The sequence below is a fragment of the Cornus florida genome, unplaced genomic scaffold (genome assembly GCF_030987335.1).
Source record: "Cornus florida cultivar Cherokee Brave unplaced genomic scaffold, ASM3098733v1 CherokeeBrave_3.0.0_Hap2_Chr01, whole genome shotgun sequence".
Lineage (NCBI taxonomy): Eukaryota > Viridiplantae > Streptophyta > Magnoliopsida > Cornales > Cornaceae > Cornus > Cornus florida.
In genome coordinates this window covers 110,109,535-110,175,290 of record NW_026775571.1, presented here as the reverse complement: position 1 = coordinate 110,175,290, position 65,756 = coordinate 110,109,535, and the positions used below count along the sequence as shown (strand labels likewise).

Sequence of the window (65,756 nt, the reverse complement as noted above, 5' to 3'; positions counted from 1 at the left end):
TATTAGTTAAGGATTTTTATTTTTATTTTATTTTAAGGTTTTATACACTATTTTAAAAGTAAACAAGGTTTCATGATTTTAAGCATATAATTTAGTAAAGTAAAGTAATTTACATTAGGGTTGGGACATGGTAGCGATGAATCAAAATTTACTTTACTACTTCAGTCCTTTGTAGGCTGGTATGACGGAAAGACACAGAGACAGAGTTGGAGAGAGAAAATGGCTAATCGGAGGAGTTTTGGCGATCGGATGATGTATTGCCACCGTTCGATGCTAAAATCATGGTGCAATTCTTCCACGCCGGGCAGCTTTCATAATTCCAGTAGTCAAGCCGGTGGCGGTGGTGGTGGTGGTGGTTTGCTCCTTGGAGGCGGCGGTGGATGCTTCGAAAAAGCTTCGCCCTTTTCGCCGATCCGACATTATTCTTCTTCTTCTCCTCATTCTCCACCTGTAAGTCCTCCATCGCCATTACTCATGGTACCTCCCGGTGCTACTTTTGTCGATGACAGCATAGAAACAAAGTGGTACAACCACCACCATCCAACAACAGGGCGGCGTCCAACAACAAGAACAATGAGGACTATTTTCATTTCCTCAGTCTTTCGAAACAGAATAAAATTAGGGTTCGGAAGAATCTCAGTATACCATGGCAGAGGGACCTCCTTACCCCTGACGGCGCACGATGTGTGAGCTCTTCTCATGGATGGCTGGCCTTTAACCACCCTCACAATTGCCACCCTTATCTCTACAACCACTTAATAGACTCCCCTCATTTCCCCTACATCCCCCTTCCTTCCATCGATACCCTACCCTCCGTCCGCGCCGTTCGCCTCTTCAAATCCGACCACCGCTCCCCTTCCCCTTCCATCATCACACGCTTCCTACTCTTAAACAAGACTCTCCTCAGCGTCGATGGGGACGAATCCGTCATATCAGAGCACAACGTTTCCCCTGAACAAGCCTGCCATTTTTACCTACACAGGCTTGCTATGTCATCTGCCCCATCGTTCCCCTCTTCTTCATCAAAACCGAATCTTGACGACCAGGATTGCACTATAATGGCTATACACGGCGGATTTTATGATATTGCCTTCTGCAAACCCGGGAACGATAGGTGGACCGTCTTGGATGGTTCGCGCCCACCTTATTCTGACATTGTGTATTTCAGCAAGGATCAGCGATTTTATGCCATCAATTCGGATTGTAGCATGGAAGCTTGGGACCTCAGGGATCCTTCTTGTCCCAAAATTCAAGTGTTTGATGGTGCTTCCTTGCGGCCTGGGAAGCTTGGGCACGAACTTCGGTTATCTTATAATTGTGTTGAGCGTAATTATTTAGTTGAATCCTCTGGGGATCTTTTGCTGCTTTCTAGGTTTGTAGCTTTAAGTGTTGCTGAAAGTGGCATTGATCATCCTGAGAGTTTTAAAGAGAGATTTTATAGTTATCTCCGGACGGAGGCCATAGAAAGGAATTATTACATTCGTGATAATGATGCTTATTGGACTCTGGGATTTGATGTTCGTAACTTAGATTACTATCACGGTAAGTGGGAACCTGTGGAATGTTTAGGTGACCGGGCACTGTTTGTGGGTTCTAATCATTCTTTTTCTCTTTCAACTCGCGATTATCCGGAACTGATTGGAAATTCCATCTACTTCTCAGATGATAACTTCGAGGAATTTAACAACGTATATCATGGCCATGATAATGGCATCTTTTGCTTAGGAGATAACGACCTAAAGCGTTTTTATCCGGTCAGGTTGAAGATCATTGACCCACATCCAGTTTGGGTTGCCCCCAACACAATGTAGTTCTACATAGTCTCCTTTTGCCTTACTAATTAGGTTTCCATTTCCTCCTCCACGATCTAGGTTAGTTGGTTGATTCTTTTTCACTATGGTTGGTAGGAAAAGGTTGTGATGGTTTATGACATTTTATTATTATATATGAAATTGCACTGATTTATTATTTACTAGTGTTTTTGGTTATAATTCTCATTGGTTAATTTTATTATTTGGGTGTATTGATGATGAAACTTGATAAGCTCCTATATAAGCTTACTTGTTTCATTTAATCTGAATTACTTCAATGTGAGTGTGTGTGTGTATATATATATATATATATATATGTGGATTTCAAGTTTTTATTTGTTTGTTTGTTATTGTTAGTATCATTCTGTTGATGAAATATAACCAAGATATATCTTTTTGATCATGTTGAGGAGATTGTTATTTTTTTTTGGCCTCTTTGAAGGCTTGAGGCTTTTTGTGGCTTTTTTTTCTTGTTTCCATGAGATTCGCCTCCCTTTTGAGTGCTTTTTATAAAATTCTTAGTTATCAAAAAAAAAAAAAAAAAAAAAAAAATGTATGCATAATTTTGGATGTAGAGAGTTCTAAGATGGACAATTTTAATGGAAACAATGCGGAGGAGTAGTTTCGTAGTTTTCCTTTGTAGAATTAGCCAAAGGAAAAAAACCTCAAAAACAGTCCGGATGCAGTTGATAGATCCTTTGTGCTCCCTAATATTACACAAGTTAAATATGCCTTTTGTTCAATTGAGGTATGGTATCGTGATTGCACCGAAGTATTTGTTCTAGTCAAATGCTGTAACATGGACAATGCTGAGTGTCACGACTGCCCAAGAACATTCACGATTGTGCTTAGCATAACTTTTATAACAATATGCTAGTTTTTGTCCGTTTGTAATCACACAAAAAATTCAAACACTCACTCAGTTTTTAGGAGAATTTAGACTCAATTTATTATTTTGAAAGATGAAAGATGAGCAAGTTTTGTTCAATTTTTTCATACTATTAAGTAGCAAAATGTGTGGCATGGCTTTAATTTGGAGGAGATATATTTATAGATGATTTTCAAATATATATAAGCATAGACATGATTCCCATATACAAACAGACACAATTTGAACTCAAATGAAGAGAAAGGAAGGAAAGGGAATAGATAAGGTTCACAGTGCACAGTGGGGTAGGACATTGGAGCGAATGACAGAGATGGGATGACTTAAATACTCTCCACTAGGAAGACCTTTCGAACGGTTTTTCAAGTCAATTGACTAGAGGGGGAGCTATCCCTTCAAACCATAGGTCGAATGTTTGAAGGGGAAAGATCCCAATCTAGAGTTATGCGCCAAGAGGAGGGACAGTCCTTCAATTTGCACATCGAAGGAAAGCTTTCGAGGTCACCATGGTGGAGACGGGTTGCACAGATTTTACTATGCAATATAGAATTCAAAATGAATAAATATTATTGCTTCCTGTTTGGGCAACATAACTAGAATATACAAAATAAAATAAAATAAAATAAAACCAGATCCTCACAACCCATCACCACTCACTTGTTTTTTGAGTGCCAATTCACATCCCAATGTGGATTCTTCATTTGCCCTGCAAACTGAGGTTTCTAAACTTATGGAGTTCCCATCCTTGGAAGGAAAAAAACATCACCATTGCAGCCATTTCTTGGCCGGACATTATTTCGACTTTCAGCGTCCAGTGGTCCTCTCCATCACCACTGAATCTTTTTTGGAAGCTTTGCCTCGCAGCTCTCGTGTATCACATTTGGAAGGAGAGAGATGCTCGCATCTTTCGGGGTGCAAAGTTATCCCAAAATTCAATTCAATCCAGGGTTTCAACAGCATTACCTCGATCTTGATATTGGAGATTTTTAAAAATTCCATCGCTGCTCATCAAATCCTTAAGGACTGGGACCTTCCGCCCTCTTGTTGTCGTCCTCCGCTGAACTGAAATCGCCAAGCCTTTGGGCTTCGACTCCTTTACAGCTTGGTCACCGGATTTGCACCATTCCACCATTAACGGCCATGCAACCGTCATTGTTGGTTTGTTAGTTTCATTTTGGGCCCTAGGCCGCTAAAATGCTGTCTTTCTTGCTTGGGCCTCTAGGCTCTTGTTCCCCATCTAGTATGGGTCTGTTTGGACCAAAGGCCTCCTCTGTACAGTTTTTTAATTAATATACTAGCTTCATCTTTCTCGGAAAAAAAAAAAAAAAAAAAAAAAAAAACTTATCTTCATGCGCGTATCGCCTACGGATGGAAAGGAATTTAAGTAAAATCGATGTTCTTTCTTGTATTTGATTTTTTTTTTTTTGGAACAAGTGGCTCTCTGATTCTGATAGGCATAATGGCCATGCATTTGGCCGATGGTGACAGGAGACGGTCTCTCGTGGGCCCAAGGAACAATACGATGGTTTTATTTTTCACTAATTTGAGGAACTGCTCTGATATCAAGTACGTGTGCCCTATAAGAAATGGTTGTGAAAATTCAATTCAAGATAATAATTTAGAAGGGGTGAATGGGGTGGTTTGCTCATGTTCACCCAAAATAAAATTGAATTAAACACATAAAATAAGTAAATAAAGTAAAGTCCACACAAAACAATCAAGGTGATTTCTTGTGAAAAATAAAAAAATCTCTTACTTGCAAAAATAATGTTATTTATTTATGTGTATATTCATAAAATAAAGAAGTTATTAGGTCAAAAAGATTTGAGGACATACGCTACAAGTGGTCAAAAAGGAAGTTGAGAATTACTAATTTTTTTTCTGATTTTTCAGTCATTTATAGTTTACCCATTTACACTTATTGGTATTGATTGATTATTGATTAAATTTATTGTTTTTTGCATTGTTTTACGTGTTAATGAGTTATTGATCTTTAACACTTCTATATTGCAGTAGAGAAACTCAGTATTTTAAAATAGTTGAAGACATCTAGTAATTACTTATTACAAGAGGTATTTGTCTCATGCAAAAAAAATTAACATAAACTATAAAAAAAAATAATTTATATATATAAAAAAAAATCACAAGCTTTTAGGTGAAGAATAATATGGTAAATTCACCATAAATGTTTACCAGGGTGTGTGGGTAATTTACCCATAAATTAGGGTTGAGAGGTGGGAGTGATGAATCAATTTTACTTCTTTTTATTTTTCGAGAATCAATTTTACGGAGTACTTCATTACTCCAGAGAGAAATGGCTAATTGGAGGAGTTTTGGCGATCGGATGTTAAAAACATTTTTCAATCCGGCGAGCCTTCACAACTCCAGTAGCCGGCGTCGTGGTGGTGGTGGTGGTTGTTTGCTCCTTGGAGGCATAAAAAAAGCCTTTTCACGGATCACCGGTTGCTCTTCTTGTTCTTCTCCACCTCCTCCACCACCCCCCGCAAGTCATCGATCACCATCTTCATCACCATTGCTCATGGTACCTCCCGGTGTTGCTTTTGTCGATCACAAAAATACAGGAAAGCACGACGACAGTAGCAGCAGCAGCAATGAGGACTATTTTCATTTCTTCAGCGTTTCGGAGCAGAGTCAAATTAGGGTTCCGAAGAATCTTACTATACCATGGCAGAGGGACCTCCTAACCCCTGACGCCGCACGATGTGTGGGCTCTTCTCATGGCGGCTGGCTAGCCTTTGCACACCCTCGCAATTCCTACCCTTATCTCTACAACCCTTTGATAGACTCCCCTCATTTCCCCTACATTCCCCTCCCTTCCATCGAAACCCTACCCCACGTCCGCGGCGTTCGCCTCCTCAAGTCCGATCACCTCTCCCCTTCCCCTTCTCTCATCACCCGCTTCCAAATGTTATACGATTCATCAGAGATCTACCTTTCCTCTCGAAAAGTCTGCCTTAATTACATGCACAGGCTTGCTATGTCATCAGCCCCATCGTTCCCCTGTTATTCTTTTTCGTCATCAAAATCAAAACCAAAACTTGACGAGGACTGCACTATAATGGCCCTCCATGGCATGGGACTTAATGATATTGCCTTCTGCAAACCCGGGGACGATAGGTGGACCGTCTTGGACGGTTCGCTCCCATATTATTGTGACATCATGTATTTCAGCAAAGATCAGCGGTTTTATGCCTTGAAACCAGATGATGATAGCATTGAAGCTTGGGATCTCAGAGATCCTTCTTGTCCCAAAAATCAAGTGTTTGATAGTCCTTCCATTTGTCCTGGAAAGCTTGAGGACAAACTTCAGGAATCTTATCATTTTATTCAGAATAATTATTTAGTTGAATCCTCGGGGGATCTTTTGCTGCTTTACAGGTTCATAGCTAACATCATCACTAATAGTGATGATCTTTCTGAGGAACAACTGAATAGAATGGATGAGGCTTATTGGACATTGGGATTTGAGGTTCGCAAGTTCGATTTTGATCACAATAAGTGGGAACTTGTGGAATGCTTAGGTGACCGGGCACTGTTTGTGGGTTCTAATCAATCTTTCTCTCTCTCAACTTGCGATCATCCGGAATTGATGGAGAATTCCATCTACTTCACAGATGATAACTTTGACCAATTTAACGACAAATATGGTTACCATGATAATGGTGTCTTTTGCTTAGGAGAGAACAACATAAAACCTTATTATCCAAGCAGTGTGAAGATGATTGATCCACATCCAATTTGGGTTGCCCCCTTCACAATGTAGTTCTACACAAACAGCTATTTATCTCCTTTTGGCTTACACAAGGTAGGTAAGTTACATAGTTGATTCATTTTTATTAAATTATAGTAAGGTTGTGATGTTTATGATAGTTGATTACCATGATAATGGTGTCTTTTGCCTAGGAGAGAACAACATAAAACCTTATTATCCAAGCAGTGTGAAGATGATTGATCCACATCCAATTTGGGTTGCCCCCTTCACAATGTAGTTCTACACAAACAGCTATTTATCTCCTTTTGGCTTACACAAGGTAGGTAAGTTACATAGTTGATTCCTTTTTATTAAATTATAGTAAGGTTGTGATGTTTATGATAGTTGATTACTGGTCACTGTTTGATAACTTTATTCAAATCCCTAATTTCTAAATTTTAATTATTTGTTTGCATAGTTTGATGACTTTTGGAAGTGGACAGTATTTTTTCTTTTCTTTTTTCCTATGATGGACATTACCAATCAGTGTAAGGAGTAGTTTCTTAATTTTCATCCGTAGAACTAGCCACAAGATTAACATCTTTTAACCAGTCTTTTGTTTGATCCTTTTGATGGGTATATGTTAAATATTGTGAACTAGTTCTTTAAAGGTTCTGGTCTTCTAGAACATCATGCTTCCTAACATTACACAAAATTAATTTCGCTTTTTGTTCAATTCCATTTTGCTCTAGTCCAATACTGCAACGAGATATTATGTATTTTTTGAATGAACTGATCGGCCCAAGTCACTTGCAGAAGCCACAATAACTGACGCATTGGTTGTCATAACAGTGTTTGAAAAAGCTAATTTTTGTTTTTTGTATGATTATTTATCATAGAAATTTGAACACTAGGTATATTTTGGGAAATTTGGACTCTCAAAATTTTTACTTTAAAGATGAGTTAATTTAAAAATAAATTCGAAGGGTTAGCTCAAATGGGTAAGTGTAACGGGTGGGCGCTTGTCCATTTACCCAAAAGCTCGAACTGTTAGGTAAGGCTGCATACCCACCCATTTATACCCAATCTCTTTCCCATCCGATTCCGATGTGGGACAAAATGACCTTTGTTACATTCTCCCCCACCCAAACTCGAAACGCCGTCGTTGCGGTTGGGCCACCCTGCCTACCCGGGTGGACTCACCCGGACGCCTTCCCGGCCGGACGCTTGGCGTGGCACCGGATCAAGGACTGGGTTTGGCTCTGATACCAACTGTAATGGGTGGGCGCTTGCCCATTTACCCAAAAGCTCGAACTGTTAGGTAAGGCTGCATACCCACCCATTTATACCCAATCTCTTTCCCATCCGATTCCGATGTGGGACAAATGACCCTTGTTACAGTAAGTCATTTGTCCTTGGTGCTTCAGGAAGCATTAAGCTTGAGGTTTAACTTCTCTTAAGTGCATGGATGGATTTGGTGAATAATTAGGAAAAAAAAATACTAAATTTTTATTATATAAGGTAAAGAACCAACAAAAAAAAAAGAAAAAAAAAAAACAAGAAGGCACAAAAAAACATATAGAACTATGGAACTACAAAAAAATAGAATTAACCCATGAACTATGCCTGCTTGGCTGCAATTAAATCACTACCAATTAAATCACTCTGGTCACCACCATAATAATGTTATGAGACACTGTGTATGCCATTTTTTTTCTTTCTAAATGACCATTTAACCCTTATAATACAAAAATACCAAATTATCCTTTTATTACGTTAAACCCACATGCCCTATTTATATTCCCCAGAATCCATTTCTCTTACCCAAATTATATACTACTGTTCATATTCTTCATGTGTCTGATAAAAAATACACATGATTTCCATATACACACACAATAAGAGGGTGGGTTTCATCTGTTGGCGATATGTTGATATGATGCCATTTTGACTTTCACTCATTATTGACAAAATTTTAAATCAAATGGGGTGAAGTGTGCAAAGCAGAGTACTGTAGGAGAAAGTTTGGGAGAGTTCTAACCTGCCGAGGGGAGTGGGGGAAGGGGAGAGAAATATAGGTATTATTGTTATAGGAGAACTTTCATCATTATTGTTGTCGTCATCATTATCCTCTTCTCTTAATTTTAATTCCATATAAATAAGTCGGTCACATAAAAATTATTTTTCTAATATTTTTTTATTGCATGCCATTTTTCTTGTCTAACTTTCTAAAATTATTTTTAACAATCTCAACCATGGTAGCTTAGGGAAAACTTTATGTCTCCATAATTTTAGAGAGAAGCCATCCAAATGGAATTATTAAAAACTTGCAGTAAATCCATCACCCCGATAACATAAATAGATAATGACTCAAACAAGAATAGAAGATCTCTGGTGTAATTAAGTGGAGGAGATGAAAAAGAGAAATTATAAATAAAGAAAATACATCTTGATATCAGTCTTTTGTTTGGTCCTTTTGATGGGTATGTTAAACATTGTGAACTAGATTCTTTTTTAAAGGTTCTGGTGTTCAAGACAAGGGCGAATTCAGGAATTGTTAATAGGATGGGTTAATATTTCTTTGGGTGAATTAAAACTAGTAATAATTTTTCTTTTTTCTGGGCTGGGCTATAATTGCCTATAATAAATTTTTTTTTGGTAGGTTCAATCTCACTTCCCCTTGCCTCTAGAACATCGTGCTTCCTAACATTACACAAAGTTAATATGACTTTTTGTTCAATTCCATTTTGCTCTAGTCGACTATTGCAACAAGATAATATGTATTTTTTTGATGACCCGCAGGGTGTGTGTGATCGTCCCAAGTCACTTGCAGAAGCCACAATATTTGAGCATTGGTTATCATAACGCTTTTGAAAAAATTATGACTTGTTTGGTTTGTGACTCTGAAAACAGTTCTCAAAAACTTAGAGAACAAAAAATTATTTTCAGATAATTATAAAAAAGAGTTATTTGAAAACATGCATTTTTATAACTGAGTTTTCAGAAAATAGTTTTCAAAATACTGAACCAAACAGAATTTTTGTACAATTTTCTATTTTTAATTCTTGAAAACAGAAAACTTTTTTAGAGTTACAAACCAAACAACTCCCTAATTTTTGTTTATTTGTTTGATTATTTATTATAGAAATTTGAACACGCGATTTATTTTGGGGAAATTTGGACTCTCAGGATTTTACTTTAAAAGATGAGTTAGCTTTATTTGTTTTTCGAACTACTTGAGTAGCAAATGTTATTTAAAAATAAACTTAAGGTATTGACTCAAATGGGTAAGTTATTTGTCCTTGGTGCATCAGAAAGTATCAAGTCAAAGGTTTAACTCTTCTTTAGTGCATGGTTGAGTTTTGTGAGTATCAACTAGAAAAAAAAATATTACTTAAAAATATAGTTGAATGTTATATATCTAGGTACATAATATGTATATATGATTTTCAAATATATAAGCATACACATGATTTCCATGTACACACAATTTGAGGGTGGGTTTCATTTGTTGGAGATATGTTAATTTGATGTCATTCATTTGTTGGAGATATGTTAATATGATGTCATTTTTATATTATGACCTTCACTAATTATTGATAAAATTATAAACAAATGGGGTGAAGTGTGCAAAGTAGAGTAGTGTAGAAGCAAGTTTGGGAGAGTTCTAATCCGACAGAGCAGGCGAAGGGGAGAGAAGTATAGATATGGTTGTCGTGGGGAGAACTTTCATCATCACCGTTGTCATCGTCATCCTCTTTTTTTAATTTTAATCACACAAGAAGATGTCCGGCTGTCACATAAAAATCCTCTCTTTAATTTTTTCTACATGTCATTTTTCTTGTTTAACTTTTAAAATTATTATTAAGAATCTCGACCATGTTAGTCTTAGGAAAAACTCTCTCCCCACAATTTTAGAAAGAAACCATCCAAATGGAATTATTAAACTTGCCCCAATAAAATAAGGGTTAAGTGTAACTATCGATATAGTGTAAAAAAGTTCTTTAGTATCGACACGCCCCTACCCGCTTGGATAAAGGGAGCTAGAGCTAGCTCAGAGCTCCATAATTTCTTATCAAATTCTTACTTTTTTGTTAGATCTTGGGCAAAACAGGAATTTGTATGCCTAAAGAAAATGTTTGTGATATAAAACCTCCCTATACTATTAATTTGAGAAAAATATCCCTTTGTTTGCATAAAAGACATTAATACTCAATAAAATAAAATAATATTTAAAAATTCAGGCAATGTAAAATTACTATTTTAGACAATTTCCAAACTCACCCGCAACTTCTCACAGACGCAATTATCTTTTTGCCACTGACTGGTCTGACCTTGCGCCGTCCTTCACCGTCGCCAACAGCCACCAGCCTTCTGTATATACCATCATTAATGGCGTCCCGAGCACGCTGTTCTTCACCGTCACCAACAGCCACCAAACGAGAATCGGATCTTACCAAACGAGAATCAGACTTCTTCGACCGCGGTGGTGTGGAAACTCAAACTCGTCGCCCTCCACCTTTTCATCTCCGGCCTGAACAGTACTTCAATCTCTTCGTCTCCGACGGAACCACCGATCTCATCCTCAACCGTCCAAAGCATCTAGATCTGACGACGCACCAACGCGCTTCACGCGCCATTGTGCGTAGATCTAATGCTCGACCCATTCTGCACGATTCAGAGCAGTGCCGGAGGGACTGTTGGGTTCAAACCCATAAAACAAAATTAACGTCGACGTCCTCTCCTCCACTTCACCGACGTCGATTACACTAGCGATACACGCCCAGAGAACTGATTCGGCATCGGTGAGGTCCTTAACACCGGACTCGTCCTTGTCACCGGACATCTCTCACATAATCTTCTCCAGTCGTTTCTCTTCCTCAGGAAAGCGAAGGGAGAGATGAGATGGTTGCACGAGAATGGCTTCAAACCCAGTTTCACTCTCTCTCCTTTTTTTTTTTTTGTTTTGTTTTTGGATAAATAGAAATGCAACGGTTAAAAGACTTTGCAAGAGCCGTAGAGTCACACCAAATCGAATTGCAGCCATTGATGCAATAGTAATTTTTCTGTGGAGTCCATCGTTGGTTTGGTGATGAAGAATGGGTATTGATTTTGGAGGCACGAAATGGAGATGAAGAGAGGGAAAGAGAGAGAGGTGGGTTTGATGATGAGAGTGAACATCCAGATTAAAACAGAAGAGGAGTAGCTTGAAGTTTTTTTTATTGTATTGGGTGTGGGGGTGGTGGCGGCGGCTTTGGGTGTGGGGCCTGTGGTGGTGGTTTTTTAGTTCGGCAAATATGGTGGTGGAGCCACGACCACCAATTGTGGTAGTGATGTGGCTACCGGAGCAAATTAGGATTTTAAAATTTATTTTATGCCAATTTTGAACAAAAAGTGGTCAAAGGATTTATTTTTATTTATTTATTTATTTTTTTTAAAAATTTTATGGAATGAAATATACATTTTTTAAAAGAAAAAACTATTTGTACACAAAACTTATATTACACGGTTTTTTTTTTTACCCTTGACCCATAAAATAAATAGATAATGTCTCAAACAAGATCTCCAGTGTAATTAATTGGAGAAGATGAAAAAGTGAAAATAAAAATAATGCAATTGAGAGAAACTTTGTTGGATTAGGGGTCACTGGTCGAAGTTAATTCCTATTCGTTTAACATTTTTAGCATTTTTTTTGTTGCATAAATTTATTTATTTATTATTATAACAGTATTACCATAATAATTTTGGGAAAGGTGTCTTGCGCTTGCTTTTGCTACCAATGAGAATCCCCTTCAACTCTTCAAGGCCTTAGTCACTATCCAAAATCACACCTTGTAATTGATTGATGACACTAATGCCAGTATGAAGAAGTCTTTCTCCACCTTATTGACCCTTTACCCAAATTTTTATTAAAACTTTGAATTATTTATTCATATTGTCAAGAGAATAAAGTTGGGAACGGATGCAAATAAAAATAATTGATGCTTAGTAGCGACTTGAAAAGTGAAAAGTATTAGTCAAAATTGAGTACTATAATTATGGTATGAAAATCCCATGAAAAAAAGTAGTAGAATTTATCACTAATGTTGTGCGGATAGCCTAAAAGTGTTGTGAGAAGCGAGTTATTTTAAGACTAAACTTTTTTCAAAATTAAGTTAGGCTCAAACAAGCAACTCCAGTTGATATATTTTTATATGAAACAATTTACTATAAATAACCCCTAAGATGAGAATCTTCTTTTGTGACTCACAATTATAAATGTGAACAATTTTGATGTGATAGGGCCATACAGGGAATCTATATATATAAAAAATTGAAAGCTCATTGAAGGGCAAGTTGAAAAAGATAAAAAAAGAAGAAGGTTATGCTGGTTTATTTATTTACTTTTGCGCCAACAAACCAATCAAACTCTCCCTACCCGTAACTCGTATCACAAGTTCTAATCTTCACCCCAATAAAGACGGAATAGACAAGGAAAATGTCCATCACAAAATACAACTCTTTCTTAGATAATTATCACCAAATAAATTTGTGATCTTATTCATTTTTGGATGGTTTTGTTAACGTATTCACTGTGATATGAGGAGTATTTACGATTTAGGGTTTGGAATAAGCAGTGCCGAATAATTTAACCCGCGTAGGAGAAGAGATAGAAATGGCTAATTGGAGGAGTTTTGGCGATCGGATGCTGCATTGCCGCCTGTCTATTCTAAAAGCATGGTGCAATTGCTCCAATCCGGCCAGATTTCACCACTCCACATGTGGTGGTGGAGGTTTGCTCTCTCCCGTCCGATCGTTGGACTATTTTCTTCGTCGATCAGTTGGAGTCTCGAAAAAAGGTGCGAACTTTTCGTCGATTCAATGTTATTCTTCTTCTGCTGAAGCACCAGCAGCAGATGTAGTAGTAGTTGATGAAGAGGATTCACTAGGAGGACCTCTCCCTCTTCAATCAGCACCGTTCCTGATGCTCCCTGCTGGATCTATGTTGGTTGCTGGAAGCGACGGCGAAAGTTTTAAGCTTGTGGCGAAGAAGGACAACGACGCCGACGCCGACTGCTACCATTTCTTTAGTGTTAGAGAGAAGAAAGTGATGAAGATGAGAATGAATGTTATGCTTCCATGGCAAAGGGAATTACTTCCCCCAAACGAAGCCATCTGCTTCGGTTCGTCTCTTGGCTGGCTCGCCTTTATCCACCCTCGCAATTGCTCTCTCTACCTTTTCAACCCTTTCATCCACTCTTATCTCCCTTACCTCCCCCTCCCTCCCATTCAAACCCTACCTTGTATCATCTCCAGCGTTCGCTACAATTCCAATATTCACACCTCATCTTCTTCTTCACCACCCATTGTCACTGAGTTCAGCATTTGGGATCAATTCTCGCCCATATCATCCCAACGCTTAAGTCAGAAGTCTTTCTTTAAGAAGATTGCGTTGTCCTCAACCCCGTCCTCGTTCCCTTCCAATCATCATCATCACAAAAACATCAATAATAATGAAATGAAAAAGTGTTCTTCTGACTCTACTGTGATGGTCATCCAAGGCTACGAGAACTATAAACTCGCATTCTGCAGAATTGGGGGCACCGCATGGACTGTGTTAGATGGTGCGGGGGTATCATACTTTGATGTCATCTATTTCAGCAAGGACCAAAAATTTTATGCCTTGTCCACCTCTTATAAACTTATAGAAGCTTGGGATCTCCGCGATGCTGCCTCTCCAAAGAATAATACCATCATTTCTCGTGTGCCTCCTTTGGTACACCCCACAATGGACCAACACCAACACCGGCTCAGACATCTTTGCCAACTAGATCATTATCTAGTGGAGTCTTCCGGGGAGTTGTTGATGGTTGTTAGGTACTATTCTTACCATTTTAAGGATAATGGCAAGCAGGACTATTCCACTCCCAGGAAGACCATTCTGTTTGATGTGTATAAGCTGGACTTTGTTAACAAGGAGTGGCTACTCTTGCCAAGCTTAGGCGACAGGGCATTGTTTATTGGTATTAATGAGTCTCTCTCTGTCTCTGCCCCTGATTTCCCCGGGTTGGAGAAGAATTGTATTTACTTCACTAGTCCCTATTCCGAAAACTTGAAACATTCTCATGATTTGGGTGTCTTCAACTTGGAAGATAACAGTATAACTCCAATTTATCGTTACGACTTGAAGATTCAACTGCCTTCTACCTGGATCATCCCACCTCAGCATTGAATGAAGCAATCCCTCGTTTTGGTTATGCTAGCAAATATATGCTAAGGTAGTCTGTTTTATTTATTTTTGTGTTTTTATTTTTAATACTTAGATTGTATATCTTGTTTTGTTTATCTATCTTTTCCGTTATAGCCATACAAAATTGTTTCTTTATAATGCAGTAATTACATTCTTTTCTTTTAAGTATACCAAGTTCCTTGTATATACCACTGCTTGGTGCAATGATTAAAAAATTTAGAGGGGGAGAAGAGAGAAGTTTGGCACAGATTTGAAAATTAACACCACCACATTATAAAGAATTAAAATAATTTACATCAATATCAAACGATAAATCTGTATGCATACCCTTGCAGCTAGTAAACTCCACATAGACATGATTCAGTAATGTTTTATTCCTATTTGTTGCTTGAGAATCCCATTGTATAATCACCTCACACATGATTTATTTTGTAGAATGTTGGTTTGATAAACTAGTCCAATGGCGTGAGCCAACATATATGTTTATTCTTTTTAATATATAGATATATGTATGCAATAGTGCTTTATTTTTTATTTTATTTATTTATTTATTTTTCTCTAATTCTTGACATCATAATTCATTATCTTCAATTTTAATTTTTCAGCATAGTTCATTTTTGCCATTGCTGACCTCTGTTTCTAGATTGTTATCCCATTGTTATATACTAATTGCTCATTGCATCCTATATATAATCTTATATTAGTTCTTTCGTGTCTCGTATGAGCCAATCGATGACTGAAGGTGATTAACTCGTAATTGGAGCACCTAAGTAAGAAAAAACATTTCTTGACAGCAGAATAGATTCAGAAATTTGTTTATGCATCGGTTATGAGTTATGACATATGTAGAACCATGTCAAATGCACTATTGTTTTGTATGTGTCAATTTACATTTAGCTAAGAAAGCTCCAAAAAGTAAAACTTCCTGATAGTGTGTTGAAGGTATTTGCTTAAATCTCAATTGGAAAATGCAACAAATTCAATCCTTTCAAGTATTTTATGTTGGTTTTAACTTGTTACTCAGTTGTTTTGCTGTATTAAATATGCAATTTTTAGTTACACCAGGGTTCTCCATACCTTTGAACATTGATTTGTGGTATTATCTTTGATATTCAGGCATCGATTTGGTATTGAATTCGGCCTTGATGGGATCGAAATGAAAATGCTTCTGCTCATTTTATGGTTGCGTGACAACTACATAAACTCATTATTTTGGATTCACGTTGTGATGTATGGTCATTCGCATGTTGATGTGTGTTATTCTATTTAGGAGATCTGGTGCATTTTTTCTAGAATTCTGGTGGTGTTCTGGTTTCCTTGTAGTTAATATACTAGCCTTGTTCAGTTGAAAAGAGGGTACAAATAGTCACACATTACATGATTCTTTGACTTTTCTGCGCCACTTGTTCTTGTGGTTGTTAATGAAAGTACCCACTTTACCATAAAACCCAACAAATTTATTGATTCCAAAGTGGTTGGGTCCATGAGGCTTTGACCAGGAAATGTAATGTTTACCGACGCATATTAATACAATTATTTGAAAACATAATTAAATTTTTATAAAATTAAATTAGGCAGAGTTTTTTTTTTTTTTTTTCAAATTATTTTTTGAATACAGAAAAATATTTCAAAGTTACAAATTAAGATTTTGGACCTATGAGACGCACAATGTTGATACCCACTTTAAATTAGTGAAGGATTTAACTGTAAACCAACATCTAAGTTGAATATATAATTATAGATCAGTTTTTTCTATTATTAATATTATTTTTTTTAGGACTACTCTTTTCTCAAGTTTGATACCTCATGATTCATCTCTATTATATATATATATATAGAGAGAGAGAGAGAATTGAAGCAGGGTGCCTCTTCGTTCGCATTTCTTTTCATGTAAAACTTTTATTTGTTAAATCATATAGTAGTTGAAAACTTCAGTTGAAATGGAGAGATGAACTCATCAATTGGGTGGGGAGCTTCATCGCAAAGGAAAAGACACAGAATTTTTTTAAATTTGTTAGGAGTTTGGTTAGTGTGAAAGAGAAAATTTTTAAGAAGTAAATTTCTCGTAACTGTTTAATTTTTCTCAAAATGTTTCTCGCAAAAAATACGGGTGGTGCCTTTATATCTTAATTTCCTATTATTCCCGTGCCACTTTCTCCACAAACTTCATTAATATGTCAGTTCCCTTCTATTATAAATTGCTTATATAATAATGTAATACTATTTTAATTATATATAGTTTTATATGTGCATACAAAATTAAAATTTTATTTTATTTTTTTCTTTGTATAATTAATAATGAGGGTAAAGTGCATAAAACCCCCCTTGAACTTTCTTCTCTTTCTCAAAAAAACCTCATTGAACTAGTATTTGGACAATTAACCCCCTAAACTATTTCAATTTTTGCAAAATACACACTCCGTCGAACTTTCCGTTGATTCAGCACAGAGATTTCACCTCTGCAGGTCACGTGACTAACTCAATTTTTTTTAAAGACACTATTACCCTTATAACCCATATTTACTGGGTTAACTCGTTTTAAATCCCAATCCATGTTCCCACCTTCCTTTGTCAAACAATTCAAACCCTAATAAATTTCTCTTACACTTCTGTCTCTCTCTCTTATATCTATGTGTATGTATATGAGCTAGAGATAACCATATATATACAAATAACCCTAATAAATTTCTCTCACTTCTGCCTTTCTCTCCCTTGGAAGTTGAAGATCCATGTCAATTGAAATTAGAACACAACAAAAACAATACTGGTCCCATAGAAAGATATATGTTATATATATATATATATATATATATATATATATATATATATGTATGTATATGAGCTAGAGATAACCATATATATACACAGAGCACTACAGATGGAAATCCATAGTGAATAAACTCAAATTTTGTTCACTCTTAATTCTCAACCATTCTCTCTCGTTCGATCCACATTTAGTTAGATTAATTCTTTAACTCACTATTTCTACGGTTTAAATTGGAAAAACCCAATTCAGATTCTGTATTGTAGAGAGAAAAAAAGCCTATGGTTCATCCCCGCATTCTTTTGTGGACTTGAAGATGATGATTGATAACTATATTTAATGTGATGAAACTGTTGCCTATCTTTTAGTGTTGTTTTGCTGACTAATTCAAGAAAGGAAGGAAGAAAGTGAACAGAGCTTCAATGGAGGAAAAAAATATAAAGTGTATATGTTGAGCTAAAAAAGTTATTTCTCTCTCTACAATACAGAATCAGAGAGAGTTTTTCTGGAACCCAATCAAAGAACTCCGGATGGAACGTGACCGGAAAGGGTCTGGCAAGCCATGGAATAAGAATCCAACATTCAGCTACAAAAGCAGCAAAGATATTGAGATCCAGGAGCTCGACGATGATGAGAATGAAGAAAAATGAGATAGAGACCCATAACCCAACTTTCTGTATATTACTAATTACTCATTCACTCTATTATATCAATCAAACCCATCACCATCCACGACTCTTTGACACCATTTTCTTTTTTAAGTTTGCTATTTTTGTCCCTCCCTATCCATCCAAACCCAATAGATAAATTGTTGGAGAACTCTTGCAGTAAATCATGTGCAAATGAAGGGATTGTATGGCGCTAGAAATCAATATAACCAAACAATTGTGATAAGGTTGAAGATGTCAAGATGAAATTAACCGTGGAGTTTGGAATTAAGAATGAAGATGATTTCAAGGGCCGACTTTGGATAAACAACGATGAAGCGCAAGTTAGCAAGGAATGACTCAGTCTATATATATATACATACATATATAATTCTGTGAGAGTTTCATGCATATAACATAACTAAAGGGAAGGATTTTTGCCGTGAGAAATAGATATAACAAGCAGTATAGTATATGAACTTACGATGTGATGTCTCTTTTTAATTGGTCAATAAGATTGCCTTGTCACGTCAGCATGTTAAGTTGTAAAATGAAAGAACAGCTGCCCTTCACCTTCCGTTAACAATTTTGACGGATTGTCCTAGAATGCAACAATTCTATAGTTTAGGGGATTATTTTTAGTTTAGGGGGTTTTATTACAATTGGGTCATAGTTAATTTAGTGGGGTTTAATGTAATGATTTAGAGTGATATATATATATATATATAAGAGCAGAGTGTTAGGTGAATAATTAGGATTAGTGCCTCTACACATATAACTTACAATTTAATTCGTACATGTACTTTTTTATATATAGACTTCTCTTGACTTTAGGACTCTAGGTAATTAGATGTAACAAACTAATTTAATTTCAATTCTACATATATTAGATGTATCAGTCTAATTTAGTTGAAGCATATTGTATTTAGTTTAGACTCAACTTCTTTCATTTTTTTTTTTTTTCTTCTTCTTATTTATGACTAAATATATATATATTAACTTCAATTTTTTTCTTAAATATTGTTCGGAACAAATTTTTTTATTAATTAAACTTGTACCTATAATCACATATATAAAATTATTAAATATCAGTTTCATTGTTTCATTTTGAACTTAAAATTTTAATTTTGTTCATAATTCAAAAGATAGAGTAATGTCTCAAAAGAGTATAAAGTAATCTTATAATTAAAAAAGTAGTTTTGGTAAATGCAATCACTTTATTTTTATTTTCATACTCTCCAAACTCACAAAATAATATTTTATTGAAAAAAATTTACTAACCAAATGTATGATGAAAATTCCGTCTACGAACCTAAATAAATTTGTGATCTTTTTCATTTTTGGATATATCCCTTATATTTTGGTTTTGTTAACGTATATTTGTTACTATTAATAGTCAATAGTTTCCAAAGATGTTCCCCTGGACTAACCACTGCCAAATGCCAACCTGTTCCAGTGCATATTTCACCCTCTCAATATATACAACATATACCTACATACAAAATATATATATATATATATATATATATATATATATATATATATATATAAATGTATTATATGTTACATCATTCTCTTGTGTACTTAACTATGCATGCATGGACCTCGACGACTTGAGGTGAGCACGTGTGGACGGGCCGTTCAATGTAAGAAACAATATTAATTGTAGTGTTTGATGGTGCAGTGTTAAGTCGACAAATCAAAAACAAAACAGAACGGAAAAAACAATTAATAAGTAAATAAATGGAGCAATATACAAGAAGAGAATAAAATTACTTTGGTTTCTCGTACTTGATATATTTATATATATATATAATTATTATTTTGCTTTAAAATGATAAATTTTACAAGTATAAAAAAATGCCTCTAGCTACATTTTTGGTGTAGACTTGAAATACAACAAAATAAAGTTTTGCACGTACATAGTCAAGTATGAGACAAACGTGAATAGAGAGACAGAGGAGTTGTTCATCGATGTTTTCCATAGAATAAGCATAAATGATTCGGAGTTCGAACTAAGATCCAACAAGCATTTTATACCGGAAATGAAAATAATAATCTAGTAAAAAGATACTAATTGTGCTCTTTAGAAGCTTGAATTTATCTCAGGCTGCTGGTAAGTATAGACAGGAGGGAAAGACGTATGTGGTGCAAGATGCAGACGTTATATTTTTCAAGTTCAATGTTTCTGGGGGCGGGAAGAAGTGAGCCATTCCCATTATAAGTTTTAAGGTGAATTTCTTGATGGGGAGATTCTAAGAAGTTCATTATAACGTTTTGTTATTTTTTTTGTGGGAAGATCTGTATCTTGTTTTTCTGTTGTATAAAGTTTAGTTAAGTTGATTAGTTTTGATGAGTCTTAACTATATTAAATGTCAATGGAGAACAACTGCAAACCAATTGATTTATGACTCTTATCATTTTCCTAGAATGATCACAAAGTTATGCTGGTATTTTACCATTTGAAAATGGAACTTATACTTGCTGGACAAACTTATACTTGATGGTGTTTTCATCTTCCCTGGAAACAAAAGATTGGTTTTCTTACTCACGAGAGAGAAACAAGTATGACATCATGATGTCACTGCTCACTAGCCCTAGTCTTTTTGCAGTTGATGGTCTAATGGATACTGCAACTTGTATTTTGTAGCTTGGAATCTTTTTTAAATTTGCTACATCTGCCTCAACATGTTCTAATTTGCTACTATAGCTCAATTTCCTGTATATCAGGATTGTTGTATTTTGATTGATTGTGTGATGAAAGGACGATAAACAAAAAGGAAAATTTAGTACAATTGTTGAACTAAACTTCCTTCAGTTCTAAATGTAAGGCACCAATTTGGTGCTCTCAAACATAACATATACGATCTCAGAATCCCAAGTATTATGTAATCTCTCTCGTCGCAATCTCTATCCTATTGTCAAACCAGCTTTTCTTCTTTCTTTTCTCCATTATCCTCATTGATTCCGATCACCATCTCAATTCAAGCATTATCTTGCCTAGCAGCTCATGCATAATGTGTGGTATTTACAGTTCACTGACACACTTGTTGCTTACCTATATATATATATATATATATATATATATATATATATATATATTTATATTGGAAATTTACACGAATCATCACATAGAGAGAGTTCTTGAAATTTAATAGACTTGTTATTTTATTTATTTATTATTTATTTTTTGGTGGGAAATTTACTTTTGTTTTTTGGAAGTTAAAATTTACACTCTTGTACATGGAGAGTTTTGAGGTTTTGAATTATCGCCTGTTTTGAGAGGCTTCATTGTTTCTTTGATCAACAACTTTTGCGTGAAATTAGAATTTTGGCGTGAAATTAGAATTTTGGAATTGGTGGCCGGAACTCTTTTCATCTCTCTACACAATATACGCTTATTGTGTTGTGCACTCACTGTATTGACCATGGAAAGAGACGATTAGAGGAGATAATGTATGAATGTGACTTTGGTGAACGTGATTAATTGAAGAACATGAACTTCACCGACGAAGAACTAAGAGTTCGTCTCTTTCATTATGTTGTGATGCAGGATCGTAACATTCCATTATGTTGTGGGGTTTCTTTTGTTCTGCGTGTTGCCCTTTTGGGTGGTATTTTGCCTTTGGGCTTGCTGGGTTATGGCCCTTCTTTTGTATTAGTTTCTGGTTTTCTTTTAATAAACTTTAACTTACCCCAAAAAAAAAAAAAATAAAAAAAAAAAAATATTGCAGCCGTTTTTTTTTTTTTAACCTTCATGCTTTTACAGGAGGTCTAGAGAAAGTTGCAAATCATAATCCCCTTATGAGCGCAACATGAATGAGAAAATGAGAGTAACTAACCATATACAAGCTGGCGAATATGTTTGTGTATCAACAATATGATATTACAAAACAGTCAAAGTTAGAGCAAAATCATTTCCGATTTTATTCGAAAATCATGCGATATTATAAAATAAGTATTTTATGATTTTATTCAGAAAATTTAGAATCGAAACCCGAAGATGATTTTCACATAGATATAAACATAACTTCTATTTATTCATTTCATATTTTCTATAAGCAATCACAATTTGAAGGTTGTCGCAATTGTGATTATTATTCATCAACATCTAATCGATTAACAACAAAACATTTAGAATGAAAAAATTGTATATATACTTGAAGAAGAGAAAGAGAGGGTGTACAAGAAAGTACGAGTGCCCGAAAAGGAGTTTGAGCGCGTGTATTATCCTTATTTGTAGGAAGTGGCTTGTGATGAAAGGCTATGATATGCACAAATGTTTAAATTATTTTAGAATTGGGTTCTAAAATGGTTAAACAAATATATATATAATGCTAGAGTAATTTAGAGAGCAGTATGCAACCTAAAAATATTCTGGAGAATGTTACTCCAGTCTATATATAAACTAAATTCTAAAAAATTAAATTTCCTAACCTAATAAAATTTGAAAATAGCAATATATGTGAGGATAGCCATTCGCACAAAAAATCATTGAAAATCCAAAAACAAATTTTGACCAAGTTTTTCCATGGTTTGGGTGTGTGCCATAGCGGATATTTTTCTTCTTGACTCCATTAGGGTAATTGGCAGCTACTAATGTGTTTGGATGGAGACAAGACGTGGGAATAAAAAATATTCAAAATCCATCCTTTTCTTTTTCTTAAATTAAAAAGGAAAATAATTATTACTCAATTCACTTTCTCTTAACAGATGATCGAAGAAAAACTTTCTGAAACTTAATGCACTTCTTCTTTTTCTTGTTTTCCACCATGCACTCTCTTTTCATGAATAAATAAATAAATTAGAGGAAGTTGTTGTTTCCTCCATAATATACTTAGAGATAACAATGTGTTGTAGTTGTACACTGTATGGACCACTTAAACCATAGCTCCTCATCTTCCAATTGATGATCCTCAGCATAGATATGCATTGGTTCACACTTCCACCACTAACTCTACAGTTATTCCCTCACCCACTTCACCTCCTATTTTATACAATTAGATATATGAGTATATATATACACCCCCATTACACACCATGGTAACACGTAAGACTAGTCAAAGGGCAAATGTGGGTTCGCTCCAAGCTGGGCTGATCCTGTCCGCCCAGACTTCATGAGTTGTAAAATCTGACTACTCCCCCCAAAAATCTTTCCTAGATTTAACAAATCATTTCACGTCCACTATGAAATTCCCTTCTTTGGCGGGTAAAGCTCATTTACCGGCAAAAACTTGCAAAAACCACATTAGTTCCCGCTTTTTCTCTCTGTTATTTGCAGACTCTGCTTAAAATAATCATGAAGAACCCTCAAAAGAATGGACAAAAATTAGGGTTTCTTTAGGTGTTCATCGAAACAAACAAAAAGAACAAGTTAGGGTTTGTTGGGTCTCATGTCTTCTATCACCAGAGAGAGAACGAGGACGAGTTAAGAGAAGAGAGTAATTTCCTTTTTGGGTTTGTTTCCTTTGTTATTTAACATGAGAGACTAGGGTTTTGTACTGTAACTGCCAGAAGTTTTTGGTCTTTCGGAAACTAAATTGTTGTAATTAAAGTTTCCAAAGCCAAAAACTTTTCTGGGTCCATTGTATTTAATGCATTGCACATTTTCTTTTTAATGCCTGAGCTGTGTCACAGAAGGACCTGCAAAATGAAGTTCATGTGCTCTGCAAATCTGTACTTTCAGATTGTTCGAACTTCTAATTTGTGCAACAGAGGCTTTGTTTGCTGTAAAGATTGATCTTTGAGAGGCTCATTTTACCCAGATTCGCTCTGTTCATGTGGAGATGGTGTGGTAAGTAAAATGCTGAACTTTCCATGGTTAGATCTTTGAATGTGACACACTGTAAAGTTTATATCACTCATTTATTGCTTTCTCTCAGTTTGTGTTGTTACAAGTGTTATGTGTTGAAATAAATGAGTTTTCTTTTTTTTTTTTTTTTTGGTTGAAAATGTGAATCTTAGTTCTTATAGTTCATTCTATAGGGTTGCCATTGCTCATTTTATTGAAGAAAATGTTGTTGTGGCTGTTGAATGGTGTGTGAGTCAACTGGGTTTCTTTGAATAGGGGATTTGAGGGCTTGAAAGATTACTTTGGTTCTTGACATTAAGCTTCTATCATATTTGGGTGAAGCCATTTTTTGGTGGTTTTAGTATGAATTGCTTTAGGATTTTGGTGGTATCCCTTTTTTTGGTCTCTGCCATTGCACAGCTTCCTTCACCGGACATCTTGGCACTGCTTGAATTCAAGAAGGGGATCGAGCGTGACCCCACGGGTTTTGTGCTTGGTTCTTGGAATGAGGAGTCCATCGACTTCAATGGGTGCCCCTCCTCTTGGAATGGGATTGTGTGCAATGGTGGAAATGTTGCAGGGGTTGTCCTTAATAATCTGGGTTTGTCCGGGAAAGCTGATTTGAGTGTGTTTTTGAACCTCACAAAGCTTGTGAAACTCTCCATGTCCAACAATTCGTTGACTGGAAAAGTTCCCAACAATGTAGGTGGCCTCAAAAGCCTTGAGTATCTGGATATTTCGGACAATTTATTCATTTCATCATTACCATCAGATATTGGTAAGTTGAGGAGCTTACAGAACCTCTCGTTGGCCGGAAACAACTTCTCTGGCTTTATTCCAGAATCAATTTCAGGGCTTGCCTCTCTCCAGTCTTTGGACTTGAGTCGCAACTCCTTTTCTGGGTTACTGCCATCATCATTGACTAAGTTGACGAGTTTGGTATTTCTAAATCTGTCTCTTAATGCGTTCACAAAGAAAATCCCAAAAGGATTTGAGCTGATGACAAATCTTGAGGTGCTTGACTTGCACGGTAACATGCTTGACGGAAATCTAGATGTGGAATTCTTGCTTCTTTCAAGTGCCATTCATGTTGATTTTAGTGGGAATTTGCTATTGAATTCTGCATCACAGCAGCAGAAATTTCTACCGGGCATTTCAGAGACTATTAAGTATCTAAATCTTAGCCACAACCAGCTCAAAGGTTCACTGGTGAGTGGGGGTGAACAACAGATATTTGGGAACTTGAAGGTGTTGGATTTAAGCTACAACCAGCTGTCTGGAGAATTACCTGGATTTAATTTTGTCTATGAGCTTCAGGTCCTCAAGCTCAGTAACAACATGTTTTCTGGTTTGATTCCTAATGGCCTTCTGAAAGGGGATTCTTTGGTTCTAACTGAATTGGATTTGAGCAGAAACAACCTTACAGGTACTTCTTTAAGTAGAATTTCTCTTTAGAAATTCCCGTATTTCTTGAATTTATTTAATTTCTCAGTTAACATTTATCTACACCTAGCATAGAAGTATCATAATATTTTTGAAAGGTAAATGTTGTGACATTGCAACATATAACTGAAAATGTCATTTACATAGGAAATAATGCTCTTTGGCCACTGCCACAATAACTAGTCCGGTGTGGTTTGATTTGCTATGCGTCTCACATCTAGTTCATCTTTCAGGACCAATAAGCATGATAACGTCAACTACTTTGAACATCCTTAATCTTTCCTCAAATGGGCTTTCTGGTCAATTGCCATTGGTGACTGGAAGCTGTGCAGTACTTGATCTGTCAAAAAACCAATTCAGAGGAAATTTAACCAGGTTAAAGGATTGGGGTAACATTGAATTCCTCGATCTCAGCCAGAACCGTTTAACAGGATCCATTCCTGAGGTAACTTCACAATTTCTGCGTTTAAATTACCTCAACCTCTCCCATAATTCCCTTATTAGCACTCTCCCAACAGCGATTTCACAATTTCCTAAACTTTCAGTCCTTGATATCTGTTTCAACCAGTTAGATGGACCTATTTTAACTACTCTGCTAACATCGCCCACATTGCTAGAACTTCACCTCGGAAACAATTTTCTTATTGGAAGTATTGAGTTCTCTGCTCCTCCCTCCATTGAACCCAATCTTCGGGTTCTTGATCTTTCTCATAACAGGCTTAGTGGCTATTTTCCGGATGGATTTAGGTTATTGAGTGACCTTCAAGTGCTCAGTCTAGCTGGCAATAATTTCTCTGGTTCTCTGCCAACTTCCATGGCTGACATGAGTTCCCTAAGTTCATTAGATATCTCTCTGAATCATTTCACAAGTTCGTTACCAAGTAACTTTTCAAACCTTATTCAAAGCTTTAATGTGTCGTATAACGATCTATCTGGGGTTGTCCCAGAGAATCTAAGAAAGTTTCCACTATCTTCTTTCTACCCTGGAAATTCTGGATTACAGTTTCCGAATGGTCCTCCTGGATTGAGCCATTCTCCACCTGGAATTCCCAAGAGGAAACCAATCAGGACTATAGTCAAAGTGGCGGTGATAATTGCATGTGTGCTTGCTATCTTAATTCTGATCCTGCTTGCCACCTTCATTCATTACATTCGCATATCAAGGAGATCTCTTCCAGAGCACGCTACAAACAAAGATATACACAGGCGGGCCCTACCAAATCCTTCTGTCTTCAGGGGAAGGGACAGTGCTGGTGCTTTAGTTGTTTCCGCTGAGGATCTTATGACTTCACGGAAAGGATCTTCATCTGAGATAATAAGTCCTGATGAGAAAATGGCATCCATAACTGGCTTCTCCCCAACAAAGAACAGTCAATTCTCTTGGTCACCAGAATCTGGGCAGTCTTATACTGCAGAAAACCTTGCGAGATTGGATGTTGTCAGGTCACCAGATCAATTGCCTGGTGAGCTGTATTTTCTTGATGATACACTTTCATTTACACCTGACGAACTATCTAAAGCTCCAGCTGAAGTGTTGGGGAGAAGTAGTCACGGGACTTCATACAGGGCTGTACTTGATAATGGTATGTTCTTGACTGTGAAATGGTTGAGAGAAGGGGTGGCAAAACAGAAAAAGGATTTTGCTAAGGAAGCTAAGAAATTTTCAAATCTCAGGCATCCGAATGTCGTGGGATTGAGAGGGTACTACTGGGGTCCCACACAGCATGAGAAGCTCATTCTTTCAGATTACATCTCACCCGGAAGTCTTGCAAGCTTTCTTTATGGTAACATTTTTCCCTTCTTATTCTTTCAACCCTACGATTTTGCTTCTACACTGAAAAATCGATGAATGTGGGTCCCAACAAAGTAAAGAAATATATAGATTCAAAGTCCTGCAAGATGTCCAGAAAAAATGGAGAACTTGTAGAATGAGATCTTTAGGAGTTGGACAAATTTCAATCTTAAACCATTACAGTGATAACGTTTATATTTGATTTTAGTACCATCTATTTTTCTATTATCTGGCCTGAAGGCACAAACTGGATTTTGAATTCTCCATCTGTTTTGTGGTTTGCCAGCTTCACGAGATGGTAATTTGAATTTGACTAAATGTTAGGGTAAACTGCATTAGGACCTCAGATTAGTGTTTTTGTCAACTACACTCATCATATTGATAATATTTGCTGTTCTAGCTTCATGATCTTTTCTGTGGAGCTGAGTTTTCCATTTCTTTCTGTTTGGACACTTCCGGTAAAACATAATAGTATGACCAGTCAACACTACTGGAAGTAGGGCTTTAAAATCTTATGTTGCAATTGGAGGATCATTCGGTCAATGAAACAATTTCTTCTAGCCTTTTATTATCATGACATGCAAGATCATCATTTGGGTGATATAAAATGACAGAATGTAACGGATCAATTATTGCCCTTTTATATAATTGAGCAGTTACAATTAGGTATTCTGCTCAAACAAATTGACTGAATATATGCTGCGAATATGTAGACTAAATCTAATAATGCTCTTTTAGGCCCTGGTCGAAATTTTATGATTCTTTAGTGGGATATCTAAGATGTTATGCTTTATAGGCAATTGTTTTGTAAGGCAATCATATGGGGTGCTATACAAGCTTCCACAAGAATTCCATTTTATCCCCTGATCAAAGATAGAGACACCTTCCCTATCCATTTTTTACTTCAACAAGCAATTTTTTAAAAAAATGCATTAACGTAACATAAATTTTCATGCTTTTTTATTATTGCTTTTCTCTTGTCCATTGCTATGCAAATACTTTATCGGTCTTACATGTTTCTTGCTCTAATCAATGCATTTGTCATGCTTTTGTAACACTATAGGAAGACGTAAAAATCCATATTCATCCATACTTGTGCTCATATGGTGATTCTTTCCACCAAGTTTACAGTATAGTTGTTTCTGGGTAGCTTTTATTTGCATATCTGATAAACCAATTCCTGCAGATCGTCCTGGAAGAAAGGGTCAACCATTATTCTGGGCCCAAAGGCTCAAAATAGCAGTTGATGTTGCACGTGGCCTGAATTATCTCCATTTTGACCGTGCCATTCCACATGGCAACCTCAAAGCGACCAACATACTCTTAGATGGCCCTGATCTTAATGCCCGTGTTGCTGATTACTGCCTTCATCGCCTAATGACTCAGGCTGGCACCATTGAGCAGATCCTTGATACTGGCGTGTTAGGTTACCGTGCGCCAGAGTTGGCTGCTTCCAAGAAGCCACAGCCCTCCTTCAAGTCTGATGTTTATGCATTTGGAGTAATTCTGTTGGAACTCTTGACTGGAAAATGTGCTGGTGATGTTGTTTCTGGTGAAGATGGAGTGGTAGATTTAGCGGATTGGGTGCGGTTGAGAGTAACTGAAGGTCGTGGATCAGACTGTTTTGATGCTGCATTGATCCCAGAGAGGAGGATTCCAGCATCGGAGAAGGGAATGAAGGAGGTCCTTGGGATAGCACTGCGATGTATACGCTGTGTATCTGAGAGGCCAGGTATCAAGACTATATATGAAGATCTTTCCTCTATATGATTTGTTGATTTCATTTTGCTGGGCTTTAGATTTATGTGGGAATCAAGTAGTTCATTGGCCTCCCTTTTAGAGTAGTTTAGTTTAGCATCTAGTTTGATGGGCTAATTTTATTAACCAATGCTGTAAAGTTTGGGCATATTTCAGTGTAAACAAACTTTCACCCTTTGTTGACAAGCTTTGATCAATGCTTCAAAATGGCTATGACTGTCTAAATTGTGTTTGGGGCTTGGCCAAGAAAATGGTTGTTTCTTCAGATATATCATTCTCTTGGTATTCCTTATTGGTTGCATATTAGCAGAGCCTTCAGTTCATCAACTAGATGGGGAGCATTCACCTCCTCATTTCTAATTATTATTTTTTTATTAAAAAAATAATTATTCCTCAATTCTGTTTATTATTTTTTTGTTAAATTATTCACCTCCTCAATTCGGTTTATTTTTCGGTTTATTCTTTATTTATCTTCTAGGATTGAAGATGACAGTTTAATTTAGTTGCTATGAAATTTCACCCAATATTCAACATGATTATCCAACTTTTGGCTCCTCAATTGTTGTTAGGATGGCTGCCTCGTTCTCTATTTTTAAAACCACCACTGATCAAAAGCCTAATATTTTTCCTTACATTTTTAAAATTCTGAAACATGATTGAGTTTCAATAACACAGTCCACTTTGAAAAATGTTACATGAACCTTCTTTAACATTGTACAAATGACACCATGACAATCAATAGAAGTGGATCTTAAAATTAAGAAAATAAAAAATATAGCTAAACAAGGGAAATGGTATTGACACTGGATTTGGATCCAACATTAATGCAACATGGTTATTATGAGGATGCAAAGCTGATGCAACATACTTGATCCGGTTGCCACATTATAATACTATTAAATAAAAAAATTTAGCAATTTTACATTGTTATTATAGTCTTGATTTAATGTGATTGCATGGGTGCTCTTTGTTAGGGTTGCAATTCTGGCGAATCCAACTTGAGCGCATAATATTTTTGGTTTTGGATGGCGTAAATTGCAATTCAGTTTAGGTTTGGTTGAAAATTAGAAACCCGATTTATTTTGGATCGGACTCTAGCTATTATGTCGCGCAACCGAAGTCCAAGCCGTACAAAACTAGTCAAACCGAAAATATGAACCAAACATTGAACACGATATATAAATAAATATAATAGTTAAAAATCATAAAAATCCTCCTTACTTTTAAAATCATGCATAAAATCCCAATAAAATTTAAAATACTCCTAAAATAACAAAACTCATCAAATTATCTCGTAAACTCTTAACGTAACCGTTAAATGAGTTGTGAAATGTCAAATTTTAGCTAGTAAGATAAGATCTCATCTAACATTAAATAATATTATTATAAAGGTATATTTTTTTAATTTTAAAATAATAATTATAAATTATAATTTAATATTAAAAAACAATGTAAAATTAAACATTCCATAACTAAGTTAAATGGTGGGTCACGGGTTTAAATTAACTTGATAAGTATTATTAGTTAAGGATTTTTATTTTTATTTTATTTTAAGGTTTTATACACTATTTTAAAAGTAAACAAGGTTTCATGATTTTAAGCATATAATTTAGTAAAGTAAAGTAATTTACATTAGGGTTGGGACATGGTAGCGATGAATCAAAATTTACTTTACTACTTCAGTCCTTTGTAGGCTGGTATGACGGAAAGACACAGAGACAGAGTTGGAGAGAGAAAATGGCTAATCGGAGGAGTTTTGGCGATCGGATGATGTATTGCCACCGTTCGATGCTAAAATCATGGTGCAATTCTTCCACGCCGGGCAGCTTTCATAATTCCAGTAGTCAAGCCGGTGGCGGTGGTGGTGGTGGTGGTTTGCTCCTTGGAGGCGGCGGTGGATGCTTCGAAAAAGCTTCGCCCTTTTCGCCGATCCGACATTATTCTTCTTCTTCTCCTCATTCTCCACCTGTAAGTCCTCCATCGCCATTACTCATGGTACCTCCCGGTGCTACTTTTGTCGATGACAGCATAGAAACAAAGTGGTACAACCACCACCATCCAACAACAGGGCGGCGTCCAACAACAAGAACAATGAGGACTATTTTCATTTCCTCGGTCTTTCGAAACAGAATAAAATTAGGGTTCGGAAGAATCTCAGTATACCATGGCAGAGGGACCTCCTTACCCCTGACGGCGCACGATGTGTGAGCTCTTCTCATGGATGGCTGGCCTTTAACCACCCTCACAATTGCCACCCTTATCTCTACAACCACTTAATAGACTCCCCTCATTTCCCCTACATCCCCCTTCCTTCCATCGATACCCTACCCTCCGTCCGCGCCGTTCGCCTCTTCAAATCCGACCACCGCTCCCCTTCCCCTTCCATCATCACACGCTTCCTACTCTTAAACAAGACTCTCCTCAGCGTCGATGGGGACGAATCCGTCATATCAGAGCACAACGTTTCCCCTGAACAAGCCTGCCATTTTTACCTACACAGGCTTGCTATGTCATCTGCCCCATCGTTCCCCTCTTCTTCATCAAAACCGAATCTTGACGACCAGGATTGCACTATAATGGCTATACACGGCGGATTTTATGATATTGCCTTCTGCAAACCCGGGAACGATAGGTGGACCGTCTTGGATGGTTCGCGCCCACCTTATTCTGACATTGTGTATTTCAGCAAGGATCAGCGATTTTATGCCATCAATTCGGATTGTAGCATGGAAGCTTGGGACCTCAGGGATCCTTCTTGTCCCAAAATTCAAGTGTTTGATGGTGCTTCCTTGCGGCCTGGGAAGCTTGGGCACGAACTTCGGTTATCTTATAATTGTGTTGAGCGTAATTATTTAGTTGAATCCTCTGGGGATCTTTTGCTGCTTTCTAGGTTTGTAGCTTTAAGTGTTGCTGAAAGTGGCATTGATCATCCTGAGAGTTTTAAAGAGAGATTTTATAGTTATCTCCGGACGGAGGCCATAGAAAGGAATTATTACATTCGTGATAATGATGCTTATTGGACTCTGGGATTTGATGTTCGTAACTTAGATTACTATCACGGTAAGTGGGAACCTGTGGAATGTTTAGGTGACCGGGCACTGTTTGTGGGTTCTAATCATTCTTTTTCTCTTTCAACTCGCGATTATCCGGAACTGATTGGAAATTCCATCTACTTCTCAGATGATAACTTCGACGTATATCATGGCCATGATAATGGCATCTTTTGCTTAGGAGATAACGACCTAAAGCGTTTTTATCCGGTCAGGTTGAAGATCATTGACCCACATCCAGTTTGGGTTGCCCCCAACACAATGTAGTTCTACATAGTCTCCTTTTGCCTTACTAATTAGGTTTCCATTTCCTCCTCCACGATCTAGGTTAGTTGGTTGATTCTTTTTCACTATGGTTGGTAGGAAAAGGTTGTGATGGTTTATGACATTTTATTATTATATATGAAATTGCACTGATTTATTATTTACTAGTGTTTTTGGTTATAATTCTCATTGGTTAATTTTATTATTTGGGTGTATTGATGATGAAACTTGATAAGCTCCTATATAAGCTTACTTGTTTCAATTAATCTGAATTACTTCAATGTGAGTGTGTGTGTGTGTGTATATATATATATATATATATATATGTGGATTTCAAGTTTTTATTTGTTTGTTTGTTATTGTTAGTATCATTCTGCTGATGAAATATAACCAAGATATATCTTTTTGATCATGTTGAGGAGATTGTTATTTTTTTTTGGCCTCTTTGAAGGCTTGAGGCTTTTTGTGGCTTTTTTTTCTTGTTTCCATGAGATTCGCCTCCCTTTTGAGTGCTTTTTATAAAATTCTTAGTTATCAAAAAAAAAAAAAAAAAAATGTATGCATAATTTTGGATGTAGAGAGTTCTAAGATGGACAATTTTAATGGAAACAATGCGGAGGAGTAGTTTCGTAGTTTTCCTTTGTAGAATTAGCCAAAGGAAAAAAACCTCAAAAACAGTCAGGATGCAGTTGATAGATCCTTTGTGCTCCCTAATATTACACAAGTTAAATATGCCTTTTGTTCAATTGAGGTATGGTATCGTGATTGCACCGAAGTATTTGTTCTAGTCAAATGCTGTAACATGGACAATGCTGAGTGTCACGACTGCACAAGAACATTCACGATTGTGCTTAGCATAACTTTTATAACAATATGCTAGTTTTTGTCCGTTTGTAATCACACAAAAAATTCAAACACTCACTCAGTTTTTAGGAGAATTTAGACTCAATTTATTATTTTGAAAGATGAAAGATGAGCAAGTTTTGTTCAATTTCTTCATACTATTAAGTAGCAAAATGTGTGGCATGGCTTTAATTTGGAGGAGATATATTTATATATGATTTTCAAATATATATAAGCATAGACATGATTCCCATATACAAACAGACACAATTTGAACTCAAATGAAGGGAAAGGAAGGAAATGGAATAGATAAGGTTCACAGTGCACAGTAGGGTAGGACATTGGAGCGAATGACAGAGATGGGATGACTTAAATACTCTCCACTAGGAAAACCTTTCGAACGGTTTTTCAAGTCAATTGACTAGAGGGGGAGCTATCCCTTCAAACCATAGGTCGAATGTTTGAAGGGGAAAGATCCCAATCTAGAGTTATGCGCCAAGAGGAGGGACAGTCCTTCAATTTGCACATGGAAGGAAAGCTTTCGAGGTCACGGAGACGGGTTGCACAGATTTTACTATGCAATATAGAATTCAAAATGAATAAATATTATTGCTTCCTGTTTGGGCAACATAACTAGAATATACAAAATAAAATAAAATAAAATAAAACCAGATCCTCACAACCCATCACCACTCACTTGTTTTTTGAGTGCCAATTCACATCCCAATGTGGATTCTTCATTTGCCCTGCAAACTGAGGTTTCTAAACTTATGGAGTTCCCATCCTTGGAAGGAAAAAAACATCACCATTGCAGCCATTTCTTGGCCGGACATTATTTCGACTTTCAGCGTCCAGTGGTCCTCTCCATCACCACTGAATCTTTTTTGGAAGCTTTGCCTCGCAGCTCTCGTGTATCACATTTGGAAGGAGAGAGATGCTCGCATCTTTCGGGGTGCAAAGTTATCCCAAAATTCAATTCAATCCAGGGTTTCAACAGCATTACCTCGATCTTGATATTGGAGATTTTTAAAAATTCCATCGCTGCTCATCAAATCCTTAAGGACTGGGACCTTCCGCCCTCTTGTTGTCGTCCTCCGCTGAACTGAAATCGCCAAGCCTTTGGGCTTCGACTCCTTTACAGCTTGGTCACCGGATTTGCACCATTCCACCATTAACGGCCATGCAACCGTCATTGTTGGTTTGTTAGTTTCATTTTGGGCCCTAGGCCGCTAAAATGCTGTCTTTCTTGCTTGGGCCTCTAGGCTCTTGTTCCCCATCTAGTATGGGTCTGTTTGGACCAAAGGCCTCCTCTGTACAGTTTTTTAATTAATATACTAGCTTCATCTTTCTCGGAAAAAAAAAAAAAAAAAAAAAAAAAACTTATCTTCATGCGCGTATCGCCTACGGATGGAAAGGAATTTAAGTAAAATCGATGTTCTTTCTTGTATTTGATTTTTTTTTTTTTGGAACAAGTGGCTCTCTGATTCTGATAGGCATAATGGCCATGCATTTGGCCGATGGTGACAGGAGACGGTCTCTCGTGGGCCCAAGGAACAATACGATGGTTTTATTTTTCACTAATTTGAGGAACTGCTCTGATATCAAGTACGTGTGCCCTATAAGAAATGGTTGTGAAAATTCAATTCAAGATAATAATTTAGAAGGGGTGAATGGGGTGGTTTGCTCATGTTCACCCAAAATAAAATTGAATTAAACACATAAAATAAGTAAATAAAGTAAAGTCCACACAAAACAATCAAGGTGATTTCTTGTGAAAAATAAAAAAATCTCTTACTTGCAAAAATAATGTTATTTATTTATGTGTATATTCATAAAATAAAGAAGTTATTAGGTCAAAAAGATTTGAGGACATACGCTACAAGTGGTCAAAAAGGAAGTTGAGAATTACTAATTTTTTTTCTGATTTTTCAGTCATTTATAGTTTACCCATTTACACTTATTGGTATTGATTGATTATTGATTAAATTTATTGTTTTTTGCATTGTTTTACGTGTTAATGAGTTATTGATCTTTAACACTTCTATATTGCAGTAGAGAAACTCAGTATTTTAAAATAGTTGAAGACATCTAGTAATTACTTATTACAAGAGGTATTTGTCTCATGCAAAAAAAATTAACATAAACTATAAAAAAAAATAATTTATATATATAAAAAAAAATCACAAGCTTTTAGGTGAAGAATAATATGGTAAATTCACCATAAATGTTTACCAGGGTGTGTGGGTAATTTACCCATAAATTAGGGTTGAGAGGTGGGAGTGATGAATCAATTTTACTTTTTTTTATTTTTCGAGAATCAATTTTACGAGTACTTCATTACTCCAGAGAGAAATGGCTAATTGGAGGAGTTTTGGCGATCGGATGTTAAAAACATTTTTCAATCCGGCGAGCCTTCACAACTCCAGTAGCCGGCGTCGTGGTGGTGGTGGTGGTTGTTTGCTCCTTGGAGGCATAAAAAAAGCCTTTTCACGGATCACCGGTTGCTCTTCTTGTTCTTCTCCACCTCCTCCACCACCCCCCGCAAGTCATCGATCACCATCTTCATCACCATTGCTCATGGTACCTCCCGGTGTTGCTTTTGTCGATCACAAAAATACAGGAAAGCACGACGACAGTAGCAGCAGCAGCAATGAGGACTATTTTCATTTCTTCAGCGTTTCGGAGCAGAGTCAAATTAGGGTTCCGAAGAATCTTACTATACCATGGCAGAGGGACCTCCTAACCCCTGACGCCGCACGATGTGTGGGCTCTTCTCATGGCGGCTGGCTAGCCTTTGCACACCCTCGCAATTCCTACCCTTATCTCTACAACCCTTTGATAGACTCCCCTCATTTCCCCTACATTCCCCTCCCTTCCATCGAAACCCTACCCCACGTCCGCGGCGTTCGCCTCCTCAAGTCCGATCACCTCTCCCCTTCCCCTTCTCTCATCACCCGCTTCCAAATGTTATACGATTCATCAGAGATCTACCTTTCCTCTCGAAAAGTCTGCCTTTATTACATGCACAGGCTTGCTATGTCATCAGCCCCATCGTTCCCCTGTTATTCTTTTTCGTCATCAAAATCAAAACCAAAACTTGACGAGGACTGCACTATAATGGCCCTCCATGGCATGGGACTTAATGATATTGCCTTCTGCAAACCCGGGGACGATAGGTGGACCGTCTTGGACGGTTCGCTCCCATATTATTGTGACATCATGTATTTCAGCAAAGATCAGCGGTTTTATGCCTTGAAACCAGATGATGATAGCATTGAAGCTTGGGATCTCAGAGATCCTTCTTGTCCCAAAAATCAAGTGTTTGATAGTCCTTCCATTTGTCCTGGAAAGCTTGAGGACAAACTTCAGGAATCTTATCATTTTATTCAGAATAATTATTTAGTTGAATCCTCGGGGGATCTTTTGCTGCTTTACAGGTTCATAGCTAACATCATCACTAATAGTGATGATCTTTCTGAGGAACAACTGAATAGAATGGATGAGGCTTATTGGACATTGGGATTTGAGGTTCGCAAGTTCGATTTTGATCACAATAAGTGGGAACTTGTGGAATGCTTAGGTGACCGGGCACTGTTTGTGGGTTCTAATCAATCTTTCTCTCTCTCAACTTGCGATCATCCGGAATTGATGGAGAATTCCATCTACTTCACAGATGATAACTTTGACCAATTTAACGACAAATATGGTTACCATGATAATGGTGTCTTTTGCTTAGGAGAGAACAACATAAAACCTTATTATCCAAGCAGTGTGAAGATGATTGATCCACATCCAATTTGGGTTGCCCCCTTCACAATGTAGTTCTACACAAACAGCTATTTATCTCCTTTTGGCTTACACAAGGTAGGTAAGTTACATAGTTGATTCCTTTTTATTAAATTATAGTAAGGTTGTGATGTTTATGATAGTTGATTACCATGATAATGGTGTCTTTTGCCTAGGAGAGAACAACATAAAACTTTATTATCCAAGCAGTGTGAAGATGATTGATCCACATCCAATTTGGGTTGCCCCCTTCACAATGTAGTTCTACACAAACAGCTATTTATCTCCTTTTGGCTTACACAAGGTAGGTAAGTTACATAGTTGATTCCTTTTTATTAAATTATAGTAAGGTTGTGATGTTTATGATAGTTGATTACTGGTCACTGTTTGATAACTTTATTCAAATCCCTAATTTCTTTTTTTTAATTATTTGTTTGCATAGTTTGATGACTTTTGGAAGTGGACAGTATTTTTTCTTTTCTTTTTTCCTATGATGGACATTACCAATCAGTGTAAGGAGTAGTTTCTTAATTTTCATCCGTAGAACTAGCCACAAGATTAACATCTTTTAACCAGTCTTTTGTTTGATCCTTTTGATGGGTATATGTTAAATATTGTGAACTAGTTCTTTAAAGGTTCTGGTCTTCTAGAACATCATGCTTCCTAACATTACACAAAATTAATTTCGCTTTTTGTTCAATTCCATTTTGCTCTAGTCCAATACTGCAACGAGATATTATGTATTTTTTTAATGAACTGATCGGCCCAAGTCACTTGCAGAAGCCACAATAACTGACGCATTGGTTGTCATAACAGTGTTTGAAAAAGCTAATTTTTGTTTTTTGTATGATTATTTATCATAGAAATTTGAACACTAGGTATATTTTGGGAAATTTGGACTCTCAAAATTTTTACTTTAAAGATGAGTTAGTTTTATTTGATTTTTGAAGTTGCAATTGCTATTTAAAAATAAATTCGAAGGGTTAGCTCAAATGGGTAAGTGTAACGGGTGGGCGCTTGTCCATTTACCCAAAAGCTCGAACTGTTAGGTAAGGCTGCATACCCACCCATTTATACCCAATCTTTTTCCCATCCGATTCCGATGTGGGACAAAATGACCCTTGTTACATTCTCCCCCACCCAAACTCGAAACTCCCTCGTTGCGGTTGGGCCACCCTGCCTACCCGGGTGGACTCACCCGGACGCCTTCCGGGCCGGGCGCTTGGCGTGGCACCGAATCAAGGACTGGGTTTGGCTCTGATACCAACTGTAACGGGTGGACGCTTGCCCATTTACCTAAAAGCTCGAACTGTTAGGTAAGGCTGCATACCCACCCATTTATACCCAATCTCTTTCCCATCCGATTCCGATGTGGGACAAAATGACCCTTGTTACAGTAAGTCATTTGTCCTTGGTGCTTCAGGAAGCATTAAGCTTGAGGTTTAACTTCTCTTAAGTGCATGGATGGATTTGGTGAATAATTAGGAAAAAAAAATACTAAATTTTTATTATATAAGGTAAAGAACCAACAAAAAAAAAAAAAAAAAAAAAAAAAAAAAAAAAGAGGCACAAAAAACATATAGAACTATGGAACTACAAAAAAATAGAATTAAACCATGAACTATGCCTGCTTGGCTGCAATTAAATCACTACCAATTAAATCACTCCGGTCACCACCATAATAATGTTATGAGACACTGTGTATGCCATTTTTTTTCTTTCTAAATGACCATTTAACCATTATAATACAAAAATACCAAATTATCCTTTTATTACGTTAAACCCACATGCCCTATTTATATTCCCCAGAATCCATTTCTCTTACCCAAATTATATACTACTGTTCAAATTCTTCATGTGTCTGATAAAAAATACACATGATTTCCATATACACACACAATAAGAGGGTGGGTTTCATCTGTTGGCGATATGTTGATATGATGCCATTTTGACTTTCACTCATTATTGATAAAATTTTAAATCAAATGGGGTGAAGTGTGCAAAGCAGAGTACTGTAGGAGAAAGTTTGGGAGAGTTCTAACCTGCCGAGGGGAGTGGGGGAAGGGGAGAGAAATATAGGTATTATTGTTATAGGAGAACTTTCATCATTATTGTTGTCGTCATCATTATCCTCTTCTCTTAATTTTAATTCCATATGAATAAGTCGGTCACATAAAAATTATTTTTCTAATATTTTTTTATTGCATGCCATTTTTCTTGTCTAACTATCTAAAATTATTTTTAACAATCTCAACCATGGTAGCTTAGGGAAAACTTTTTGTCTCCATAATTTTAGAGAGAAGCCATCCAAATGGAATTATTAAAAACTTGCAGTAAATCCATCACCCCGATAACATAAATAGATAATGACTCAAACAAGAATAGAAGATCTCTGGTGTAATTAAGTGGAGGAGATGAAAAAGAGAAATTATAAAGAAAGAAAATACATCTTGATATCAGTCTTTTGTTTGGTCCTTTTGATGGGTATGTTAAACATTGTGAACTAGGTTCTTTTTTAAAGGTTATGGTGTTCAAGACAAGGGCGAATTCAGGAATTATTAATAGGATGGGTTAATATTTCTTTGGGTGAATTAAAACTAGTAATAATTTTTCTTTTTTCTGGGCTGGGCTATAATTGCCTATAATAAAATTTTTTTTTGGTAGGTTCAATCTCACTTCCCCTTGCCTCTAGAACATCGTGCTTCCTAACATTACACAAAGTTAATATGACTTTTTGTTCAATTCCATTTTGCTCTAGTCGAATATTGCAACAAGATAATATGTATTTTTTTGATGACCCGCAGGGTGTGTGTGATCGTCCCAAGTCACTTGCAGAAGCTACAATATTTGAGCATTGGTTATCATAACGCTTTTGAAAAAATTAGGACTTGCTTGGTTTGTGACTCTGAAAACAGTTCTCAAAAACTTAGAGAACAAAAAATTATTTTCAGATAATTATAAAAAAGAGTTATTTGAAAACATGCATTTTTATAACTGAGTTTTCAGAAAATAGTTTTCAAAATACTGAACCAAACAGAATTTTTGTACAATTTTCTGTTTTTAGTTCTTGAAAACAGAAAACTCTTTCAGAGTTACAAACCAAACAACTCCCTAATTTTTGTTTATTTGTTTGATTATTTATTATAGAAATTTGAACACGCGATTTATTTTGGGGAAATTTGGACTCTCAGGATTTTACTTTAAAAGATGAGTTAGCTTTATTTGTTTTTCGAACTACTTGAGTAGCAAATGTTATTTAAAAATAAACTTAAGGTATTGACTCAAATGGGTAAGTTATTTGTCCTTGGTGCATCAGAAAGTATCAAGTCAAAGGTTTAACTCCTCTTTAGTGCATGGTTGAGTTTTGTGAGTATCAACTAGAAAAAAAAATATTACTTAAAAATATAGTTGAATGTTATATATCTAGGTACATAATATGTATATATGATTTTCAAATATATAAGCATACACATGATTTCCATGTACACACAATTTGAGGGTGGGTTTCATTTGTTGGAGATATGTTAATTTGATGTCATTCATTTGTTGGAGATATGTTAATATGATGTCATTTTTATATTATGACCTTCACTAATTATTGATAAAATTATAAACAAATGGGGTGAAGTGTGCAAAGTAGAGTAGTGTAGAAGCAAGTTTGGGAGAGTTCTAATCCGACAGAGCAGGCGAAGGGGAGAGAAGTATAGGTATGGTTGTCGTGGGGAGAACTTTCATCATCACCGTTGTCATCGTCATCCTCTTTTTTTAATTTTAATCACACAGGAAGATGTCCGGCTGCCACATAAAAATCCTCTCTTTAATTTTTTCTACATGTCATTTTTCTTGTTTAACTTTTAAAATTATTATTAAGAATCTCGACCATGTTAGTCTTAGGAAAAACTCTCTCCCCACAATTTTAGAGAGAAACCATCCAAATGGAATTATTAAACTTGCCCCGATAAAATAAGGGTTAAGTGTAACTATCGATATAGTGTAAAAAAGTTCTTTAGTATCGACACGCCCCTACCCGCTTGGATAAAGGGAGCTAGAGCTAGCTCAGAGCTCCGTAATTTCTTATCAAATTCTTACTTTTTTGTTAGATCTTGGCAAAACAGGAATTTGTATGCCTAAAGGAAAGGTTTGTGATATAAAACCTCCCTATACTATTAATTTGAGAAAAATATCCCTCTGTTTGCATAAAAGACATTAATACTCAATAAAATAAAATAATATTTAAAAATTCAGGCAATGTAAAATTACCATTTTAGACAATTTCCAAACTCACCCGCAACTTCTCACAGACGCAATTATCTTTTTGCCACTGACTGGTCTGACCTTGCGCCGTCCTTCACCGTCGCCAACAGCCACCAGCCTTCTGTATATACCATCATTAATGGCGTCCCGAGCACGCTGTTCTTCACCGTCGCCAACAGCCACCAAACGAGAATCGGATCTTACCAAACGAGAATCAGACTTCTTCGACCGCGGTGGTGTGGAAACTCAAACTCGTCGCCCTCCACCTTTTCATCTCCGGCCTGAACAGTACTTCAATCTCTTCGTCTCCGACGGAACCACCGATCTCATCCTCAACCGTCCAAAGCATCTAGATCTGACGACGCACCAACGCGCTTCACGCGCCATTGTGCGTAGATCTAATGCTCGACCCATTTTGCACGATTCAGAGCAGTGCCGGAGGGACTGTTGGGTTCAAACCCATAAAACAAAATTAACGTCGACGTCCTCTCCTCCACTTCACCGACATCGATTACACTAGCGATACACGCCCAGAGATCTGATTCGGCATCGGTGAGGTCCTTAACACCGGACTCGTCCTTGTCACCGGACATCTCTCACATAATCTTCTCCAGTCGTTTCTCTTCCTCAGGAAAGCGAAGGGAGAGATGAGATGGTTGCACGAGAATGGCTTCAAACCCAGTTTCACTCTCTCTCCTTTTTTTTTTTGTTTTGTTTTTGGATAAATAGAAATGCAACGGTTAAAAGACTTTGCAAGAGCCGTAGAGTCACACCAAATCGAATTGCAGCCATTGATGCAATAGTAATTTTTCTGTGGAGTCCATCGTTGGTTTGGTGATGAAGAATGGGTATTGATTTTGGAGGCACGAAATGGAGATGAAGAGAGGGAAAGAGAGAGAGGTGGGTTTGATGATGAGAGTGAACATCCAGATTAAAACAGAAGAGGAGTAGCTTGAAGTTTTTTTTATTGTATTGGGTGTGGGGGTGGTGGCGGCGGCTTTGGGTGTGGGGCCTGTGGTGGTGGTTTTTTAGTTCGGCAAATATGGTGGTGGAGCCACGACCACCAATTGTTGTGGTAGTGATGTGGCTACCGGAGCAAATTAGGATTTTAAAATTTATTTTATGCCAATTTTGAACAAAAAGTGGTCAAAGGATTTATTTTTATTTATTTATTTATTTTTTTTAAAAATTTTATGGAATGAAATATACATTTTTTAAAAGAAAAAACTATTTGTACACAAAACTTATATTACACGGATGAAAAAGTGAAAATAAAAAAATGCAATTGAGAGAAACTTTGTTGGATTAGGGGTCACTGGTCGAAGTTAATTCCTATTCGTTTAACATTTTTAGCATTTTTTTTGTTGCATAAATTTATTTATTTATTATTATAACAATATTACCATAATAATTTTGGGAAATGTGTCTTGCGCTTGCTTTTGCTACCAATGGGAATCCCCTTCAACTCTTCAAGGCCTTAGTCACTATCCAAAATCACACCTTATAATTGATTGATGACACTAATGCCAGTATCAAGAAGTCTTTCTCCACCTTATTGACCCTTTACCCAAATTTTTATTAAAACTTTGAATTATTTATTCATATTGTCAAGAGAATAAAGTTGGGAACGGATGCAAATAAAAATAATTGATGCTTAGTAGCGACTTGAAAAGTGAAAAGTATTAGTCAAAATTGAGTACTATAATTATGGTATGAAAATCCCATGAAAAAAAGTAGTAGAATTTATCACTAATGTTGTGCGGATAGCCCAAAAGTGTTGTGAGAAGCGAGTTATTTTAAGACTAAACTTTTTTCAAAATTAAGTTAGGCTCAAACAAGCAACTCCAGTTGATATATTTTTATATGAAACAATTTATTATAAATAACCCCTAAGATGAGAATCTTCTTTTGTGACTCACAATTATAAATGTGAACAATTTTGATGTGATAGGGCCATACAGGGAATCTATATATATATATATATATAATATAATATAATATAAAAAATTGAAAGCTCATTGAAGGGCAAGTTGAAAAAGATAAAAAAAGAAGAAGGTTATGCTGGTTTATTTATTTACTTTTGCGCCAACAAACCAATCAAACTCTCCCTACCCGTAACTCGTATCACAAGTTCTAATCTTCACCCCAATAAAGACGGAATAGACAAGGAAAATGTCCATCACAAAATACAACTCTTTCTTAGATAATTATCACCAAATAAATTTGTGATCTTATTCATTTTTGGATGGTTTTGTTAACGTATTCACTGTGATATGAGGAGTATTTACGATTTAGGGTTTGGAATAAGCAGTGCCGAATAATTTAACCCGCGTAGGAGAAGAGATAGAAATGGCTAATTGGAGGAGTTTTGGCGATCGGATGCTGCATTGCCGCCTGTCTATTCTAAAAGCATGGTGCAATTGCTCCAATCCGGCCAGATTTCACCACTCCACATGTGGTGGTGGAGGTTTGCTCTCTCCCGTCCGATCGTCGGACTATTTTCTTCGTCGATCAGTTGGAGTCTCGAAAAAAGGTGCGAACTTTTTGTCGATTCAATGTTATTCTTCTTCTGCTGAAGCACCAGCAGCAGATGTAGTAGTAGTTGATGAAGAGGATTCACTAGGAGGACCTCTCCCTCTTCAATCAGCACCGTTCCTGATGCTCCCTGCTGGATCTATGTTGGTTGCTGGAAGCGACGGCGAAAGTTTTAAGCTTGTGGCGAAGAAGGACAACGACGCCGACGCTGACTGCTACCATTTCTTTAGTGTTAGAGAGAAGAAAGTGATGAAGATGAGAATGAATGTTATGCTTCCATGGCAAAGGGAATTACTTCCCCCAAACGAAGCCATCTGCTTTGGTTCGTCTCTTGGCTGGCTCGCCTTTATCCACCCTCGCAATTGCTCTCTCTACCTTTTCAACCCTTTCATCCACTCTTATCTCCCTTACCTCCCCCTCCCTCCCATTCAAACCCTACCTTGTATCATCTCCAGCGTTCGCTACAATTCCAATATTCACACCTCATCTTCTTCTTCACCACCCATTGTCACTGAGTTCAGCATTTGGGATCAATTCTCGCCCATATCATCCCAACGCTTAAGTCAGAAGTCTTTCTTTAAGAAGATTGCGTTGTCCTCAACCCCGTCCTCGTTCCCTTCCAATCATCATCATCACAAAAACATCAATAATAATGAAATGAAAAAGTGTTCTTCTGACTCTACTGTGATGGTCATCCAAGGCTACGAGAACTATAAACTCGCATTCTGCAGAATTGGGGGCACCGCATGGACTGTGTTAGATGGTGCGGGGGTATCATACTTTGATGTCATCTATTTCAGCAAGGACCAAAAATTTTATGCCTTGTCCACCTCTTATAAACTTATAGAAGCTTGGGATCTCCGCGATGCTGCCTCTCCAAAGAATAATACCATCATTTCTCGTGTGCCTCCTTTGGTACACCCCACAATGGACCAACACCAACACCGGCTCAGACATCTTTGCCAACTAAATCATTATCTAGTGGAGTCTTCCGGGGAGTTGTTGATGGTTGTTAGGTACTATTCTTACCATTTTAAGGATAATGGCAAGCAGGACTATTCCACTCCCAGGAAGACCATTCTGTTTGATGTGTATAAGCTGGACTTTGTTAACAAGGAGTGGCTACTCTTGCCAAGCTTAGGCGACAGGGCATTGTTTATTGGTATTAATGAGTCTCTCTCTGTCTCTGCCCCTGATTTCCCCGGGTTGGAGAAGAATTGTATTTACTTCACTAGTCCCTATTCCGAAAACTTGAAACATTCTCATGATTTGGGTGTCTTCAACTTGGAAGATAACAGTATAACTCCAATTTATCGTTACGACTTGAAGATTCAACTGCCTTCTACCTGGATCATCCCACCTCAGCATTGAATGAAGCAATCCCTCGTTTTGGTTATACTAGCAAATATATGCTAAGGTTGTCTGTTTTATTTATTTTTGTGTTTTTATTTTTAATACTTAGATTGTATATCTTGTTTTGTTTATCTATCTTTTCTTTTATAGCCATACAAAATTGTTTCTTTATAATGCAGTAATTACATTCTTTTCTTTTAAGTATACCAAGTTCCTTGTATATACCACTGCTTGGTGCAATGATTAAAAAATTTAGAGGGGGAGAAGAGAGAAGTTTGGCACAGATTTGAAAATTAACACCACCACATTATAAAGAATTAAAATAATGTACATCAATAATAAACGATAAATCTGTATGCATACCCTTGCAGCTAGTAAACTCCACATAGACATGATTCAGTAATGTTTTATTCCTATTTGTTGCTTGAGAATCCCATTGTATAATCACCTCACACATGATTTATTTTGTAGAATGTTGGTTTGATAAACTAGTCCAATGGCGTGAGCCAACATATATGTTTATTCTTTTTAATATATAGATATATGTATGCAATAGTGCTTTATTTTTTATTTTATTTATTTATTTATTTTTTTCTAATTCTTGACATCATAATTCATTATCTTCAATTTTAATTTTTCAGCATAGTTCATTTTTGCCATTGCTGACCTCTGTTTCTAGATTGTTATCCCATTGTTATATACTAATTGCTCATTGCATCCTATATAGAATCTTATATTAGTTCTTTCGTGTCTCGTATGAGCCAATCGATGACTGAAGGTGATTAACTCATATCTCTCTCTCTAGTATTCTTCTTATCAACAGTAATTGGAGCACCTAAGTAAGAAAAAACATTTCTTGACAGCCGAATATATTCAGAAATTTGTTTATGCATCGGTTATGAGTTATGACATATGTAGAACCATTTCAAATGCACTATTGTTTTGTATGTGTCAATTTACATTTAGCTAAGAAAGCTCCAAAAAGTAAAACTTCCTGATAGTGTGTTGAAGGTATTTGCTTAAATCTCAATTGGAAAATGCAACAAATTCAATCATTTCAAGTATTTTATGTTGGTTTTAACTTGTAACTCAGCTGTTTTGCTGTATTAAATATGCAATTTTTAGTTACACCAGGGTTCTCCATGTCTTTGATCATTGATTTGTGGTATTATCTTTGATATTCAGGCATCGATTTGGTATTGAATTTGGCCTAGATGGGATCGAAATGAAAATGCTTCTGCTCATTTTATGGTTGCGTGACAACTATATAAACTCATTATTTTGGATTCACGTTGTGATGTATGGTCATTCGCATGTTGATGTGTGTTATTCTATTCAGGAGATCTGGTGCATTTTTTCTAGAATTCTGGTGGTGTTCTGGTTTCCTTGTAGTTAATATACTAGCCTTGTTCAGTTGAAAAGAGGGTACAAATAGTCACACATTACATGATTCTTTGACTTTTCTGCGCCACTTATTCTTGTGGTTGTTAATGAAAGTACCCACTTTACCATAAAACCCAACAAATTTATTGATTCCAAAGTGGTTGGGTCCATGAGGCTTTGACTAGGAAATGTAATGTTTACCGACGCATATTAATACAATTATTTGAAAACAAATTTTTTTATAATTGAATTTTTATAAAATTAAATTATGCAGAGTGTTTTTTTTTTTTTTTTTTTCAAATTATTTTTTGAATATTGTCAAATATTTCAGAGTTACAAACTAAGATTTTGGACCTATGGGACGCATAATGTTGATACCCACTTTAAATTAGTGAGGGATTTAACTGTAAACCAACATCTATGTTGAATATATAATTATGGATCGATTTTTTCTATTATTAATATTATTTTTTTCAGGACTACTCTTTTCTCAAGTTTGATACCTCATGATTCATCTCTATTATATATATATATAGAGAGAGAGAGAGAGAATTGAAGCAGTGTGCCTCTTCGTTCGCATTTCTTTTCATGTAAAACTTTTATTTGTTAAATCATATAGTAGTTGAAAACTTCAGTTGAAATGGAGAGATGAACTCATCAATTGGGTGGGGAGCTTCATCACAAAGGAAAAGACACAAATTTTTTAAAATTTGTTAGGAGTTTGGTTAGTGTGAAAGAGAAAATTTTTAAGAAGTAAATTTCTCATAATTGTTTAATTTTTCTTAAAATGTTTTTCGCAAAAAATACAGAGAAATTTTACTTTCCCGTCAAAGTGGTGCCTTTATATCTTAATTTTCTATTATTCCCATGCCACTTTCTCCACAAACTTCATTAATATGTCAGTTCCCTTCTATTATAAATTGCTTATATAATAATGTAATACTATTTTAATTGTATATAGTTTTATATGTGTATACAAAATTAAAATTTTATTATATTTTTTTCTTTCTATAATTAATAATGAGGGTAAAGTGCATAAAACCCCCTTGAACTTTTTTTTCTTTCTCAAAAAATCCAATTGAACTATTATTTGAACAATTAACCCCCTAACCTTTTTCAATTTTTGCAAAATACACACTCCATCAAACTTTCCGTTGATTCAGCACAGAGATTTCACCTCTGCCACCACTGCAGGTCACATGACCAACTCAATTTTTTTTAAAGACACTATTATCCTTATAACCCATATTTGCTTGGTTAACTCGTTTTAAATCCCAATCCATGTTCCCACCTTCCTTTGTCAACAATTCAAACCCTAATAAATTTCTCTCACACTTCTGCCTCTCTCTCTTATATATATATGTATGTATATGAGCTAGAGATAACCATATATATACAAATAACCCTAATAAATTTCTCTCACTTCTGCCTTTCTCTCCCTTGGAAGTTGAAGATCCATGTCAATTGAAATTAGAACACAACAAAAACAATACTGGTCCCATAGAAAGATATATATATATATATATATATATATATATATATATATATATATGTATGTATGTATGTATATATGTATGTATGTATATGAGCTAGAGATAACCATATATATACAGAGAGCACTATAGATGGAAATCCATAGTGAATAAACTCAAATTTTGTTCACTCTTAATTCTCAACCATTCTCTCTCGTTCGATCCACATTTAGTTAGATTAATTCTTTAACTCACTATTTCTACGGTTTAAATTGGAAAAACCCAATTCAGATTCTGTATTGTAGAGAGAAAAAAAGCCCAATTTTGATTATCTCTTGAATGGTTCATCCCCGCATTCTTTTGTGGACTTGAAGATGATGATTGATAACTATTTTTTAATGTGATGAAACTGTTGCCTATCTTTTAGAGTTGTTTTGCTGACTAATTCAAGAAAGGGAGGGAGAAAGTGAACAGAGCTTCAATGGAGGAAAAAAATATAAAGTGTATATGTTGAGCTAAAAAAGTTATTTCTCTCTCTACAATACAGAATCAGAGAGAGTTTTTCTGGAACCCAATCAAAGAACTCCGGATGGAACGTGACCGGAAAGGGTCTGGCAAGCCATGGAATAAGAATCCAACATTCAGCTACAAAAGCAGCAAAGATATTGAGATCCAGGAGCTCGACGATGATGAGAATGAAGAAAAATGAGATAGAGACCCATAACCCAACTTTCTGTATATTACTAATTACTCATTCACTCTATTATATCAATCAAACCCATCACCATCCACGACTCTTTGACACCATTTTCTTTTTTAAGTTTGCTATTTTTGTCCCTCCCTATCCATCCAAACCCAATAGATAAATTGTTGGAGAACTCTTGCAGTAAATCATGTGCGAATGAAGGGATTGTATGGCGCTAGAAATCAATATAACCAAACAATTGTGATAAGGTTGAAGATGTCAAGATGAAATTAACCGTGGAGTTTGGAATTAAGAATGAAGATGATTTCAAGGGCCGACTTTGGATAAACAACGATGAAGCGCAAGTTAGCAAGGAATGACTCAGTCTATATATATATACATACATATATAATTCTGTGAGACTTTCATGCATATAACATAACTAAAGGGAAGGATTTTTGCCGTGAGAAATAGATATAACAAGCAGTATAGTATATGAACTTATGATGTGATGTCTCTTTTTAATTGGTCAATAAGATTGCCTTGTCACGTCAGCATGTTAAGTTGTAAAATGAAACAACAGCTGCCCTTCACCTTCCGTTAACAATTTTGACGGATTGTCCTAGAATGCAACAATTCTATAGTTTAGGGGATTATTTTTAGTTTAGGGGGTTTTATTACAATTGGGTCATAGTTAATTTAGTGGGGTTTAATGTAATGATTTAGAGTGATATATATATATATATATTTAAGAGCAGAGTGTTAGGTGAAAAATTAGGATTAGTGCCTCTACACATATAACTTACAATTTAATTCGTACATGTACTTTTTTATATATAGACTTCTCTCGACTTTAGGACTCTAGGTAATTAGATGTACCAAACTAATTTAATTTGAATTCTACATATATTAGATGTATCACACTAATTTAGTTGAAGCATATTGTATTTAGTTTAGACTCAACTTCTTTCATTTTTTTTTTTTTTTTTTCTTCTTCTTATTTATGACTAAATATATATATATTAACTTCAATCTTTTTTCTTAAATATTGTTCGGAACAAATTTTTTTATTAATTAAACTTGTACCTATAATCACATATATAAAATTATTAAATATCAGTTTCATTGTTCCATTTTGAACTTAAAATTTTAATTTTGTTCATAATTCAAAAGATAGAGTAATGTCTCAAAAGAGTATAAAGTAATCTTATAATTAAAAAGATAGTTTTGGTAACTGCAATCACTTTATTTTTATTTTCATACTCTCCAAACTCACAAAATAATATTTTATTGAAAAAAATTTACTAACCAAATGTATGATGAAAATTCCGTCTACGAACCTAAATAAATTTGGGATCTTTTTCATTTTTGGATATATCCCTTATATTTTGGTTTTGTTAACGTATATTTGTTACTATTAATAGTCAATAGTTTCCAAAGATGTTCCCCTGGACTAACCACTCCCAAATGCCAACCTGTTCCAGTGCATATTTCACCCTCTCAATATATACAACATATACCTACATACAAAATATATATATATATATATATATATATATATATATATATAAATGTATTATATGTTACATCATTCTCTTGTGTACTTAACTATGCATGCATGGACCTCGATGACTTGAGGTGAGCACGTGTGGACGGGCCGTTCAATGTAAGAAACAATATTAATTGTAGTGTTTGATGGTGCAGTGTTAAGTCGACAAATCAAAAACAAAACAAAACGGAAAAAACAATTAATAAGTAAATAAATGGAGCAATATACAAGAAGAGAATAAAATTACTTTGGTTTCTCGTACTTGATATATTTATATATATATAATTATTATTTTGCTTTAAAATGATAAATTTTACAAGTATAAAAAAATGCCTCTAGCTACATTTTTGGTGTAGACTTGAAATACAACAAAATAAAGTTTTGCACGTACATAGTCAAGTATGAGACAAACGTGAATAGAGAGACAGAGGAGTTGTTCATCGATGTTTTCCATAGAATAAGCATAAATGATTCGGAGTTCGAACTAAGATCCAACAAGCATTTTATACCGGAAATGAAAATAATAATCTAGTAAAAAAGATACTAATTGTGCTCTTTAGAAGCTATTCTCTATACTTTTATTCTTTAACCCCTTATTAAGTGGACCAACACTTTCTTGTTCACGTTTAGGACCAAATGCTCCATGTATGAGTAATCATATGATATTTGTTATATAAAACACCAAAAAAGAAAAGATGAAACAAGTGAGAGCTGGTAGGAATCCATGAAACAAGTGAAAGGACCTTTCAAAGACATCTCATGTGCAGCATGTGCTTGGCTTTCTCCCTTTGAGCATTTTCCCTTATGCATCTCCTTTTTATTGGAGAGATAAAGCTTCAAATATCAAAAGATATGTCCCAGAACAAAACTATAATAAGGGAAGGCATTTTGCTCTCCTCTTAGAGAGCAAGACGTTGATGTTTTACTCGTATTTGTTGCTTGAGAATCCCATTGTATAATCACCTCACACAAGATTTATCTTGCAAATGTTGGTTTGATAAACCAGTCCAATGGCGTGAGCCAACATATATGTTTATTCTTTTTTAATATATAGATATATGTGTGCAATAGTGTTTTTTTATTTTATTTTTATTTTTATTTTTTTTCATTTTCTTATAATTTTGTTTCTATTTATTTTCTCTAGTTCTTGACATCATAATTCATTATCTTCAATTTTAATTTTTCAGCATAGTTCATTTTTGCCGTTACTGACCTCTGTGTCTAGATTGTTATCCCATAGTTATATAGTAATTGCTCTTTGCATCCTATATATAATCTTATATTAGTTCTTTCGTGTATGAGCTAATCGATGACTGAAGGTGATTAACTCAGATCTCTCCCTCTAGTATTCTTCTTATCAACAGTAATTTTGCCAAGCTTAGGCGACAGGGCATTGTTTATTGGTATTAATGAGTCTCTCTCTGTCTCTGCCCCTGATTTCCCCGGGTTAGAGAAGAATTGTATTTACTTCACTAGTCCCTATTTCGAAAACTTGAAACATTCTCATGATTTGGGTGTCTTCAACTTGGAAGATAACAGTATAACTCCAATTTATCATTACGACTTGAAGATTCAACTGCCTTCTACCTGGATCATCCCACCTCAGCATTGAATGAAGCAATCCCTCGTTTTGGTTATACTAGCAAATATATGCTAAGGTAGTCTGTTTTATTTATTTTTGTGTTTTTATTTTTAATACTTAGATTGTATATCTTGTTTTGTTTATCTATCTTTTCTGTTATAGCCATACAAAATTGTTTCTTTATAATGCAGTAATTACATTCTTTTCTTTTAAGTATACCAAGTTCCTTGTATATACCACTGCTTGGTGCAATGATTAAAAAATTTAGAGGGGGAGAAGAGAGAAGTTTGGCACAGATTTGAAAATTAACACCACCACATTATAAAGAATTAAAATAATGTACATCAATATCAAACGATAAATCTGTATGCATACCCTTGCAGCTAGTAAACTCCACAAAGACATGATTCAATAATGTTTTATTCCTATTTGTTGCTTGAGAATCCCATTGTATAATCACCTCACACATGATTTATTTTGTAGAATGTTGGTTTGATAAACTAGTCCAATGGCGTGAGCCAACATATATGTTTATTCTTTTTAATATATAGATAAATGTATGCAATAGTGCTTTATTTTTTATTTTATTCATTTATTTATTTATTTATTTTTTTCTAATTCTTGACATCATAATTCATTATCTTCAATTTTAATTTTTCAGCATAGTTCATTTTTGCCATTGCTGACCTCTGTTTCTAGATTGTTATCCCATTGTTATATACTAATTGCTCATTGCATCCTATATATAATCTTATATTAGTTCTTTCGAGTCTCGTATGAGCCAATCGATGACTGAAGGTGATTAAGTCGTAATTGGAGCACCTAAGTAAGAAAAAACATTTCTTGACAGCAGAATAGATTCAGAAATTTGTTTATGCATCGGTTATGAGTTATGACATATGTAGAACCATGTCAAATGCACTATTGTTTTGTATGTGTCAATTTACATTTAGCTAAGAAAGCTCCAAAAAGTAAAACTTCCTGATAGTGTGTTGAAGGTATTTGCTTAAATCTCAATTGGAAAATGCAACAAATTCAATCCTTTCAAGTATTTTATGTTGGTTTTAACTTGTTACTCAGTTGTTTTGCTGTATTAAATATGCAATTTTTAGTTACACCAGGGTTCTCCATACCTTTGAACATTGATTTGTGATATTATCTTTGATATTCAGGCATCGATTTGGTATTGAATTCGGCCTTGATGGGATCGAAATGAAAATGCTTCTGCTCATTTTATGGTTGCGTGACAACTACATAAACTCATTATTTTGGATTCACGTTGTGATGTATGGTCATTCGCATGTTGATGTGTGTTATTCTATTTAGGAGATCTGGTGCATTTTTTCTAAAATTCTGGTGGTGTTCTGGTTTCCTTGTAGTTAATATACTAGCCTTGTTCAGTTGAAAAGAGGGTACAAATAGTCACACATTACAAGATTCTTTGACTTTTCTGCGCCACTTGTTCTTGTGGTTGTTAATGAAAGTACCCACTTTACCATAAAACCCAACAAATTTATTGATTCCAAAGTGGTTGGGTACATGAGGCTTTGACCAGGAAATGTAATGTTTACCGACGCATATTAATACAATTATTTGAAAACATAATTAATTTTTTATAAAATTAAATTAGGCAGAGTTTTTTTTTTTTTTTTTTTTCAAATTATTTTTTGAATACAGAAAAATATTTCAAAGTTACAAATTAAGATTTTGGACCTATGAGACGCACAATGTTGATACCCACTTTAAATTAGTGAAGGATTTAACTGTAAACCAACATCTAAGTTGAATATATAATTATAGATCAGTTTTTTTTATTATTAATATTATTTTTTTTAGGACTACTCTTTTCTCAAGTTTGATACCTCATGATTCATCTCTATTATATATATATATATAGAGAGAGAGAGAATTGAAGCAGGGTGCCTCTTCGTTCGCATTTCTTTTATGTAAAACTTTTATTTGTTAAATCATATAGTAGTTGAAAACTTCAGTTGAAATGGAGAGATGAACTCATCAATTCGGTGGGGAGCTTCATCGCAAAGGAAAAGACACAGAATTTTTTAAAATTTGTTAGGAGTTTGGTTAGTGTGAAAGAGAAAATTTTTAAGAAGTAAATTTCTCGTAACTGTTTAATTTTTCTCAAAATGTTTCTCGCAAAAAATACGGGTGGTGCCTTTATATCTTAATTTCCTATTATTCCCATGCCACTTTCTCCACAAACTTCATTAATATGTCAGTTCCCTTCTATTATAAATTGCTTATATAATAATGTAATACTATTTTAATTATATATAGTTTTATATGTGCATACAAAATTAAAATTTTATTTTATTTTTTTCTTTGTATAATTAATAATGAGGGTAAAGTGCATAAAACCCCCCTTGAACTTTCTTCTCTTTCTCAAAAAAACCTCATTGAACTATTATTTGGACAATTAACCCCCTAAACTATTTCAATTTTTGCAAAATACACACTCCGTTGAACTTTTCGTTGATTCAGCACAGAGATTTCACCTCTGCAGGTCACGTGACCAACTTAATTTTTTTTAAAGACACTATTACCCTTATAACCCATATTTACTGGGTTAACTCGTTTTAAATCCCAATCCATGTTCCCACCTTCCTTTGTCAAACAATTCAAACCCTAATAAATTTCTCTCACACTTCTGTCTCTCTCTCTTATATATATATGTATGTATATGAGCTAGAGATAACCATATATATACAAATAACCCTAATAAATTTCTCTCACTTCTGCCTTTCTCTCCCTTGGAAGTTGAAGATCCATGTCAATTGAAATTAGAACACAACAAAAACAATACTGGTCCCATAGAAAGATATATATATATATATATATATATATATATATATATATATGTATGTATGTATGTATATATGTATGTATGTATATGAGCTAGAGATAACCATATATATACAGAGAGCACTATAGATGGAAATCCATAGTGAATAAACTCAAATTTTGTTCACTCTTAATTCTCAACCATTCTCTCTCGTTCGATCCACATTTAGTTAGATTAATTCTTTAACTCACTATTTCTACGGTTTAAATTGGAAAAACCCAATTCAGATTCTGTATTGTAGAGAGAAAAAAAGCCCAATTTTGATTATCTCTTGAATGGTTCATCCCCGCATTCTTTTGTGGACTTGAAGATGATGATTGATAACTATTTTTTAATGTGATGAAACTGTTGCCTATCTTTTAGAGTTGTTTTGCTGACTAATTCAAGAAAGGGAGGGAGAAAGTGAACAGAGCTTCAATGGAGGAAAAAAATATAAAGTGTATATGTTGAGCTAAAAAAGTTATTTCTCTCTCTACAATACAGAATCAGAGAGAGTTTTTCTGGAACCCAATCAAAGAACTCCGGATGGAACGTGACCGGAAAGGGTCTGGCAAGCCATGGAATAAGAATCCAACATTCAGCTACAAAAGCAGCAAAGATATTGAGATCCAGGAGCTCGACGATGATGAGAATGAAGAAAAATGAGATAGAGACCCATAACCCAACTTTCTGTATATTACTAATTACTCATTCACTCTATTATATCAATCAAACCCATCACCATCCACGACTCTTTGACACCATTTTCTTTTTTAAGTTTGCTATTTTTGTCCCTCCCTATCCATCCAAACCCAATAGATAAATTGTTGGAGAACTCTTGCAGTAAATCATGTGCGAATGAAGGGATTGTATGGCGCTAGAAATCAATATAACCAAACAATTGTGATAAGGTTGAAGATGTCAAGATGAAATTAACCGTGGAGTTTGGAATTAAGAATGAAGATGATTTCAAGGGCCGACTTTGGATAAACAACGATGAAGCGCAAGTTAGCAAGGAATGACTCAGTCTATATATATATACATACATATATAATTCTGTGAGACTTTCATGCATATAACATAACTAAAGGGAAGGATTTTTGCCGTGAGAAATAGATATAACAAGCAGTATAGTATATGAACTTATGATGTGATGTCTCTTTTTAATTGGTCAATAAGATTGCCTTGTCACGTCAGCATGTTAAGTTGTAAAATGAAACAACAGCTGCCCTTCACCTTCCGTTAACAATTTTGACGGATTGTCCTAGAATGCAACAATTCTATAGTTTAGGGGATTATTTTTAGTTTAGGGGGTTTTATTACAATTGGGTCATAGTTAATTTAGTGGGGTTTAATGTAATGATTTAGAGTGATATATATATATATATATTTAAGAGCAGAGTGTTAGGTGAAAAATTAGGATTAGTGCCTCTACACATATAACTTACAATTTAATTCGTACATGTACTTTTTTATATATAGACTTCTCTCGACTTTAGGACTCTAGGTAATTAGATGTACCAAACTAATTTAATTTGAATTCTACATATATTAGATGTATCACACTAATTTAGTTGAAGCATATTGTATTTAGTTTAGACTCAACTTCTTTCATTTTTTTTTTTTTTTTTTCTTCTTCTTATTTATGACTAAATATATATATATTAACTTCAATCTTTTTTCTTAAATATTGTTCGGAACAAATTTTTTTATTAATTAAACTTGTACCTATAATCACATATATAAAATTATTAAATATCAGTTTCATTGTTCCATTTTGAACTTAAAATTTTAATTTTGTTCATAATTCAAAAGATAGAGTAATGTCTCAAAAGAGTATAAAGTAATCTTATAATTAAAAAGATAGTTTTGGTAACTGCAATCACTTTATTTTTATTTTCATACTCTCCAAACTCACAAAATAATATTTTATTGAAAAAAATTTACTAACCAAATGTATGATGAAAATTCCGTCTACGAACCTAAATAAATTTGGGATCTTTTTCATTTTTGGATATATCCCTTATATTTTGGTTTTGTTAACGTATATTTGTTACTATTAATAGTCAATAGTTTCCAAAGATGTTCCCCTGGACTAACCACTCCCAAATGCCAACCTGTTCCAGTGCATATTTCACCCTCTCAATATATACAACATATACCTACATACAAAATATATATATATATATATATATATATATATATATAAATGTATTATATGTTACATCATTCTCTTGTGTACTTAACTATGCATGCATGGACCTCGATGACTTGAGGTGAGCACGTGTGGACGGGCCGTTCAATGTAAGAAACAATATTAATTGTAGTGTTTGATGGTGCAGTGTTAAGTCGACAAATCAAAAACAAAACAAAACGGAAAAAACAATTAATAAGTAAATAAATGGAGCAATATACAAGAAGAGAATAAAATTACTTTGGTTTCTCGTACTTGATATATTTATATATATATAATTATTATTTTGCTTTAAAATGATAAATTTTACAAGTATAAAAAAATGCCTCTAGCTACATTTTTGGTGTAGACTTGAAATACAACAAAATAAAGTTTTGCACGTACATAGTCAAGTATGAGACAAACGTGAATAGAGAGACAGAGGAGTTGTTCATCGATGTTTTCCATAGAATAAGCATAAATGATTCGGAGTTCGAACTAAGATCCAACAAGCATTTTATACCGGAAATGAAAATAATAATCTAGTAAAAAAGATACTAATTGTGCTCTTTAGAAGCTATTCTCTATACTTTTATTCTTTAACCCCTTATTAAGTGGACCAACACTTTCTTGTTCACGTTTAGGACCAAATGCTCCATGTATGAGTAATCATATGATATTTGTTATATAAAACACCAAAAAAGAAAAGATGAAACAAGTGAGAGCTGGTAGGAATCCATGAAACAAGTGAAAGGACCTTTCAAAGACATCTCATGTGCAGCATGTGCTTGGCTTTCTCCCTTTGAGCATTTTCCCTTATGCATCTCCTTTTTATTGGAGAGATAAAGCTTCAAATATCAAAAGATATGTCCCAGAACAAAACTATAATAAGGGAAGGCATTTTGCTCTCCTCTTAGAGAGCAAGACGTTGATGTTTTACTCGTATTTGTTGCTTGAGAATCCCATTGTATAATCACCTCACACAAGATTTATCTTGCAAATGTTGGTTTGATAAACCAGTCCAATGGCGTGAGCCAACATATATGTTTATTCTTTTTTAATATATAGATATATGTGTGCAATAGTGTTTTTTTATTTTATTTTTATTTTTATTTTTTTTCATTTTCTTATAATTTTGTTTCTATTTATTTTCTCTAGTTCTTGACATCATAATTCATTATCTTCAATTTTAATTTTTCAGCATAGTTCATTTTTGCCGTTACTGACCTCTGTGTCTAGATTGTTATCCCATAGTTATATAGTAATTGCTCTTTGCATCCTATATATAATCTTATATTAGTTCTTTCGTGTATGAGCTAATCGATGACTGAAGGTGATTAACTCAGATCTCTCCCTCTAGTATTCTTCTTATCAACAGTAATTTTGCCAAGCTTAGGCGACAGGGCATTGTTTATTGGTATTAATGAGTCTCTCTCTGTCTCTGCCCCTGATTTCCCCGGGTTAGAGAAGAATTGTATTTACTTCACTAGTCCCTATTTCGAAAACTTGAAACATTCTCATGATTTGGGTGTCTTCAACTTGGAAGATAACAGTATAACTCCAATTTATCATTACGACTTGAAGATTCAACTGCCTTCTACCTGGATCATCCCACCTCAGCATTGAATGAAGCAATCCCTCGTTTTGGTTATACTAGCAAATATATGCTAAGGTAGTCTGTTTTATTTATTTTTGTGTTTTTATTTTTAATACTTAGATTGTATATCTTGTTTTGTTTATCTATCTTTTCTGTTATAGCCATACAAAATTGTTTCTTTATAATGCAGTAATTACATTCTTTTCTTTTAAGTATACCAAGTTCCTTGTATATACCACTGCTTGGTGCAATGATTAAAAAATTTAGAGGGGGAGAAGAGAGAAGTTTGGCACAGATTTGAAAATTAACACCACCACATTATAAAGAATTAAAATAATGTACATCAATATCAAACGATAAATCTGTATGCATACCCTTGCAGCTAGTAAACTCCACAAAGACATGATTCAATAATGTTTTATTCCTATTTGTTGCTTGAGAATCCCATTGTATAATCACCTCACACATGATTTATTTTGTAGAATGTTGGTTTGATAAACTAGTCCAATGGCGTGAGCCAACATATATGTTTATTCTTTTTAATATATAGATAAATGTATGCAATAGTGCTTTATTTTTTATTTTATTCATTTATTTATTTATTTATTTTTTTCTAATTCTTGACATCATAATTCATTATCTTCAATTTTAATTTTTCAGCATAGTTCATTTTTGCCATTGCTGACCTCTGTTTCTAGATTGTTATCCCATTGTTATATACTAATTGCTCATTGCATCCTATATATAATCTTATATTAGTTCTTTCGAGTCTCGTATGAGCCAATCGATGACTGAAGGTGATTAAGTCGTAATTGGAGCACCTAAGTAAGAAAAAACATTTCTTGACAGCAGAATAGATTCAGAAATTTGTTTATGCATCGGTTATGAGTTATGACATATGTAGAACCATGTCAAATGCACTATTGTTTTGTATGTGTCAATTTACATTTAGCTAAGAAAGCTCCAAAAAGTAAAACTTCCTGATAGTGTGTTGAAGGTATTTGCTTAAATCTCAATTGGAAAATGCAACAAATTCAATCCTTTCAAGTATTTTATGTTGGTTTTAACTTGTTACTCAGTTGTTTTGCTGTATTAAATATGCAATTTTTAGTTACACCAGGGTTCTCCATACCTTTGAACATTGATTTGTGATATTATCTTTGATATTCAGGCATCGATTTGGTATTGAATTCGGCCTTGATGGGATCGAAATGAAAATGCTTCTGCTCATTTTATGGTTGCGTGACAACTACATAAACTCATTATTTTGGATTCACGTTGTGATGTATGGTCATTCGCATGTTGATGTGTGTTATTCTATTTAGGAGATCTGGTGCATTTTTTCTAAAATTCTGGTGGTGTTCTGGTTTCCTTGTAGTTAATATACTAGCCTTGTTCAGTTGAAAAGAGGGTACAAATAGTCACACATTACAAGATTCTTTGACTTTTCTGCGCCACTTGTTCTTGTGGTTGTTAATGAAAGTACCCACTTTACCATAAAACCCAACAAATTTATTGATTCCAAAGTGGTTGGGTACATGAGGCTTTGACCAGGAAATGTAATGTTTACCGACGCATATTAATACAATTATTTGAAAACATAATTAATTTTTTATAAAATTAAATTAGGCAGAGTTTTTTTTTTTTTTTTTTTTCAAATTATTTTTTGAATACAGAAAAATATTTCAAAGTTACAAATTAAGATTTTGGACCTATGAGACGCACAATGTTGATACCCACTTTAAATTAGTGAAGGATTTAACTGTAAACCAACATCTAAGTTGAATATATAATTATAGATCAGTTTTTTTTATTATTAATATTATTTTTTTTAGGACTACTCTTTTCTCAAGTTTGATACCTCATGATTCATCTCTATTATATATATATATAGAGAGAGAGAGAGAATTGAAGCAGGGTGCCTCTTCGTTCGCATTTCTTTTATGTAAAACTTTTATTTGTTAAATCATATAGTAGTTGAAAACTTCAGTTGAAATGGAGAGATGAACTCATCAATTCGGTGGGGAGCTTCATCGCAAAGGAAAAGACACAGAATTTTTTAAAATTTGTTAGGAGTTTGGTTAGTGTGAAAGAGAAAATTTTTAAGAAGTAAATTTCTCGTAACTGTTTAATTTTTCTCAAAATGTTTCTCGCAAAAAATACGGGTGGTGCCTTTATATCTTAATTTCCTATTATTCCCATGCCACTTTCTCCACAAACTTCATTAATATGTCAGTTCCCTTCTATTATAAATTGCTTATATAATAATGTAATACTATTTTAATTATATATAGTTTTATATGTGCATACAAAATTAAAATTTTATTTTATTTTTTTCTTTGTATAATTAATAATGAGGGTAAAGTGCATAAAACCCCCCTTGAACTTTCTTCTCTTTCTCAAAAAAACCTCATTGAACTATTATTTGGACAATTAACCCCCTAAACTATTTCAATTTTTGCAAAATACACACTCCGTTGAACTTTTCGTTGATTCAGCACAGAGATTTCACCTCTGCAGGTCACGTGACCAACTTAATTTTTTTTAAAGACACTATTACCCTTATAACCCATATTTACTGGGTTAACTCGTTTTAAATCCCAATCCATGTTCCCACCTTCCTTTGTCAAACAATTCAAACCCTAATAAATTTCTCTCACACTTCTGTCTCTCTCTCTTATATATATATGTATGTATATGAGCTAGAGATAACCATATATATACAAATAACCCTAATAAATTTCTCTCACTTCTGCCTTTCTCTCCCTTGGAAGTTGAAGATCCATGTCAATTGAAATTAGAACACAACAAAAACAATACTGGTCCCATAGAAAGATATATATATATATATATATATATATATATATATATATATATATATATATATATGAGCTAGAGATAACCATATATATACACAGAGCACTACAGATGGAAATCCATAGTGAATAAACTCAAATTTTGTTCACTCTTAATTCTCAACCATTCTCTCTCGTTCGATCCACATTTAGTTAGATTAATTCTTTAACTCACTATTTCTACGGTTTAAATTGGAAAAACCCAATTCAGATTCTGTATTGTAGAGAGAAAAAAAGCCTATGGTTCATCCCCACATTCTTTTGTGGACTTGAAGATGATGATTGATAACTATTTTTTAATGTGATGAAACTGTTGCCTATCTTTTAGTGTTGTTTTGCTGACTAATTCAAGAAAGGAAGGAAGAAAGTGAACAGAGCTTCAATGGAGGAAAAAAATATAAAGTGTATATGTTGAGCTAAAAAAGTTATTTCTCTCTCTACAATACAGAATCAGAGAGAGTTTTTCTGGAACCCAATCAAAGAACTCCGGATGGAACGTGACCGGAAAGGGTCTGGCAAGCCATGGAATAAGAATCCAACATTCAGCTACAAAAGCAGCAAAGATATTGAGATCCAGGAGCTCGACGATGATGAGAATGAAGAAAAATGAGATAGAGACCCATAACCCAACTTTCTGTATATTACTAATTACTCATTCACTCTATTATATCAATCAAACCCATCACCATCCACGACTCTTTGACACCATTTTCTTTTTTAAGTTTGCTATTTTTGTCCCTCCCTATCCATCCAAACCCAATAGATAAATTGTTGGAGAACTCTTGCAGTAAATCATGTGCAAATGAAGGGATTGTATGGCGCTAGAAATCAATATAACCAAACAATTGTGATAAGGTTGAAGATGTCAAGATGAAATTAACCGTGGAGTTTGGAATTAAGAATGAAGATGATTTCAAGGGCCGACTTTGGATAAGCAACGATGAAGCGCAAGTTAGCAAGGAATGACTCAGTCTATATATATATACATACATATATAATTCTGTGAGACTTTCATGCATATAACATAACTAAAGGGAAGGATTTTTGCCGTGAGAAATAGATATAACAAGCAGTATAGTATATGAACTTACGTTGTGATGTCTCTTTTTAAATGTCAATTTTGACGGATTGTCCTAGAATATAACAATTCTATAGTTTAGGGGATTATTTTTAGTTTAGGGGGTTTTATTACAATTGGGTCATAGTTAATTTAGTGGGGTTTAATGCACTTAACCCTTAATAATGATTTAGAGTGATATATATATATATATATATATATTATATATATATATATATATATATATATATATATATTATATATATATATATATATATATATATATATATATATATATATATAAATCTGAATATTTAAGAGCAGAGTGTTAGGTGAAAAATTAGGATTAGTGCCTCTACGCATATAATTTACAATTTAATTCGTACATGTACTTTTTTATATATAGACTTCTCTCGACTTTAGGACTCTAGGTAATTAGATGTACCAAACTAATTTAATTTCAATTCTACATATATTAGATGTATCAGACTAATTTAGTTGAAGCATTGTATTTAGTTTAGACTCAACTTCTTTCATTTTTTTTTTATTTCTTCTTCTTATTTATGACTAAATATATATATATTAACTTCAATCTTTTTTCTTAAATATTTTTCGGAACAAATTTTTTTATTAATTAAACTTGTACCTATAATCACATATATAAAATTATTAAATATCAGTTTCATTGTTTCATTTTGAAGTTAAAATTTTAATTTTGTTCATAATTCAAAAGATAGAGTAATGTCTCAAAAGAGTATAAAGTAATCTTATAACTAAAATGGTAGTTTTGGTAACTGCAATCAATTTCTTTTTATTTTCATACTCTCCAAACTCACAAAATAATATTTAAATGAAAAAAATTTACTAACCAAATGTATGATGAAAATTCCGTCTACAAACCTAAATAAATTTGTGATCTTTTTCATTTTTGGATATATCCCTTATATTTTGGTTTTGTTAACGTATATTTGTTACTATTAATAGTCAATAGTTTCCAAAGATGTTCCCCCTGGACTAACCACTGCCAAATGCCAACCTGTTCCAGTGCATATTTCACCCTCTCAATATATACAACGTATACCTACATACAAAATATATATATATATATATATATATATATATATATATATATATAAAAATGTATTATATGTTACATCATTCTCTTGTGTACTTAACTATGCATGCATGGACCTCGACGACTTGAGGTGAGCACTTGTGGACGGGCCGTTCAATGTAAGAAACAATATTAATTGCAGTGTTTGATGGTGCAGTGTTAAGTCGACAAATCAAAAACAAAACAAAACGGAAAAAACAATTAATAAGTAAATAAATGGAGCAATATACAAGAAGAGAATAAAATTACTTTGGTTTCTCGTACTTGATATATTTATATATATATAATTATTATTTTGCTTTAAAATGATAAATTTTACAAGTATAAAAAAAAGCCTCTAGCTACATTTTTGGTGTAGATTTGAAATACAACAAAATAAAGTTTTGCACGTACATAGTCAAGTATGAGACAAACGTGAATAGAGAGACAGAGGAGTTGTTCATCAATGTTTTCCATAGAATAAGCATAAATGATTCGGAGTTCGAACTAAGATCCAACAAGCATTTTATACCGGAAATGAAAATAATAATCTAGTAAAAAAGATACTAATTGTGCTCTTTAGAAGCTATTCTTTATACTTTTATTCTTTAACCCCTTATTAAGTGGACCAACACTTTCTTGTTCACGTTTAGGACCAAATGCTCCATGTATGAGTAATCATATGATATTTGTTATATAAAACACCAAAAAAGAAAAGATGAAACAAGTGAGAGCTGGTAGGAATCCATGAAACAAGTAAAAGGACCTTTCAAAGACATCTCATGTGCAGCATGTGCTTGGCTTTCTCCCTTTGAGCATTTTCCCTTATGCATCTCCTTTTTATTGGAGAGATAAAGCTTCAAATATCAAAAGCTATGTCCCAGAACAAAATTATAATAAGGGAAGGCATTTTGCTCTCCTCTTAGAGAGCAAGACGTTGATGTTTTATTTGTATTTGTTGCTTGAGAATCCCATTGTATAATCACCTCACACAAGATTTATCTTGCAAATGTTGGTTTGATAAACCAGTCCAATGGCGTGCGCCAACATATATGTTTATTCTTTTTAATATATAGATATATGTGTGCAATAGTGTTTTTTATTTTATTTTTATTTTTATTTTTTTTCATTTTCTTATAATTTTGTTTCTGTTTATTTTCTCTAGTTCTTGACATCATAATTCATTATCTTCAATTTTAATTTTTCAGCATAGTACATTTTTGCCGTTACTGACCTCTGTGTCTAGATTGTTATCCCATAGTTATATAGTAATTGCTCTTTGCATCCTATATATAATCTTATATTAGTTCTTTCGTGTATGAGCTAATCGATGACTGAAGGTGATTAACTCAGATCTCTCCCTCTAGTTTTCTTCTTATCAACAGTAATTGGAGCACATAAGTAAGAAAAAACATTTCTTGACAGCCGAATAGATTCAGAAATTTGTTTATGCATCGGTTATGAGTTATGACATATGTAGAACCATTTCAAGTGCACTATTGTTTTGTATGTGTCAAATTACATTTAGCTAAGAAAGCTCCAAAAAGTAAAACTTCCTGACAGTGTGTTTAAGGTATTTGTTTAAATCTCAATTGGAAAATGCAACAAATTCAATCCTTTCAAGTATTTTATATTGGTTTTAACTTGTTACTTCGCAGTTTTTTTTTGAAAGGTAAATAAATTTTATCAAACCAAGAGAAGTACAAACTGGATAGTTAGCCCAAGCTAACTGTAATACCCCTAATTTTAAAAGGATATTTTTGGTATTTAATTGAGTATTTAAATTGCATTTAATTGGTTTGTTATTTGATTTAATTACTTACTTGAATTAATTTGGATTTAATTAATTATTTGAATTAATTGGCTTATTTTATTTAATTGCATTCTTTGTTTTTGAGTTAATTGCATTTTTTTTTTTATTTAATTAACTTATTGGATTTAATTACTTGGAATTAATTGTGATATTTGTATTATAAATTGTTAATGATATTTATGTTTTGTTTAGTTCACTGTTTTTTTTTTGTTTCTTGTAATAATAATATTAGGTTATTAACTTAAGTACGTTCATATAGCCGACACTGTTTTACACGTAAGTTTTGTTGTATGGGCCGACTAGGATTAAGATTAGGACTCTGTGTTGTACTCACGTCTCTATATAAATAGAACAAAACATGGTTTACGGTTTAGTAAAATAAACGTAAGTTCTGCAAAAAAAACAAAGACTGTGAGATATACAGGGAAAACAGAGAGAGAACCGGAGAGTGAACTTGGGTGATTCACAAAACAAAATCAAGGAGGGAAGTTTGGTGTGTGCTACTGGACTGTAATAGGAGCAGCAAGGGCTGTTTAACACAATGAACGTGGCCGGAGAAGATAGAGGCAACAGTTAGAGATTTTGTATCCAAAGTCTCAAAGGCAAGTGATGTTCTACTCTATCCCTTGAGTCTGTATTCTTTGCATGCTTAGATAGACTCTGGGGTTTAAACTAAGGTTTAATTACATCTCTTATGCATGTTTAATCTGTGTTCTGTGCATGCTTAGATAGACTCTAG

At 34.6% G+C, this 65,756-nt stretch overlaps 3 protein-coding genes across 4 annotated transcripts; all 3 read left to right on the top strand.

The window, feature by feature from the left end:
- The first annotated feature begins 5,011 nt into the window (after positions 1 to 5,011).
- LOC132280706 (uncharacterized) lies at positions 5,012 to 6,481 on the top strand. Its single transcript, XM_059782451.1, has one exon. It carries the CDS (start codon positions 5,012 to 5,014, stop codon positions 6,479 to 6,481), a length of 1,470 nt encoding a protein of 489 aa, XP_059638434.1.
- A 17,197-nt stretch (positions 6,482 to 23,678) lies between these two features.
- On the top strand, positions 23,679 to 29,293 carry LOC132313462 (LRR receptor-like serine/threonine-protein kinase GHR1). 2 transcript variants are annotated; one of them, XM_059812245.1, is made up of 4 exons: positions 23,679 to 23,844; positions 24,036 to 25,267; positions 25,518 to 27,068; positions 28,263 to 29,293. In XM_059812245.1, exons 2-4 carry the CDS (start codon positions 24,205 to 24,207, stop codon positions 28,844 to 28,846), a joined length of 3,198 nt encoding a protein of 1,065 aa, XP_059668228.1. In that variant the 5' UTR covers positions 23,679 to 23,844; positions 24,036 to 24,204; the 3' UTR covers positions 28,847 to 29,293. The 2 variants fall into 2 exon arrangements, with proteins under 2 accessions (XP_059668228.1, XP_059668219.1); XM_059812236.1 differs by having other exon boundaries at positions 23,679 to 25,267.
- Positions 29,294 to 35,343: 6,050 nt separating this feature from the next.
- On the top strand, positions 35,344 to 36,813 carry LOC132280690 (uncharacterized). Its single transcript, XM_059782450.1, has one exon. It carries the CDS (start codon positions 35,344 to 35,346, stop codon positions 36,811 to 36,813), a length of 1,470 nt encoding a protein of 489 aa, XP_059638433.1.
- The last annotated feature ends 28,943 nt before the right edge of the window (positions 36,814 to 65,756 follow it).

What these genes read in the sequence shown, in the direction of transcription:
- LOC132280706 (XM_059782451.1), top strand. Translation starts at nt 5,012, where the DNA reads ATGGCTAATTGGAGGAGTTTTGGCGATCGGATGTTAAAAACATTTTTC.
- LOC132313462 (XM_059812245.1), top strand. Translation starts at nt 24,205, where the DNA reads ATGAATTGCTTTAGGATTTTGGTGGTATCCCTTTTTTTGGTCTCTGCC. An exon ending in GAGCAGAAACAACCTTACAG is followed by an intron (nt 25,268 to 25,517) that starts GTACTTCTTTAA and finishes TTCATCTTTCAG; the next exon opens with GACCAATAAGCATGATAACG. An exon ending in TCTTGCAAGCTTTCTTTATG is followed by an intron (nt 27,069 to 28,262) that starts GTAACATTTTTC and finishes CAATTCCTGCAG; the next exon opens with ATCGTCCTGGAAGAAAGGGT.
- LOC132280690 (XM_059782450.1), top strand. Translation starts at nt 35,344, where the DNA reads ATGGCTAATTGGAGGAGTTTTGGCGATCGGATGTTAAAAACATTTTTC.